Here is a 72,089-nt window from a genome sequence, read left to right as displayed (position 1 = left end):
CATATTTTTGAAAATAAAAATCTCATTTATTTAAAATAATATAAAGGCAAAAAACATCATTAGACCTCTGATCTTTCATTTTTTTGGTTCACTAATCCCTCGATCTTTTATTTGGATACATTAAACCCTTGATCATTTATTTTTGGTCTCATTAAGCCATCTATGACCAAATTAGTAAGTTATGAACATCTAATTCTGTTAAAAATATGTTCTTAACTTCATTTGTATTTGAAATTATTAAAAAATATATGTTTTACAGTTTGAATTAAAGTTTTTACAATTTCCCTACAACTAAATTATACATTCAAAACTGCATTCAAACAGTGAAAAAATACAAATTTCGAATGCAGGTGTAATGAATAATAATATGTTAACCGAATTTTACATTTAAAATTACTTTTTTTTTCCTTACAAATGGCTTAATGATACCAAAAATAAATGATCAGGCGCTTAATATATCCAAATAAAATGAACCAAAAAATGAAAGATCAAGAACCTAGCGACGTCGTCGTCTAATATAAAAACACTTTTCTACAAATTTGGGGCTAAAGAAAATTAGCTTCGGTACTGGCTGCTTGGATTTTATGGGTGGCCGTGGCAGTTGATATATAAAAAATAAAATAGCCAAACATGTTCGACGAAATGAATTAGTTGTGATTTGGTATCCACTATTGAGGTATACGAAAATACATCTTGAACTATACACAGGCCAAACATCAAGGATCTCAGATCAAATCAAATCAAATCAATATCGAAATAAGAAAAGCAAAAATTCAACCTAAAAACAACAGATAATCGAATTTCTATTCCCGGAGATGAAACAAAAAGGATCGCAAACCTTACAAACCGTATCGAAGAGGAGCATTCAAATTATACAGATAGAAGAATCAATCGGAGTGGGAATCATCGTCGTCGTCTCGATCCCGGTGGAAATCGAAAGCAGAGAGATTGGAGGGATCGGGATTGTAGCAGAGATAGGTCCAGATAAAAAGTGAGAGACGACCTAAATGATGGAGAGGGAGGCAGAAGAGCAAATTCAAGACTTGATCGCTGCTTAGCCTCTCTGGATTGCAGGCTATGTATTGACATAGATTTGCTGATATGTTGGCTACCATTACCACTATATTGCTGCTTAATACCATTTCTCCTCCTCCTCTCGCTCTCTCTCTCTGTTTTGCCTCTTTTGTTTGGCTGTTCCGTTTTGGTCTTATCCCCGGTGCTATTAAATAAACCAATTCTAGCAATCAAACTACGTCGTTTTGACCTCGCAAGTTCAACTACCACGGCCATGTCTTGCGATGCTCTATTTGCTCTCCTATGTTTTTCTTTAAATATCTTTACTGTTTCTTTCTTATAAAAATAACCCGAAATGTGACATTTGAAAATATTTTAAAATGCCGTCCTATGATATCACTTGCTAGAAAAACAATTCTCCACCGCATTCCTTATATTTAATCATTTCACTCTCAAGATAAAAAAAAAAAAAAATTCCTACAACAAAATATATATAGCAAAATTCTTGTAATGATGTATATTAATTATAGTTACTTTCTATAATCTTTATTACTAACACATTTAAATAAACATTAAATATTTTATAAAAAATCAAAAAGATCATTTTTTATTCAAATTATCCCAAAAAGTTTCATCAAGATAAAAATATCATTTTTATAATTTTAAATATGTTCCAGAATTATTTGACAAATCTGTTTTTGGATTTGAGTGTGTGGAGACTTTTCAATCTCACTATTTTCTTTTATAAATATTGAGAGTAACTTCTAGGTTTTTTCCACTAAATCACGTTCTCCACAAACATAACGTGAACCTTAATAACTGCTTTACGTTATTGTGATCTATGATATTCAGAAGGTTCATATAATCTCTCGACTCAAGAAAAGAAAACATCAAGAATGGTACATCAAGAAAGTACATCAGAAAAAGAGTGCACCAAGAGAGGTATCCAAGGTAAACGCATCAAGAAGGAAAATCGGTGCACTAGAAAATGTACCGTAAGAGAGTGCATCAAGAGGAAAAATAGTGCACCAAGAAAAGTACCTTAGAGGAAGTGCATCGAGAAGGAAAGGGTGCACTAGGAAAGATAAATCATAGAAGTTTCCTAAACATTCACTCTTGGACTAAGTTTTCTAAATTTGATCTTCCGATCAAAAAAAAGTTTCCTAAATGGTTTCCTTAGATAGGTTCCCCTTAGGTCTCACATGTGGATCTCATGGTTTTCTCAGGTCTTCTCATGGTTTCTCTTAGCCTCTTATGGTTTCCATCGAAAAAAAAAACTATATGAGATTATTTTTTTTACCAACTGTACATATGTTCGAGCAAAATTTTATTTTTGGTGCAAACAATGATCCCTCCCCTAGGAATGAATTTGAGGGATAAAAAATTCATGCTTGATTCTCCGAAAGTCACGGTGTCAATTTTTATAGGTTTCAAGATCTTCCTTTAAGTGACACAAAATAAAGGCAATTGACTCAACCTTGCCGTTTTTAACTAATATTTTATTCCTTCTATTAGATGTTGAAGTTGAATTCCTTTAACTTCTAAAGGTGTATTGAAATCTCCCACTTTGATATTCTCCTTTTGACTTAGGTTCCTCCCCTTCCTCTTTCTTAGATCAGTTTCTCTCAACTGCTCTTTCCTCTACATCCTTATCTTATATGTTTTAGTAAGAGGTTGAGGGAAATTTTTATGGCATACTTGAATTTTTTACTGAATGAACCACAAATCGAGGCCTCATCTGATGGGTGGTTCAGGGAACCTTGTCCGAGTTTTGATGAAATTCATTTCTTGGAGGCTTTTGGCCCCTCTTTACATGAACTCTCATTTCATAGTGATTTCTTTCTACACTCTTTATTTATACCTAGATGTTTGATATCTGCCTCTTTTGAATGTTATTATTGGTTTAAGGTTCCTCAGGACCTCTAAAGTAATCCTTGGGGATCTAGGTATGGTAACTTCGTTTCTCCTTTTTTGATTCTCTAAGTTTCACATAAAGATATTTTTCCTCATATTGATGAATTCTCACATATCTAATTCAACCATGTATATAGTTAGCATTGGGGGAAAATGATCTTCGTCTACCAGCATTGTTTCATTTTTTAGGAATTTGAATAATCCCCATTGATCCTATCATGGACAATGTTCTTGAACCCCCAACAATTGTTGGTCGAATGATTCCACAAATCATGGTATTTACAACATATTTTTCCTCTCGTTTCCTCCTTTTTTTTTTTTTGGTAATTTATGACCTACATGTAAAGTAATAAATTTTTCCTTTAGAAGAAAGTCAAAAAGTGCATTAGTCTTGGTAACATCAAAGCCGAACTAGAGAGGGTTAGCATTGAAAGCTTTTTTTAATGTCTCATGTCCTCCATGGGTCTAAGATAGTAATAGGCAAACATGAGTTCTAAAACTTTTCAGATTTGCCACTGCAACCTTATAATTATATATTTTTTGACAATAGGTTCTCATGTCACTCTTCTTTCTCTGATTATCTTCCCTGAGTATATCCTCACACTTTGTCACTTTGGTGGCTAATTCATAGAATTCCTTCAACTCCTTACCTTGGAACTTCTTCCTTAGCTCGATGTTGAGCCCCCTCTGAGCCATTTTCACATATTCTACCTATGGGAGATACATGTTGCATTTCTTTAACTTTTTAAAACAAGCAATAAACTGATCTGCTCTTTGTCCTCCCTTTTGAGTAAGTCTAAAAAGTTAAATAACACATACTTTGGTTTTGCCCTGAATATTTGAGTATGAAATTCTCAGGTCAACCATGAATAGAGTTCCCGGGCAAAGTATAATACCAACTGAAGATTGGCATCATTAGGGAATTTGGGAAGAGACTCAACTTAATGTGGTTAAAGTTAGGGTAGTTGGTCAGCTCCCCATATCGGATTGTAAATTTTGCTACACACTCTAAGGTTGACAAACCATCTTCCCATAAAAATAAAGTGAAGTCAGGGACTTTGTATCTCCTTGGATAAGGGTTCTCCATAATAGTAGCATAAAGATATGGTTTATGGAACTCAAGATAGAGGCCAAGCATATATAGTTCTTGAACAACTTCTTTGACTGTCTGCATAGTAATTTGAGGCATCTACTGAGGGATGATGGTTTGTTAGTGAATATGGGTGTTAAGAAGCCGAATCAATATCGATCTTGGGTAGGTTTGGTATTGACACATTAATTTTTTGAGTCGAGCCCTCTTTGCACAAAGAGCTTGTCGACCACTTCTTCATATCGTTCCGTGAATAATCACACTGACATCGTTACCCCCTCCCCCGAACGGTCGCCTATCCAGTTATTCCGTGAACGTTAGTTCAAACCAATCCCTAGCAACGCGCTCCGCGATCAACCGCTCCGACATATTTATGCGATAGCCAATCACGGACGACAATGACAACTCAAATTAAATGGTCCGGGCACGGCTACGCCTCTTTCAAAAAAGGAGGGAGGACTACTTGATGAGGAATATGAGTCAAGCCCACTTAACTTAACCAAACTACCCTATAGGTAGCCGGCTGAGCATGTTCAAACCCATAGAGCAGTCCATACCCGGTCCAAATACTCTGATCCCCACATCTCCATTACGTTGTATAATATAAGTAGTATAATTTGAACTTTGTTTATACTTAGAGTTGTATCAAAGATATAATTCATATTTCTTTATCTTATAGATAATAATTATGTCTCTTACATGCTGCAGTCCTTTGAGACTGTTTCTTGAACCTTAACTATCAACTCAATCTTTTATTTCAATTAATTTCTTAACATGATATCAGAACCTATTAGACCAAATGATCAAACATTCGAATCCTAGCGTGAGGCAGCGTGATTATTACCTTAAGCTTTTTGTTCAATCTGTTCCTTAACAATAATCATTAAAATCTTGATTGATTCAAGAGTTTATAACTTTTAACAAGATTAGGGATCATTATACACAAATTACTTTAAATAAATTGAGTTGGCAATAGGTAACATGAGTGCAATCAACAACAATAATGGATAAATGCCTTCTTCGCAATGCATCAAAGAAACAGATCAAATAGAAATAGTATACCGCTTTACTTGAAAATAATGTCATCAGAATCCTCTCAAACATACATTTTATATCTATTTGTACGAGTCAATATATCTAAGGTGAGAAAATTGTTTAGATGGTGACTGCTCAGAATGAACACAAAGAACAAGTCCCAATGATTGATCACCAAACTTTCTAAAAACAAAAACACAGCAGCCAAATCTACATATGGAGCTGGGATACTGTTGAAGTTGAACAAGGTATGGCAAGTTGATTAAGTTGATGACACAACAGAATCAGTGGAGTCAATTATCTTGCAGAAATCCTTTGTTCTCCAAGTAAGATACTACTTGCCCAGCCATGGCAACTGGTGTGGGGCAAACTCCATCTTTCTCCTCTATTTCTATCTGCACCAAATAAACAATTATACTTCACTATGTAGAAATTATATCAATAGGTGTATTAAGTTTATATGCAATTCCTTTTAAGGCAATTACGATGTTGCATTAGAGCAACAGTCAAACAAATACAGACCTCGCAGTTCAAAGGTGGTTCATAAGGATCATCTATTCCGGTGAAACCTGCAACCCAACATTATCACATTATATAAGGAAAAATGAACAGAAAGTTTACATGTTTGTATAGCCATCTAGAACCAAGAATCTCCATAAATGGAAGGATATACTATTAGCTTAGAGACGCCACTTCTATTTATGGTTCTAAATATTTTTTCTTGTTCAGTTTTGTGATCATCAAATGTGAGATAATATGGATCAGGTCTGAAATATCAAAATCTCAGCACTGCAACATGCAAATGACCATAGCCAAATAATCAAGCAATAATATCAATGACACAAATTGCACAGAATTTCATGATCACTGTACAAATTTTGGATTGTTGTTATTGCAGTTAAAATATTTGTTTTGCAGACCTGATTTTATCATGCTCAAAGTATATTGAAAAATCTTTGGTTTATTGTTATTGCATTCTAGAATGTAGTTTTCATAGAAGGTGTTTTTCGGAGAATCGTACTCATTTCTCTAGTAAAAGATCTGAAGAACCTACATCCATCAGGAAACCTGGTTGGAAAATCTCATGTTTAGGATGGGGAATATGTGGACTGGAAATAAGTGCAACTACTTGTGACTTTACTCATATGCTCTTTATAATAGTTACCATGCATGCATTCAAATTGGTGTGCGACTGAGAGGATAAATAAACAGAATCCCACTTCAATGAAAGAATACGTATCAGTATAATGTTTCACGACCAAACCTTTAATCTTTCCAGCACGTGCGAGCTTGTAAAGCCCTTTGCAATCTCTTGACTCGCACAATGATAGAGGCATGTTCATGAAAACCTACACAGATACAGGCAAATTGACATTCCATATTTAAGAAGCAATTACTTGTCACACAGACAACCACCATCATAATGAAATTTTACCTCAATGAACTTTTCATCCTGCAACATAGCACGACAAGCATCCCGGTCTTTTCTGTATGGTGATATCAGACTGGCAATGCATATCAAACCCGCATCAGCAAAGAGTTTTGCTACTTCCCCTGAATGGAACAAAACATGTAATTAGTGATAAATGAAGCAGAAATGCATCACAAAAAATCCATAATGCAGCTACAATATGCTGCACTAAACTTGAGATTGATTAATGTTAAGGTTTTAATTTCTAAATCAGAAGCTTTTATGCCTTTTGATTGCCCTTTTCTCTACAATTGACACAATGGTCCACTGTCAAGATATTGATACTTAGAGCAGAATTTCATGTGACCCTATTCTTCTCATTACTTAAAACAAAAGTTAATTTTGTTTGCTGACAACTTGCTCGCATCTGTAATGCTTGAGCAGTTGGAAAACATGCAAATTCTTTGATTAATACATCCCGTGTTTCAATTCCTTCTAATGATATTTGTAACCCCTTCCACTTCTGCAACACTGTAATTGAAAATCTGAAACACTGAACTAAGGGTTGGTCACTATAATTCAAAATCTGATACCCAATTGTATGACCAACCATTGGTAGCTTCCGAACTGACCCATACAGAGTCATTAGCACTTAGATAGTTACATATGCTAAAGAAAATGCACAAATAAAATACTGGACTCCCATAACCATGACATTAATCAGATTAACTTTTTAGATAATTTGTTAAACTCTAAGACCTTCACAAGCTTTTGTCAACCAAGTAGGTCATACAACTTCCACTATATCCAAACCACGTTTGATGTCATTGTGAATGCCTGTCCTTTACCTAGAAAAAGATTAAGAATGTATTGCAAAGTTTTTCCCAGCCGCTTATTCCTACACAAAATGTGATATTACAACAAAATCATACTTACCAATCCTTCGTATATTTTCTGTTCGATCTTCAGCAGTGAAACCCAAACCTTTGTTCAGTCCATGCCGAACATTATCTCCATCAAGAACATAGGACAGCTTTCCCCTAGTATGAAGCTCTCTGCTCAGGGAGAACGCTAGCGTGCTTTTCCCTAAGATAATAAATATAAGGAATACATATTAGGACAATGCAGCCTCCCCAAGAGCCAAGTAAAGCAGCAAGAGTTTAATGCTTGAATGGTCCAAATGTATCAAAGAACAGTAAAAGTTGTGGACAAGATAGACCTGAACCACTGAGGCCTGTTATCCACACAACGCATCCCTTCTGATTTAGCAGCTTCTGCCTCTCTGAATTCCCAACTGGGCAGTCATGCCAAAATATGTTGGCAGAGTTTGCCAAAGAGGACATATTCTAATCTTCAATTCACTTTCTCCAACTGTGAAACCAAGAACTATCCAACACAGAGAAATGTAAACAGTATCATTTTTTTTAACAATTAAGGATAATAACCAAATAGTAGACAATATAAACTATAAAGCAATATACAAAGTATGTTAATCATGTCAATATCTGAAACTTTGTCATGGAAAAACTTTAAAATTCTATATAAATTGGAGATTGTTGGTTTGGTCTCTCTCCGGGTATATGACATTTCTAGTTTGTCCATTGATAGATTTCCTTCTCCCACTTATCCACATATCATGTTAACAGTAAGAATTCAAATGGAGAAAAAGAAAAATTTCTCGTATGAATCAAAATGCTCTTCAAGGAGAAGCAAATCCGAATAAGAATATACATTTTAATCTACAATTATGCGATCAAAGATCACCAAGCATTGCAATACAAAGCATCCTTTACTGTTTCACGGCATTCAACACAAATCATGAAATGAACATCAAAAGACAACAATGAAGGTCCTCCAAAAACTAAAAGGACGAACTCATCCAGATAAAGGGGGAAAACCCCCACAAAATAAACAAATAACAAGGGGAGATTGTTGAGAATACCGATGCAATTCGATTGAGAAAGAAAGTAAAAAGGTCGATCCGTCTGTGTAAAGTTGAATGTTGAAGATGGTTATGAGAGAGAGAGGAGGAGGAGTGAATAAGGCGCAGTCATAGGAAATGTTGAGCTACAATTAAGGCTGGCTCACTTCTTTCTTACACCTCTCTCTCTTTGTTTGTTTCCATTCGCCAGTCTAAATAGGATCTAAAAGTCATAATTTATGTATTTTTAAATTCCTATTCTCATATTCTTTCACTAAATTAATGAAATAAATTAGACAAGATTTGATTTTCAGATTTTTTTAATAATTTTCTGTTATTCTGATTCTTTTCTATTAAAATGTCTTAGACTTTTTTTTCTTAATGTAAGGATTTCATAAAGTAGTCAAATTTATTTCTTGGATAAGGTAATCAAACATTCTTAAGGTTTTTGTAAAGCCAATTTAATTTTAATATCATTTACATTTTCCACATTACAAATTGACAAACGTTATATCATATGATTGACTACGATATAATACTAGTTTACAGTTTCTTTCTATAGCATTGGCTTGGCCATAACAGCTTCTTGCTTACCTCCATTGAGCCCTTTCCTTACTTCCGAGAAGTTAGTAATTAGGTTTCGAATAGGTTCATGGGAAAGAATGCAAGAAAGGAGTGTGTGATACAACAAGTAATTTTAAGGAGTTGCGGCAAAGCTTTTTTTTTTATCAACGCGAGCGAACTATGCTTAGCCGCTTCGTAAAATCACACCGATCTACGAGAAAAGTTGTATACTCTATACGATTAGGTTGGAATAAATGTTCTTTCGCTCCTTTATTCGCTTCGCTGCATGCCAAAACGGGAGCTGAATTCGAACCTGCAACTCTGGGGTAACTGCCCTAGTATCGAGTTTGGTTAGTTAATTAATTGTATCATTTCACAAATATTACGACTGAAATGGTAGTGTTTTATATATGGAGACTAATTGATTCTGTCAAAAAACTCTGACGTTATTTTGGTAGTTATTCTTTTACTTTTCACATATCAAACAATAGTTTTTTTTTCTCCTAAATTAATAGGATAAAGTGTCAAATAACCTCAAGATTTTTGAGAAATTTCTGATTTAGTTTTAACGTACAAAACAATAACATTTTAGTCACAATGTTTGTCAAATGATGTAATTAAAGTTTTCACTAACAGAAATTGGCACATCAAATGTTGGTGTCGTTAGCCTTTAAACCTAGGCGCCACAACTCGATCCATGTTGCATAACACAATCCAAAATATGAGCACATACAAAACATACAATTTCTTTAATTTCAAAAACCTTCCTTTAAAACACGATTTCCACCTATACTCTAAAATCTCAAATCACACTCACACTCACACTCTATGTGAAGAGGTTAACAGTACAATCATCTGATGTCAGTTTTTTTAGTGAGATTTTGATTGCGCTATTTGATAAACATTGTGACTGGAATGAAATTGTTTCGTATATATGGATTAAATTAGCTTTCTTACATATACCTTGAGAACAGGGGTAGGCTATGTTTACTTTGTTTTTGACAAAGTAAGCCTTACTTTGTTTTTACCACCATTGGATGAACTTACTTTGTTAAAGTCCACCATCATCCAATGGTGAAAAAAACAAAGTAAACTTTATTCTGTCAAAAACAAAGTAACCATAGAAGGCACCCTTGAGAACATATTAATACCTTATCCCAAATTAATATGTTCCTTTAATATTTTGACCCGTTACATAATATAAAAAATATACAAATTAATTATTTTATAGTCTTCCTAATATATCCTTTGCATACCAAAATAAATTGATTTTTTAAGAAAAACTAATTTAAATATTTTTTTTGTGAGATAGAGGGCGGAAGCCTAAAAGGAGAAAGAGGAGAAATAAGCTACACAATCCGGCTCAAAGCAACTCCTATTTGATCATCAAACAGGGTGTTCCAAAGGCATGTAGGAGGTGCATCAAACTCATGATTACCCAAAGGTATAGTCCCTGCGAAGTTTGCCAACCATTCAACAACACGATTCCCCTCTTTATAGGTGTGGACAAAAGACAAGACCCAATCTCTATCACGTAATTTTTTACACTTTCCAATAAGCTAATAACAGAGATGGTGAATAGGGACTACACTCAGCATAAAGCTTAAGACAACCTGAGAATCCAACTCCACTATGATACGATAAAACCCTTTGCTCCATGCAACTTGCAAGCCAAAATACAGCCCCCAAAGCTTGGCAACAGTCATAGTACATATACCAATATTCACTAAAAAGCTTGTAATCCATCGCCCTCTCTCATCCCGGATCAAGCCCCATGCACATACTCTGCCAGGGTTCCCTTTACACGCTCCATCTGAGTTTAACTTTAACCCACCCCGAATCCAGCATCTTCCAACTAACCCATATAACTTGCTTCGAGGCGAGAGAATTAGTATGTGGATTGTTAAAGGCATTGTGACACTCCATAAACTTCTCTAGAAGGAACAACACTTTATCCCTACCAAATCAAATATCATTGAATACGAAGTCATTCTGCCATTTCCATACCCACCACAACGTAATGGCAAAACAAAGAGTCCAATCAAAACTATTATACCTGAAGCCAGCATGAAGGTTACTGTCGATCCAAAGTTCCTAGTTCATGGTAAAGAAAGGCTACTGGAAAATCTGAGGGATAATCTGACACCACACTTCCACTGCATTTTGATAGTCACGGAGAACATGAGAGATTGATTCAACCCATCCACATACGACACATGTTGCAGAATTGCTCAAATGACGTGCAACCTTTAATTCGTTACAAAGGATCCGGTTATGATTTGCTAACCATAGAAAAAACCGAATTCGTTCAGGCACTTTGAGTTTCCAAATGGTGGACCAAATCTTCTGGGAAGCACCAAGTTGTTCGGATAAGAGCAACTCATATCCTAATGCAACTGTATATGAACCTGAGGCAAATTTCATCCAAAAAACTGAATCTGATTCATCACTGTCTGGAAATAGGACATATGCTGCCATGCAGAAAATGCATTCTTGAGGCAGTAGCGAAGCCAACTCATTCCATTTCCAACCATCCTTCGAGTTTTAGTAGTCCACAACTGAGCTTTAAATATTCATGTCGGGTGAATGTGAGGTCATATATCAGTGAAAAGGATCCTCCCCACACTAGTGGTCCAACCAGAACTTGGTTCGCTGCCCATTAGTAACCAAGTTACTTAGTCCTTGATGCAACACACAGCTCCCTTTCACTATACATTTCCAGGTCGAAGAGTTGTCATTCAAATAGTGCTAAATGTCCAAGCCTTGTCGCTCTCTCCCATATTTCTCTTTGAGAACCCAAACCTAAAGAGTTTCTGGTTCCACCAGTATCCGCCAGCCAAGTTTGGCTAAAAACGCCTCATTCATCTCCTTAATTCGTATGACACCAAGCCCGCCACGTTTTTTTGGTGAACAAACCTTATTCCAATTGACATAGTGTATTCTCCTTGCGGTTTCTTGTGGAGCCCCACTACCGAGATCACTCATCTCAAACTTTTGTTTCATTGATTGTTTGAACTCTTGACACAACACATCATCATTCCCAATATAAATCAAATCATCAACATAGAGACTTAGCATAATAAGTTTTTCTCCAATCCTTTTAACAAATAAGGTGTGATCATATCTGATTTTCTCGAAGCCTTCCCTTTTGAAATAACCTTCAATCCAACTGAACCATGCTGAGCCTATTTGAGTTTGTATAGAGCTTTGTTAAGCCGATAGACTTTGTTTTCATCACCCTTCTTAACAAATCCTTCTGGATGATCCACGTACACAACTTCCTTCAATTCTCCATATAAGAAGGCACTTTTCATATCTAATTGATACATGTTCCACCCTTTTTGCGCAGCTACAGCCAACAAAGTTCTAATCATATCCCATCGAGGTACAGGTGCAAAAACCTCATCATAATCAACTCCTTCCTTTTGAGCATATCCCTTCACAACTAGCCTTGCCTTGTATTTATCAACCTTCCCATCCTTATTTAACTTGGTCTTGAAGACCCATTTAACCCATGTTTTCTTTGCTTCTGCCGGTAGAGCTATAAGCTCCCAAGTTTTATTTTTTTCGATAGCTTATAATTCACATTTCTTTGCCTCCATCCATTTTTCTTCATTGGCAACTTCCACAAAGCTTATAAGATCATCGTGAGAAATAAAAAAAATGACATAGCTGTCTCAAGCTCTCCTTCTAAAAAAGCTTCCCTGCTTTCACAATCATACATCCAGGTTGGTTCTCTTCTGTTTCTTTTTGGTAGCGAATCTGGTTCAGATGAGTTTCCAGATTCAGTTACTTCTGATGTAGTTTTTTCATCAATGGCAGATTCTTCATCACCCTCTTCTTCTTTATGTTTTACCTATGCTACTGTCCCTTTTTCACCCCAATCTAGAATGTCAAATATGGACTCTGTTTCATCTGCATTCCAGTCCCATTTTTTCCCTCTTCAAATATGACATCCCGGCTAATGATTATCTTCTTTAAGATAGGATCATATAGTCTGTAAGCCTTTGATTCCTTTGTCACTCTAAGTAGAATGCATTTATGACTTCTGTCATCGAGTTTTATTCTTCGCTCTTCAGGAATATGTACATGACCAATGCAACCGAACGCCCTGAAATAACCAACACTAGGTTTAATCCCACTCCAACATCCTTCTAGCACCATATCCTTCACGACATTTGTGAATCTTCTGTTTAGTACGTGAGACGTCCATTTGGCAGCCTCAGATCAAAACTTCTTTGACATCCCCTTTTTTGAGAGCAAACATCAGACTATGTTCATTATGGTATGATTTCTTCTTTCGACTACTCTGTTTTGTTGTGGAGTGTAGGCAGAAATCATTTGCCTTTTAATCCCATGTTCCTCACAAAATTGGTTAAGAGAATTTGAAGTAAATTCTCCTCTCATGTTTGTTCTCAAGCAACATATGTATTTTTCCACTTCTTTCTCAACAAGGCTTTTGAAAATTTTAAACATATCAAGAGTCTCATTCTTTTATGAGAGAAAGTATATCCAAATTTTGCAAGTGAAATCATCAACAAGAACAAGTATGTACCTTTTGCCACTGTGAGAAACAAGAGATATACAAATCTGCATGAACTAATTGGAGTTTCTCTAATGCTCTCCATTGACTTTTCTTTGATATGACCTCCTGATGTTGCTTTCCAACATTGCATACTTCACATACCTTGGCTGCCCCTTTTAATTGAGGTAACCCTTTCACAATTTTCTTGCATTGCATGATTCTAATTGCTTTATTATTCAGGTGCCCATAAGACTTGTGCTAAAGACTTGTTGTTTCCCCTTCTTCTACCTTTAGGCATTTACTTGAGAGAGCTTTCACAATTGCACACATTATGAACATCCGATTTGTAGTCATCCCACTGTTTACAATCAAACCTCTTTGAGGATGGTAGATTTTGAAAGTTCATGCAATCAAAATGGCCACACCCTTCTCTTGTAACTGCCCAATACTTAACATGTTGTTGGTTAACTCTGGGATAAAGAACACATAAGATATTGTTTGATTTATGTCATCGACCTCAAATCCGATGTTTCTTTTGTTGAAACACCTTTCCACAAGATTTTGATTTGACAAAATCATCCATGATTAAGAGGCAATTAAATTTAAATGCTTTGATTTAATTGTACTAATGTGTTTGTTCAATATTGAGTGCAAAAATATATATAAAGTTAGACAGGACAAAAGTCAGCATAAGCCAAGCTGAGTGGAACGGAACTCAGCATGAAAGAATAGAAGCTGAGTGGAGTAGAACTCAGTATCAGAAGTCTCCTTCAAAGTTGCCAGAACGAAGCTGACTAAATTAGAAGACTCCTTAAGAATTGTATGAACAGAACGGAGCTGACTAAGAAGGAACTCAGCATGGAAGTTGAACATTCGAAGATAACGAATGAAGCTGAGTGACAGTCAGGATAGCATGAAGGATCCGTTCACTAAAGGACAAAGTCTGCCAATCTTCTGCACCAATAATTGAAGTCTCGAGAATACACAGAAGACTGATTCCAAGAAACATGGGTCAATGGATTATTGGTAAAAGACAACTGCCATAAAAAGACAAGTCTGTAGGAAGAAGACAAGGCTGACACCTGAAGAAAACAAATGACAGGATTGGCCTGCAAAACTGAAGCTGACCAGAAGCTGTCTACTAAAAGAGCCGTTTTGGAATCAATGGACACACCAAATTCAAACGGTCTAATCTCCAGAATTCATCTATAAAATGGACAAGGATTTCACTTGGACATTTGCCGAATTACAAAGAAGAAAAATCCAAGAGAGAAATCTTCAAAGCACTCAAATACAAAGATCTTACACCAAATCTTCTATTCTTTGTGTAAATGCTAGATTGATTGTTGTATAATCATCTAAAGTGTTCTTCTGTTGAAAAAGAACAAGTTTATCAATTGTAATATTGAGAGTGTATGCTGAGTGTTTGGTTGTAAGCATTCAGTGGTAGAAAAATCTAAGTGCTGGGTTGTAGTACTTAGTAGGAGCTGAGTAGACGAATAGAGGATGTACTCTTGCATACTCACTGCCTTGTAAAGGGTTTGTGCTCTACCTTGAAAGAGCTCAGTATTGGATTGAAAATCCCAGGAGGAACTGGGGACTGGACGTAGGCAGAAAGGCCGAACCAGGATAAGTCGTGCGGAGTAACTTCTAAACTCTTTCTCTCAATATATATATATATATATATATGTGTGTGTGTGTGTGTGCATGTGTTGCTTGTGATATTTACTCAACATATAAATTGTTAAAACTGAAACTGAGTAAATCTGAGTGCTGAGTTGGAAGCTGACCTCTCAAGAGTCAATTCCCAACTCTCAAGTCAAGCAGTCTTAGTCAGCATAGTACTAAAACTGTCTGACTAATCAATCAGCCGTGCTGACCAACACGCTGAGTTAACAAACTCTTAAAATAACATTAAGTCAGCATAATTAAAAGCGAAAAAGTTACATTAGTTCCTATCCCCCCCCTTGGAACTAATTACTAGGGACCAACAAGTGGTATCAGAGCTAAAAGCTCACTACTCAAAGATCTAACAATCTTGAGCTGATCCCGATAAATGGCTGAAAACAGCACTCGTTTCCTTCCAGGGAACCAAACAACACAGATACTCCCTGAGGGATTATCAATTAGTCGGCCTCCCCTATTCTTTGGATCTAATTATACATTCTGGAAGAATAGGATGAAGAACTTTATTCAAGCCACAAACATGAGTGCATGGCTTGCAATAGTTCAAGGTCCACATATACCTTACAAAACTGTTGATAATGAGAAAGTTGTCAAGAGTGAAACTGAGTGGACAGAAGATGACTTCAGAAAATTGCAAAATAATGCTTCGGCTATCAATATGCTTCACTGTGCTCTAGATGCTGCAGAATACAATAAGATTTCAGGCTGTGAGTCAGCACAGGAGATCTGGAAGAAGCTGGAAGTGACTTATGAAGGCACAAGCAAGGTCAAGGAGTCCAAAGTAAACTAGCACATGCGATTGTATGAACTGTTTGAGATGACTGACAATGAGGACATCTCAGTAATGAATGTCAGGTTTACCAACATAATAAATGAGCTCAAAAGACTCGGGAAGAACTTCACTAAAGAAGAACAAGTGAAGAAAATCTTACGAAGTCTTCCCAAAAGCTGGCAAGCTAAGAAGACAGCTGTAAAGGAAGCTCAAGACCTGACCACATACAAATATGATGAGCTGATCGGTTCCTTGCTGACCCATGAAATTTCTATGAAAAACTTTGAAGCTAAAGAAAAATCTGAGGATAAGAAACAGAAATCACTAGTGATGAAAGCTGACTCCACAGAAGCTGAGTCAACTGATGATGAGGAAATGACCATGTTTACTAGAAAAATGAAAAAGTTGTTCAGAAGAAATGAAAGAAATAGTAAGCGGCCATACAAGAGAGGAGACAGATATAAAGCTGAGTCCGGTGACACCAGATACAAAAAGGACAGCTCCAAGCCTGTCACATGTTATGAGTGCCATCAAACTGGGCATATTAAGTCAAGCTGTCCTAATCTGAAGAAAGATAAGAATGGAAGCAAAAAGGCAATGGTGGCCACGTGGAGTGACAGTGATCAGTTAACATCATCTGAAGCTGAGCAAAATGAAACAGCCAACATATGTTTCATGGCAGATGATGGAGCTGACCAATCTCAATTTGAGCAAACTGACCTCTCTAGAGATTCTGAGCAGGAGGAAAACAACAATGAGGTAACATCCTTACTTTTGCTTAGAAACGAAATGGTAAATGCCCTGAGTGACTTATATACACTAACTAAGAAGTGTAACAAAAAGATTAAGGCACTCAGCAGGCGCTGCGACGAGATTGAGGAGGTCAAACTGAGTGATTTTCAATATCTCCTCCAAGACAACTCAACATTGCATAGCAACATAGAAGTTATGCACAAGTTTGTCTTGGAAGTCCAATCAGATTCAAAGAAACTGAAAAAGGACGTCACCACCTTACAAAACCAAATAAAAGGTTCAACTAAGAATAAACCCCATGTTGAGTACTCAGGTACTGGTCAGCATAAACAGTTTACTCAATGTAGCTGTTGTGGGAAGAAAGGACACACAAAAGCTGTGTGCTGGCATAACAGACAGACTGTCCAATGTGACTTCTGTGGTAAGAAAGGTCATACTACCAAGGTATGCTGGCATGCTCAGCACAACAATGCTGACCACACTCAACATCACCCTCAAAGGGTAACTCAGTGTGGCTTTTGTGGTAAAAGTGGCCATACTACAAAAGTATGCCGTCACAAACTAAAATATGACTCTGCATCTGTTTATACTAACAAGAAAGGACCCAAAAGGAATTGGGTACCTAAAGATGAATAGTTTAAAATGCAGGTCAGCTTGACATGCGTGGAGAAGTCAAAACTTTGGTACATAGACAGCGCATGCTCAAGACACATGACAGGTGATGAAACTTAGTTCATCACACTAGAGCTTAAACGAGGAGGTAGTGTAAGCTTTGGAGACAACAAGAAGGGTAAGATAGTTGGCTCAGGAACTATCGGAGGTAACCCCAGAATTGAGTCAGTCTCCTTAGTTAAGGGTCTCAAATATAATCTTCTAAGTGTAGCTCAGCTTTGCAAGAGTGGAAGAAAGGTTATATTTGATGATACTCAATGTCAAATACTCGAGGGAAAAACGAACGATTTGATTTTAACAGCCCCTCGTGTAGAAAATGTTTATATGTTGAGTTTAGAAAAACAATTTTCAAATAATATATGCTTAGTATCTAAAGAGGACAACTCCTGGCTATGGCATAGGAGACTTGGGTATGTCAGCATGGACCTCCTTGCCAAACTAGCTAGAAAGCAATTAGTTGAGGGATTACCCAAATTAAAGTATGAAAAAGATCAACTTTGTAATGCTTGTCAGCAAGGTAAACAAACCAAAAAGTCTTTTTATAGCAAAAATGTTGTCTCAACCAAAAGACCATTGGAATTACTACATTTGGATCTTTTCGGACCTATCCAGCCACTCAGCACGGGAGGTAAGAAATTTTCCTTAGTTATTGTAGATGATTTCTCTAGGTATACTTGGATCATCTTGCTGAGTAGCAAAGATGAAACATTTGAGATGTTTACTACATTAGTCAAAAAGCTTGAAAATGACAAAGACCTAAGAGTAGCTCACATTAGAAGTGATAATGGTGGAGAATTCAAAAACCAAATGTTTGATGAATTCTGTGAAACCAATGGTATTGACCACAATTTCTCTGCCCCTAGAACTCCTCAACAGAATGGAGTTGTTGAAAGGAAAAATAGGACAATAGTAGAAATTGCCAGGACAATGCTGAGTGAAAATAGGCTTCCAAAGTATTTTTGGGGAGAAGCTGTCAACACAGCATGTTATATATTGAATAGGGCTTTAGTTAGACCCATATTAAAGAAAACTCCCTATGAACTTTGGAAAGGACGAAAGCCCAACATTGGCTACTTTCGTGCCTTTGGGTGTAAATGTTTCATACTCAATACAAAAGACAATTTGGCAAAATTTGATGCCAAAGCTGATGAAGCAATCTTTTTAGGGTACTCAACAAACAGCAAAGCATATAGAATTTATAATAAAAGAACTCAAGTTGTAGAAGAGTCAGTCCATGTAGATTTCGATGAAACTGACCCTGCAGGCAAGACAACTCAACCCATGGAGGATGAGCCGAACTCAGCTCATACTGACCTAATTGGAGGTGCTGAGCCATCAGCACAAGAGCTGACCAAAGGTAAAATCGAAACTGAAATTACCTTTGCTGACCAATCTGTCCCTGCAGAGATTGTAGAAACACCTGTTCCAAACAACTCAACATTACCCAAGGAGATAAAAATTCCAAGAGGACATTCAGAAAAGTCCATCCTTGATGATGCCAACAACAAAGTAATGACTAGAGACCAGCTTAGGAAATTCCTTAGCAACGTTGCTTTCGTATCAGTACATGAACCGAAGAACTTTGCTGATGCTGAGCATGATGAATATTGGATCAATGCTATGCAAGAAGAGCTTGACCAATTCACAAGAAATGAGGTATGGGATTTAGTACCTAAGCCCAGAAATCAAAAGTCCATAGGGACTAAATGGGTTTTTAGAAACAAACTAGATGAGCATGGAAATGTTGTTAGGAACAAAGCTCGACTTGTAGCCCAAGTCTATAGTCAGCAAGAGGGCATTGATTATAGTGAAACCTTTGCACCAGTTGCTAGATTAGAAGCTATACGTATATTGTGTGCATATGCCAGTTTCATGAACTTCAAATTGTATCAAATGGATGTTAAAAGTGCATTTCTTAATGGCTTTATAAACGAAGAGGTATATGTTAATCAACCTCCTGGTTTTGAAGACCCAAAATTCCCAAACCACGTTTATAAACTCAAGAAGGCCCTATATGGCCTGAAACAAGCTCCAAGAGCCTGGTATGAGAGGTTGACCAACTTCCTGCTGACTAGGAACTATGTCAGAGGAAAAGCTGACACAACCTTGTTCATTAAGAAAAAGGGCAAACATACCCTACTTGCACAAATCTATGTAGATGACATAATATTTGGTGCTACTGACGAATCCTTGTGTCAAGAGTTTAGCAAACAGATGCAGACTGAGTTCGAAATGTCCATGATGGGGGAACTCAGCTTCTTCCTTGGACTTCAGATCAAGCAAGGTAAGAACGGCATCTTCATTAGTCAGTCCAAGTACACCAAGGAGATGTTAAAGAAGTTTGATATGGGAGACTGTAAGCCCATATCAACCCCTATGGGTACTGATACTGTCCTATGCAAAGATGAGAAAAGTAAGTCAATAGATAGTAAACTTTATCGAGGTAAGATAGGCTCCTTACTTTATCTCACTGCTAGTAGACCTGATATACAGTACTCAGTATGTTATTGTGCAAGATATCAAGCTGACCCAAGGGAATCTCACTTAATTGCTGTAAAAAGAATTTTTAGATATTTGCAGAGCTCAGTTGATGCAGGTTTGTGGTATCCAACTTCAAATGACTTCACACTCATAGGATACACTGATGCTGACTATGGACAGGATAAGCTAGAACGTAAGAGTACTTCAGGAGGATGTCATTTCCTTGGAAGCTGTCTAGTATCCTGGTTCAGCAAGAAGCAGTCATTAGTTGCTCTGTCTACAACTGAAGCTGAGTATGTTGCTGCTGGAAGCTGTATAGCTCAAGTCCTATGGATAAAGCAACAGCTTGAGGATTATGGAGTAAGAACTGAGACAATAGAGATCAAATGTGATAATAAGAGTGCCATTGATCTATCCAAGAATCCTATCCAACACAGCAGGATGAAGCATGTCAGCATAAGGCATCACTTCATCAGAGATCACGTACTAAAGGGTGAGATCAAGCTGACCTATGTGCCAACAAATGAACAGCTTGCAGATCTCTTCACCAAGCCTTTGGCTCGTGAGCAATTTAACATACTAAGGGAAGCTATCGGTATGTCTAATCCTCTTCAATAATTCTAAATATTTGAATAAATGTTGAGTGATCGTCATGCTGACTGATATCAATCTAGTAACTACTGCACATTGAGCTTAATAGTCTATGCTGAGTAGATACAAATGTTGAGTAAATATTCTGTAGATAAACATATTGAGTAATCACCTTATGCTGAGTAGATGTACATGCTGTGTGATTAACGTATGTTGAGTTACTAAGAGATAGAAAATCCATCTACGTAGAATTAAATACTCAGTATCATAAACGATTCATATTCTGGCAAACTGAGTAAAAACCCACTTGTACCAATGAACAATGACACGTGTAACAAATCATACCTAGAAAAACGCAAGTAATAATGAATACCCATGCGTCAAACCTGTCATAAATGGCAGAATCCTTGTCGATTAAAATCCCAAGAAGAAAACGGCTAGTTCATTAATTAGGAATGATTCAAGACTCTATAAGTAGTGGAAGGATCCCCACTCATTACTCTTTACGCTTAAAATCTTCTGAAATCGAATCCTTCTCTCTCCCTAAACCTTAAAACCTTCATCTGTAACAATGGCTTCCGGCAAAAATGAAATCCCTAACTTCACCACTCAGCTTGGCCAAACCTCTGGCAAACCCACTCAAGCTGACCCCGCCGGTTCATCAAAGCCAGTAGAAAGGAACATGATCAAGGTCCATAAGAAGGTCAACAACTTGGAGGTTCTAAAATGCAGATGGTTCTCTCCAGGATTCATCACTTCTGAGAAACCGTTCTGTGACTAGATCGAGAAGAACAAATGGACCGGTCTCTTCTCACTCACTGGAAAAACATACCCTAGGTTGGTCAGAGAGTTCTATTCCAACATGTTTGTTGATGAAGAAGATGCTGACTATTTGGAGACCACGGTCAAAGGACAGAAAATCACCATAACCCCTGCCTATCTAGCTACTCTGCTAAACTTACCAGATGAAGGAATGGAGTTTAGGACAACAAAAGAAAAGGTACCAAAGGAAAAGCTTGACCAGATCAAGGGGTTCTACAAACCCAAGAATCACAAGGGAGAAATACCCAGCACGTGTATGGGGCAAAACCAGAAGATGGCACACTACATATTGACCAACTTCATCTTCCCCAAACTCAACTCAGCCTCATCTGCCTCCAACTTTGAGCAGTGCTTCATATGCCACATGCTGACCTTCACCCCTCTTAACCTTCCGGTATTTCTGGTTGGTGCGCTCCAGCGAGCAGGTAAGAAACTTCGGTTAGGTTCTTTAATCACTAAGATCCTCGAGGATAAACAGATCGAGACCGTAAATGAAACTGATACCTTGGGAAGTGAGATCACAGCAGCTCTGCTGGTTGGATTATTATACAATCAACCATTGAAAGGATATGAAGAAATTGAGGATATTGAGGAAAATGATGAAGCTAAACAGGAAGATGTGCCTGAGCATGAGCCTGAGAAAGAAGTGGAGGCTCCTGCTGAGTCCCCTAAGGACAAGAAGAAGAGAAAAGCGCTGGCAACATGTGCAAAAGATATTAACGCAGTGCCCAGGAAGAAGCGGGCTATGAATAGAGCGTACACTTAGGTCAGCAGAGAAAAGGAAAGGGCAAACTGAGCCTGAAGAAGAAAATGAGGAATCTCCAGAACTGCCTCTAAGGAAGAAGAGTCAAAGTTCTGGTTTAAAAATTGTTGAAGCTGATCCCCTTGACAAGGTCGTCACCCCTCAGTCTCACTTCGCCAAAAGCCGTGGGATTGACCTTGAAAAATCACCCCGTATGCACGAAGAGCAAACACAGAAAAAGGATACAACTCAGGTTGAGTCTGAGGAAGAAGAAGAGGTTGATCAAACTAATGAAGAAGCAGAACAAGGACATGATGTTACTAAGCTTAACATTGAGGAAGAAGATCATGCTGAGCTTCATGATGCTGAACAAGTTGAGAACACTAATGCTGACCATGGGGAGCACTCATCTTCAGATTCCAGTAAAGGTATTCAAGCTGACCCTTCATCCCCCAAAGCTCCGACACGACGGAGACTCAAGAAGAAGGCACAAAAGCACATTGATCTTCTGGATGATTCCCCTCCTCAAGATATTGATGCTGAACTCTCTAAAATTCAGTTCAAATATTTCTCCCATGATGCTGAGCCTGAGTCTCCTCCAACGGATCTTGTGCAAAACCAAGCCTCTGTTACTCAAGATGAGGAACAAGCCAAAACCTTTGAAAATCCAAATCCAACTGCTCAAGATGGAACAAATCCTGCTTCAACTTCACCCACTCAAGTTGAGCAGGTCAACATGACTAACCAAACTCCACCTCCAACACAGCATGTTGATAAATCAGCTCCTGAAGCCAATCTGCATCAAAGTCCTGTCACCAATCAAGATGATCAATCTGGCAAACAGCCAACTCCACCACCATCAAGCTCAATTCCAGCCTCTGAGACAAATGCTGCTCAATTCACATACTTGAATGCTACTGAGTCAGGACAACGAATCATTGCCTCTGCTCAGTTCTTGCTTCAAGATTTGAACCCTCCTCAAGCTGATGCTACTAGATCTTCTCATACTGAGTCCTCCCAACTTTCTGGTATCACTCAGCTTCTTAATGAACTAAGAGGACTCAAGGATCTTATAAGTGTTATGACCACCGTTCAAACTCAGCAACCCAGGCAAGACCAAATAGCAAAGCTGACTGAATTGGTACTCACAATGGTGAACCATCTGAACTCGCTTGAAGGCAAAATCCAACAACTGTCGGAAGTTAATCCAGAGTATGCAACTTCCACTGAGCTTCAAGGCTATTTTGCTAAGTTAACTGCAGAACTGACCAAATCAAGCGCAACTGGCAATCCTGAGTATGCTACCTCTGTTGAGTTACAAGACTGCTTTGCCAAGCTAACTGCTGAACTGACCAGTACGCGTGAATTAGTATCTTCTACCTCTCAGTGCACCATTGACCAACTGAGTGAAGCGGTAAGTCTACTTAACGTCAACAAGGATCAGATGGATGTTGGCCCAGTCTCCAATGGTCAACTCTTGAGCTTTTCCCAAGCAATTATGAAGGCAATGCGCATCAACAATGCTCAGCGCATGTTTTATGACTCTGCCATGCTGAAGATGTACCACCAATCTTTTGCTCAGATCACCAGCTCGCTCACCTGGCTTAGAAAATCACATGAATGCCTACTCAGCATGATTAGCAGCTCTCGCCGGATTCCTCGCCATGTCCAAGATGACAGTGTACCTATAATTGATGGCTTGCGTGAAAGCACAAAGAGGCTCCAACGTTACTCAAATGTCCTCTCCACTGCTGCTCGCAACGATACCTTCCTTTATAAACCCGATGATGGCAAAACGGGGGAGAAAAGCCAAGAAGGAACTCAAAGCCAAGAAGGAACTCAGCTTGCAGGTAATGCCTCAAGAAGTAAAGATAAAGGCAAAGGAGTATATCGAGCTGACCATCAAGCTCAGGTCAATATGAAGGAAAAGAAGAAGAACTAGATCTAGCTTAGTCAATGTTTAGAACTTAGCATAGAATCTTTCCTCATATGTTTTTGCTTAATCTATGACAAGTACCATTTTCTCAACCTGGCTGATAAAATTGAACAAACAAATTAAGAAGTAAAACATACTCAGTATACATTAACACTACAATACTTATGTAATAAACTGAGTAACAACATACTTCTAATATTTTTGAAAACTGACTTAAATCCAATTAGCTCAGATCTTGAAAAATCTAACATTAAACTAAGTCAGTATACACAAATGTCTTAAGGTTAATTCAATTAAATCTTGGAAGGTTTAGAATTAAGTTAAGACAATATGTGCAACCCTTAAGGGGGAGTTATTTCAAAAATAAATCAATCATGGGGTAACTTATAACTGAGTTCCATAATTATGTATTTTGCCAACATCAAAATGGGGGAGTTTGTTGAAACACCTTTCCACAAGATTTTGAGTTGACAAAATCATCCATGATTAAGAGGCAATTAAATTTAAACGCTTTGATTTAATTGTACTAATGTGTTTGTTCAATATTGAGTGCAAAAATATATATAAAGTTAGACAGGACAAAAGTCAGCATAAGACAAGCTGAGTGGAACAGAACTCAGCATGAAAGAATATAAGCTGAGTGGAGTAGAACTCAGTATCAGAAGTCTCCTTCAAAGTTGCCAGAACGAAGCTGACTAAATTAGAAGACTCCTTAAGAATTGTATGAACAGAACGGAGCTGACTAAGAAGGAACTCAGCATGGAAGTTGAACATTCGAAGATAACGAATGAAGCTGAGTGACAGTCAGGATAGCATGAAGGATCCGTTCACTAAAGGACAAAGTCTGCCAATCTTCTGCACCAATAATTGAAGTCTCGAGAATACACAGAAGACTGATTCCAAGAAATATGGGTCAATGGATTATTGGTAAAAGACAACTACCACAAAAAGACAAGTCTGTAGGAAGAAGACAAGGCTGACACCTGAAGAAAACAGATGACAGGATTGGCCTGCAAAACTGAAGCTGACCAGAAGCTGTCTACTAAAAGAGCTGTTTTGGAATCAACGGACACACCAAATTCAAACGGTCTAATCTCCAGAATTCATCTATAAAATGGACAAGGATTTCACTTGGACATTTGCCGAATTACAAAGAAGAAAAATCCAAGAGAGAAATCTTCAAAGCACTCAAATACAAAGATCTTACACCAAATCTTCTATTCTTTGTGTAAATGCTAGATTGATTGTTGTATAATCATCTAAAGTGTTCTTCTGTTGAAAAAGAACAAGTTTATCAATTGTAATATTGAGAGTGTATGCTGAGTGTTTGGTTGTAAGCATTCAGTGGTAGAAAAATCTAAGTGCTGGGTTGTAGTACTTAGTAGGAGCTGAGTAGACGAATAGAGGACACACTCTTGCATACTCACTGCCTTGTAAAGGGTTTGTGCTCTACCTTGAAAGAGCTCAGTATTGGATTGAAAATCCCAGGAGGAACTGGGGACTAGACGTAGGCAGAGAGGCCGAACCAGGATAAGTCGTGCTGAGTAACTTCTAAACTCTTTCTCTCAATATATATATATATATATATATATATATGTGCATGTGTTGCTTGTGATATTTACTCAGCATATAAATTGTTAAAACTGAAACTGAGTAAATCTGAGTGCTGAGTTAGAAGCTGACCTCTCAAGAGTCAATTCCCAACTCTCAAGTCAAGCAGTCTTAGTCAGCATAGTACTAAAACTGTCTGACTAATCAATCGGCCGTGCTGACCAACACGCTGAGTTAACAAACTCTTAAAATAACATTAAGTCAGCATAATTAAAAGCGAAAAAGTTACATTAGTTCCTATCCCCCCCTTGGAACTAATTACTAGGGACCAACATCTTTTTCCCATAACAACCATTTTTAAGTTATTCCCCAATTTTACTATATGTCTGAAGCTCTCATCAATTTCAATTAAACCAATATTTATTGCATGTCATGTGGTTTGAACAACCAGAATCGAGGAACCATAACCCTTTATTTCTAGCCCCTTCGATCTCTGAATGAGCCATTAGAAGCAGCTCTTCAACTTCATCGAATTCGACATAGTTTGCTGCCTTTTCAAAGTTCGGACACTCGTATTGGAATGAGACATAGTTTACTACTTTTTCAAAGCTCGTGACACCTGAAGCATTTGATGGTGCCACGCCGCCCATAGTTGTAGTCATATTCAACTTTTAGCACTTGTTCTTCAGCCCCCTTACATCGTACATTTTGCTCATGCATAAGCAATGAAGTCTATAATTCATCGATCGTGAGTTGATCAATGTCCTTTGACTCTTCAATCGAACATACAACAAAGTTGAAATTCTCTGTTAATGTTTGAAGTATTTTTTTTGACAATCTTGACATCATCCATATCTTCTCCATAATTTCTCATATCGTTTGCTCTGACCATTATCCTTCCAAAGTAGTCAGTTATAGATTCTCCCATCTTCATCTCCAAGGTTGCAAACACTCTCCAAAGCCTTTGCAACTGAGTACGTTTCACCCTTTCATTTCCTTGGTACTTAACTTTCATTGATTTCCACAGTTGCTTTGCGGTATCCTTTTGAGTGATGGTTTTCAAAATAGACTTGTCAATACCCTGAAACAAATAATTCTTTGCTTTCAGATCTTTGAGATTTGCTTCGTCCAATGCTTTTTTTTGCTATTGGCAGCACTTCATTATCTCTAGGTTCCTTAAACCCACTTGAATTACACTCCAAAATTCTTTTGAATGAAGCAAGTTTTCTATGACCAAACTCCAATGATCGTAGTCCCTATTAAATTTTGGCACACATGGAGCTGTAAAGTTGCTTGATCAGCTACCATTTCTCACTCACCTTTTTTTTTCTTCGCACTCACTCATGTTTCACTCAGCGAACTCTCACGTGTTTATTCACTCTATCAGGCCCCTTTCGAAAGCTCTAATACCAATTGTAAAAATCAGAAAACTAAAATTGCTTATTACTTCTGAAAATGCAGTGCTCGTTCTTATTCAAAACAAAAGAAAAAGTACAACTTATAAAGTCTACATAATCTGTTAACAAAATAGAGAAAAATCAGTAAGCCAAATCCTACCAAACTAAGAAAACTTCAAAGCTTATCTAGTTCCTAAAAAAATGGGTTTATTAACAAACAAGGAAGAGAAAGACCTATTTTATAGCAAAGACTAATCTTTGCAAATCACGTTGAAGATATTGCAACATTATCAACTGTCAAAATTGAGAGAGTTAACCTAAAAGTTCTTAGTTTTGCTAACGGTTGGGACATTAGAGCATTTCCAATGCAAGCAACCTCAAAAGTTGTCAAACATAACACATAATCTAAAAATATAATATTTTATTTTTTATCCCATCCACATCACTTTTTTGTAACTTAAAAAAAAAAAGCTTATATGCTAAGCAACTCCAAAAATACCATTTTTTTAATTAAAAAAATGAGATATCAAGAGTGCCAAAAAAATGATAAATTTGCCATAAAAAAGTAAACTACCATGGTCTTTCTAATTCAAGGTACTATTCAAGCACCTAGCACCTTGTATCTTACTAAACACTTTTCTAAACACTCTCTATTAAAGATGTTCTTAGTCATTTTTTTTAGAAGTCCTCTTAATCATCTTTTAGCATAAAAAAATCACAAACACTAATTTGTAAATCGGTAAAACCATATGGTTATATTTGAAATTTACAATAAAAAATATAATCCAAATTAATAAAAAAATAATTTAAATAATTAAATAAAAATTAAAATATTATTTTTATTGAACATGGAAAAACATTGCTCTTTCGGTAATAATGTTATAGAAATATGAATAATATTAAAGGATAAATATTATTAAAATTTATCAATATCAAATATGTACAAATGACTTTTTACGAAAATGTCATTTTTAGAGCTTTTAATGTTGATGTTTTCATAAAACATGTGAAATGCTACTATTATATAAACTTAACCAAACACTGTAATTTTTATGGTTTATTTTAGAATGAAAGGCTAAACGCGGCATAAAACACCTTAAAAAAATTATGTATATAAAATTGTTTTTCAAACTATATATTTTTTAAATTACATAAATAGAGAAATTATTAATTCTTTAAAAAAAATAAAGTATTAATTAATTCAATGAATAATAGTCAAAAGATGAGATGTAAAAGTTAGCTTTATTATTAGGCAAAAAGCATAATTAAGCCCCTGAACTTTATATGTTTTAAGGATCAAGCTCCTGATCAATTATTTTTCCACATTGAGTCCTTGATCATTGATTTCATTACGGATTTGGCCCTTATTTAACTTTTCCGTCGAGTTTAGAGGATGAGAAGATCGATTTGGCGATTCTAATGTTGAAAATCACAAAATGGGAGAGGAGAAAATCGAGGTTGGAAGAATATACTGGAAATTAATTTCTATAATTTCGTTTTAGTTTTTAAGTTTTATCTCTCCTAGTCAGGGAATTCTTATTTTTATTTGTCCATGTCAACAAGCCGAATCACCCTAACGATGTATGCAGTCCAAACTCGACGAAAAAGTTAAATAAGGGCCTAATCCATAATAAAATTAATGAACAAGAGCTTAATGTGGAAAAATAAATAATTAGGGACTTAATCCTTAAAACAGCTAAAGTTCAGGAGCTTAATTATGGTTTTTGCCTTATTATTATTATTTTTTCCAAATCCCACATTCTGTTCTACTTTCAAATGATGTCCTACGTTTCTCTTTTAATCATCCAAATAACACTTATTCTTCGGGCCCACTTTATTAGAAACTCAAGCTCATAATATAATTTTTTTTGTTAATAACCAATGGAAAATTAAAGAATGAGGATTAAAAAAAATTATGGAATTATATTTTTAGAAATCATGGAATTCTTTGATGGGTATATTTCAACTTTTTAATACGGTGCCATTTGATAAAACTAAAAATTAAATATTAAAAATTTAAGAATTGAATTTTAAATACTAAAGATTATATAAAAGTTGAAAATAGTAAATTATATAACTGAAAATTAAACGTTGAATGTAATTAATATGTTTAATAATTAGTGTATTAATTTGTATTGGATGGATTACAGATTCGATTTTTCTCTAACTAAATTATTAGATAATTATGAATCCTAGTTATATTGAGAGATTAATTCTTATCCAATTTATGTGTTGTTTAATAAAATTAAAAATTAAGTGTTAAAAAAATAAGTACTAAATTTTAAGTGTTGAATATTATAAATGCTGAAAGTATTAAATGATGTAACTATTTGATAAATACAAAAATAAATACTGAATACAAAAATATTAGTTGATATTGTTCAACTTAAAATTGTAATATTTTGACTTATCAAAGTAAGTAACTTTTAACTTAACAGAATAATTTAAATGGTTAACGAATTGCAGTTATCAAACAGACTTAAAAGAAATAAGTGTTGGACTTATTCAATTCAGTGATTGTTATTTGTTACATGATTTTTTAATTTATCAAACATGACTTTAGTGTTAGAATTAAAGTTAATTAAGGAATCATACCTAACTAAGAAGTTAGAATCATAAACATAAAAAAAAAGGTTAGAATCATAATTAATTTAGGATTGATTTCTAACTCTAATATATCAGTACTATTTAAGACCTATATATAAATGTCATATCCGTGTCCTTAATTTTAGTTATTATACCATAATATTAGGTTATATTATATTTATTTATTGATTGGAGAGTTAATTGTGTATTATGGATATAATTTGGAAGCAAATTTCATGCTTCAAGTGTAAAATTAAAAGGTTAGGGCAAGTATTAGAAGAAGTTAAATTTTAGAGGGACCAAAATGGACTATTTCTCTTATTGGGAAGATCAATAACACAAATCAAGATTTCTGTTTTCGTAGTAATTTGTCTGGTTAAAAAAAAGAATGTGAAAAGAAATTACTAAAATTTCATATTATTTATAATATAGAAAATGTTAAATAAAAATCAATATTTACACGATTTTATGACTTGACAAATGTTCACCATGCATGCTTTGCATTATGCATGTTTTCCACATATACTTAAAGTTACCACATTTAAATAAGTTTTTTATTATTATTATTATTATTATCAATTTAAGTATTTAGTTACTTTTTAATTTATTATTTATTTAATATATATATATATTATTTTCATAGAAATAATGGTTTTGATTTAAGATATTTGGTTATACCATTTTTTCTTTAAGCAATATTTTATTTTAGAATTTTATATTATGAAAATGAAAAAAAAATATAGTAAGTTCTAAATTTTATTTCAAAAATAAGTAATTACTAAAAAGGACTTTTTATAAATTGTTATATAAATTGTTATCGTGAATATACATTTTAAATAAATGAGGTAGTAACTTTCATACATAATTTTTTAATAATAAAAATAAAATAAAAAATAAATGTCATGCATAATGAAATGTGTCATGCATGCAAATTTGGAAAAAGAAAATGTGTCATGCACGATGAGATGTGACATTTATGCAAACAAAGAAAAATGTTAGTATATATAGAAATCTATTTGAAAAAAAATAGATATTCATATCTAATTATTTCATCTGGGAACAAAAAGAAAAGAAAAGAGAGAGAGAGAGAGAGAGCCTAAGAAAATGAAATTAAGAGTGTGAATAAGAGAAAGTTAGTAGTAATTGAGTTAATTGAGAATGTCAATACACTTCATTTCATAGTTGAAATGGTGAAAATTGGAGTGCAAAGTCTTTAAGACGGGGTTGTATATATATTATATAGATTTGAGACTCGGGTTGTGTCTTTTGTCGATTAATTACCGAAGTAAGTAATTTATTAAGTATCTTTTTATGGTTTTGAGTATATATACATATATGTTAAGTGATTTTTATAAATTTTATTTCTTAAAGTGAATATTTGATTTTAAGATGGTTAAAATAGTGTTTTTGATAACTTATGATTTATGAAATAAAGTTTTTATATATGATGATTTATGTGCTTATTTTTAAGAAATTGAAGTTAGTATTGATAAGTATATTTTTTAAATTATTTATTGGTGATTTTAGTACAATAATGATTTATGATTGGATATTTTGGAAATTGATTGAGAAAGGTACTTGGAAATTTTATGATGTTAATTTATAAGTTATATATTATTTTAAGTTATATTATGAAATTATAATGCTTTTAGTATCCATCAAGAGTAATCCGGGTAGGTGGCTTTAATTAAAGTCCGTATTTAGTGAGAAATACGGCATGTGTAGACAGTTGAAAGACCTATCAGGTATGGCAAAGAAGTGTTGAGTAAGACCATGCGGGTTAGGCAAAATTATGAGATATCTCGATTCTATTATATTATGGGGATTGATACATAAGGGGATTATCTCACGGATGGATACAGTTTGTGAAGTATTTATTGAGATACGATTTGTGAAGTATTTATTGATATACGATTTGTGAAGTATTTATTGATATACGATTTGTGAAGTATTTATTGAGATACAGTTTATGAAATATTTATCAAAATACGATTTATGAAGTATTTATCGAAATACGGTTTATGAAGTGTTTATTGATTTTACGGTTGATTTGAGTAAATGGTTAATTGCAAACCTATTTATTTTGTATAGTTGAGATTTTAACCAAATAAATGTATATAGCCAGGGACGGATCCAGGATTTTTAGACAGTGGGGGCAAACTATATTTACAGTGTAAAATTACTAAATAACCTAAGTTTACAAATTGGAGTTAGTTAACCTTAACTTAAGCATATCAAATATCAATTTAATGTTAAATTGGTTCAAATCAAAACTCTTTCTTAAATTGCTCAATTGGTTCAAACTCTTGCTAATGGGTTAAAACAAACCTTGGTAAATTGCTAATTGGGTCTACAAATAATGTACATTTGTTAATTTATATCAAATGTTAATTTAATATACATTTTTAAATACTCCATGATCATTGGGCACATTACACCTGGAAACAGTTTTAATGTACAATTTAATCATCAAATTATATCAAACAGTCCTCATCAAAAGTGAAAGCGAATTCGAAAGTGAAAGGCATCAGCAGCAGGGCCAGATTCAAGAAAATAAATAGGTTTTATACACATTCAATAAATAAACCTTTATTCAATCAATTCAATAAAAGAACTCAATTGAGATTAAAAGAACTTAACCCAATTGACAGTAAAATAACTCAATATAGAACCCAGGTTTTATACACATTCAATAAAGCTGCTATATAAAATGCATTGAATCGATTTCAGTAAAAAAAAAACCAATGGACATAATCAAAGATAACGATTGGATTAATTGAAGATAACAATTGGTTCTTGAATCAATCATCAGCAGGAAAGACGGGAAAGAGAAGAGGTGACGAGACGACGACAGCGGCTGGATGGGAAAGAGAAGAGCAGCAACAGTAGAGAATTAGGGATTAGGAATTCAGTTTGAGGAAGGAGAGAGTTAGGGATTCATTTTTGGGGAAGAAGCCAACTCATTTCATTTGGGATTTTCATTTGGCTAGACAGAATGAGACGGTAAGATTGAGGGATAAAAATGTAATTTTCTTGTCTTTCTGTTTGGATAGAAAACGACGTCATTCCACTTAAGTGGAACGACATCGTTTTGTCTTACGGAAAGCAAAAGAAAATTAGGTTTTCAACCCTTCTCCTTCCTTCCTTCCTCAAGTTCAGCAGCTTCTCAACCTCAGGCACTCATCAATGGCGGCATAGAGGGGGCAAATTTGCAGAAATCACAAAATATCAGCTGTGTTTTTATTGCTTCCTAGATCTCAGTGGGGGCAAGTGCCCCCATTGCCCCCACTGTAGATTCGTCCCTGTATATAGCTATTCTGAACACGAGTTTTATCTTAAGTAATTTAATACAGTGATTTACATTTTGACTATACTTGTTATTTTGAGAAATGATAGCAAGCTTGATATTTTAAGTTGCAGATTTTCTTAAAGTATCATTTGATTATTTTATTATAGTTTAATCCATAAAATATTCATTTTTAAGAACATGAATTTTATATGATACATTTTGGAAATTAAAAAATATATATAGTTATTTTGAGTATAAGTATTTTATATAGTTGATAATTGCTTACTGAGATTTCTGTCTCACGTTTTTAAATGTTTTAATATTTTAGGCGAGAAAGAACAAAGTATAAGAGAAGTTACTGGTCTATAAGCGAGGTTTGAAGTATCAAGTTGCTAGGTTCGTGTTTAGTTATTAGGATCGTTGTTTAATTGTGGAGCTTACTTTTTGTTAGGTAAAACATTTAAATGTAATAGAAATATTTAATTAGTTATAAATGTAGTTTAGAAGGATATGCTTGGAAGTATAATATTGATAAAAGAGTTAATATACATATTTGTCTTTGTATTATCACGGAAAAGCAGATATTCCCTTATATCAAATAATCCCACAAATATACCCTGGAACTTTTCAAAAACCTGCAAATATACCATAATCTAACAGACTAAGATTATTTGACCTAACACCATTAGTCTATTCATTACAATACTGACATACGACCAATTAAGAGATTACACATCATTATAACACTAATTTTGACATATAATTTTGACCAAGCTCAACAGTTTTCTCTCCTTCCTCCCTAACCATCTCGAAAATTCATGGGCATTTTCCTCCAATTCCTCCGTCTCCAGTAATCTCTATTTGTTCTGAATTGGCACACCAGCGAAATCCCTCTGATCCTTCACATCTCCGCTCAACTCCGTAAATCCCTCAGAGGAAGGAGATACAGAGGAAAGCGAACGCGAAAGCGTATCGACTAAATCATCTAGCAGCTCGAGACAATCCTCATAAGCGAACCGAACATGTGGATACATCTGGATGTAAGAGATCGCTGATGAGAGATAGAGAACTCTGGAGAAGCGTCATATTGAATTCACCGAGTCGGTCGTATTCTTGAGTCTTCATTTTCAGGTATCGAATTTAAATTGGAAATTAGAAATTAGTATTTAGTGTAGAAGAATATAATATTTGGGATATGAGAAGAGAAAGAAGAAGTGGATTGTAAATCAAAAACCAATTTTGACAATGGAGAGTTAGGATATGAAGAATAGAAAGAAGAAGTGGGACTGTAAATCAAAAACCAATTTTGACAATGGAGAGTTGGGATATGAAGAAGAGAAAGAAGAAGTAGGACCGTAACCAATTTTGACAATGGAGAGTTGGGATATGAAGAAGAGAAAGATGAAGTGGGATATAGAGAACAGTGGATATGGTGTTTTTGTTTTATCTCTAGTTGTGCACGTCGTTTATGCCATATCACAGGTCTGTTAGATTAGGGTATATTTGCAGGTTTTTGAAAGTTTCAGGGTATATTTGTGGGTTTATTTGATATAAGGGCATATCTGCTTTTTCGTGATAATACAAAGGCAAATATGTATATTAACCCTTTATAAAATTTGGATAATTTGGAGACTCTTAAGTGTTGATTGTGATCTTTCTATTTCACGCCCGATACCAATTGAGGTCGTTCAGGATCGGGTGTGACAATAAGGATTTAGTTAAATATAGTAAAAAACAATTAATCAAATAAAACACAAGATCTCCTTCTACTTCCCTCTAAATTCGATCTCTCTTTCAGACCCACTAAATTAAAGGTCAAGTTATAAATAAACCCATAAATCTCAAAGGCCCATTCAACAATGGATCTAGGTGTCTCATCATATTCTACCATGCCTCACTTGGGGCAATAAGATAATCTCATCCTTTGGAATCTCTGTAAAAAGTTATTTCTTTTTTTTAGGATTACATTTTCTTATAGCATTTTCCTTTATAAACTTATTCACTTTTAAATCCAAGTGTATCTAAAAAGGTTTATCCCATAGCATGCTAACCACTGAAAACCAAGTCAATAATCGAGCTCTTGACCCAGATTCAATAAAAAAAAATTTAATCAAAATATTGATATTATTATTATTTTATTATAATTATTATAATTATTATGATTAAGTCTTATTGTTATGGTAAATTATTATATCGGGTCCGAATCAAACAACTTTAAGAAGACTGATTTTAGTTTCAAATTAAACAAAATAAATAAATAGTTAATTTGATTTCGGTTCCACCACATCCTGACTCTAGAAATTTGTAGGGCTTTTTACATGAAAATCACATTAGTTATAAAAATTACAATTACATCATATCATAAACCTTAATTCTAACTATGACATTATTTTATAAAAATCATAAAATAAGAATATTTTTATACCTTAATTTATAAATTTTAAACCCCAATTCATAAATTTTAGAGTAAATAATTATAAGATCCTTATGTTTTTACCTAATACACTAGTCAGTCCCTCTGTTTTTAAAAATAATTATATAGTCCCTCAATTTTTATTTTCGTCAACTCCTTATGTTTGAGTCAATGGTCAAACTATACTAAAAAAAATTTAAAATACCAAAATTACCCTTTAATCTATGTTTTTTTTTTGGTAAGAAAGGAAAGGAAAAAAACAAAACCAACAAAAAACCTACACCGGGATCAGTCTAGGAAGGCTGACTCCAATCCTATCCTCTAGGAGAGAAGGCAAAAGAAAAGAATGAGGAACAGATAGGGTAGAAACACCTAACATTCTCCCATGCCCAGCAGCTGCTAAGCGATCCGCCACGCGGTTTTGCTCCCTAAACATATGGGAGAAATTAAGATACTCAAAGGCAGGACGAAGCCTCAAAATAGCTTTGATGAGATTCTGGCTCTTCAGACAAACAACCTGGCTATCTGAAATCCTGTTAATAGCCTCCAGATTATCAGATTCCACCGAGAGATTTTTAACACCCATGCGAATGGCGAGTTTAATACCTGACAAGATACCCCAGAGCTCCGCAGAAAAGGAGGAGCCCGTCCCCAAGTTATGGGTAAACCCCGCCATCCAATTGCCACCAGCATCCCGAAGAACTCCTCCAGCAGCAATTCTGCCATTGCTAAGGCAGGAGCCATCAGTATTCAACTTAGCAAACCCTTCTCTAGGCTTACTCCAGCCAACTAACAGGATCTCTTTATCCGGGGAGGGGCGAACAAGGGAATCTCTTTCAAAGCTTTTAGTAATAACAAAGAGCTTCTTCGAGAAGAAAAACAGTAAATCAGGAATAAGGACAGCCTTACCCGCAAATAATTCTTCATTCCTCCACTTCCAGATTTGGTGACAAGTAATAGCAAAGAGGATGGCACCGTGCTCCATGTTGGCCAGCAAGTTCCCCTTGGCTCCTTGAGAGAACCAGTCCCCTTCAGAAAAGGCCATGAAGGAAGGGAGGATGTGATGAGGGAGGATCCCTTCCCAGATCTTCTTACTATTTGGGCAATCCCTCAAGGCATGGCACAAGGTTTCCATATTGCCTCTGCATCTACTACAGGCACTAGACTCAGTCAAGTGCCTTCTGTGCCTATCCGCATTCGTAAGGAGCCTGTCTTTGATACCCAGCCAAAGGAAGCTCCTGATACGGTAAGGGATCTTGAGGGACCATATGGACTTCCAAATCTCCAAGGGAGGATCAGCCCTATTAGGGGTAAAAGCTTCATAGGCCGATTTACAAGAATAAGTACCTTTATTCGTCAAGGCCCAACAATGTCTATCCTTATCCTCCTCTTGATTGCTAATCTTCACTCCTCTAATGTTAAGAAGGGTCTCCAGACTAAAGAAAGAGTCGAACTTTGACCAGATCCAGTCTCCCTCCGAGTCCACCACATCAGCAATTTTCCAGGAAAGGAGATCAGCCGACGGAGGGGCATTACACACATCAATCAGCGGTTTATCACCAATCCAGGTGTCATACCAGAAGCTAATAGATCTACCATTACCCACCTCCAGGCCAATCCCCGTACAGAATTCAGCAAACACGGCACTGAGCCCTTTCTAGAGAAAGGAACAGCTAACAACCCTCTCCTTCGGGCCACCAAAGATTCTATCTTTCCGATACTTCCCGCACAAGAGACGGACCCAAAGAGAGGAGGGGCATTGCCACATTCTCCAAAGAAGTTTCATTAACAGGACTTTATTATTGTCCTTTGCCTGCCTAATACCAAGACCCCCCCTGTTTTTAGGCTGGCAAGCTTCCTTCCACGGGACCAGGTGAACCTTTCTCCCATCTCCAGACTCACCCCACAGGAAACGCCGATTTATCTTATCCAGGTCACTAAGGACAGGCTCAGGAAGCTTACAGGCCTGCATGATGTGGTTCGGAGCAGCGCAGTTAACTGACTGGATCAAGGTAAGGCGACCTGCAAGGGAAAGAGAATTAGCTTTCCAGCTAGCACACAAACCATTAGTTTTGTCCAAAATATCCTTGAAAGAGGCTTTGGAAACCCTGTCACTGTGAAGAGGAACCCCAAGATACTTCCCCAAAGAGTTCGTCAGAGGTATGCCAGAGAGCTCACTCAGTCTTCTGCACAAGCTATTGTCCATATTTTTGGAACAAAGCATACGGGACTTTTGGATGTTAACCTTCTGGCCAGAAGCCTCGCAAAAACAATCAAGGATATCCATAACTGTTTTAATTTGCTCCTCATTACCCTCAACAAAAAGCATGACGTCATCAGCAAAGAGTAAATGGGTAATAGGGGGGCAATGTCTGTTGATAGAAACAGGGTGGAGAGTCCCTTTGCACACCGCCTCTTGGATCAGGTGAGACAGTCTTTCCATGGCAATAACAAAGAGGAAGGGACTCATAGGATCTCCTTGACGAATTCCTCTGGAGGGAGAAAACTCATCTGACATGTCCCCATTGATCATGACCTGGAAAACAGGAGAGGAGATACACTTCTCAATCAAAATCCTCCAGTTCTTCGGGATGCCAGCTTTGGCTAAACTATCCAGAAGAAAGCTCCAGTTCAATCTATCATAGGCTTTCTCCAGATCCAGTTTGAGGGCCACAATCCCTTTCTTACCTTTCTTAATCTTCATAGAATGGACAACCTCCTGGGCAATAACAACGTTATCCATCAATTGTCTACCAGGAACAAAGCTCCATTGGTTCTGGCTAATTATATCCGGAAGGATCTTCCGGATTCTATTAGCCACAATCTTAGTAATAGCTTTATACAAAACATTACAAAGACTGATGGGTCTCATCTGGAGGAAGGAGGAAGGCTTAACAACCTTAGGAATCAAGACAATGAGGGTTTTATTAACCGACCTGATATTGTTAGAGCCACCAAAAACACCTAACACAAAACTGTATATGCCCTCCTTAACAGTATCCCAGTGTTTATGATAGAAACTAGCGGGGATACCATCAATCCCAGGAGCCTTAGTGGACCCTATACTAGAGAAGGCCAGATCAATCTCTTTAAGGTCAATAGGATGGAAAGCATCTTTAATAGCCTCCTCCCCCAAACGAGGAAAGGAAATACCAGAGTGGGCACTCTCCAAGTCCACAGCTTCCTCTCTAAACAGGTCCTTGTAGAAATCAAGGGCTGAGCGACGAATGTCTTCCTCCTCAAAAATCCACTCGCCACTAGCGTCCTTGATAGCATCAATCCTATTCCTCTGTCTCCTAATGATCGTAGAGAGATGAAAAAACCTGGTATTCCGATCCCCGTCTTGAATCTAGGTCTTCCTAGACTTCTAGAACCAAAGAAGCTCTTCCTATCTAAGCACAGCTTCCAACTCGTTCTGGAGAGCTCTAAGGTGACCATTTAAGCTATGGTCGAAACGAGCCTCCAAGCAACGCTGAACGCCTTCCATCCTCCTCAAGAGTTTATTCTTCCTCCTGATAATATGGCCAAAGATGTCTTTATTCCAAACAACCACCTTCCTTCTGAATTCCTCAGCAGCGAGGAGAACATCAGAGTGGGGATGCCAATTGGTTTTCACGAAATTCCTAAAGTCGGGATGAGAATCCCAAGCCATAAGATATCTAAAGGGTCTGTTACCTTTCAGCCGGTTACCTTTGACCAAATTAATGAGGATAGGGCAATGGTCAGAGTGACGGAAGGGGAGATTCAGCACCTTGACCTCAGGAAACCTACAGATAGCCGCAACATTAGCATACACCTTATCCAACCTCACAAACAAGCTATTTCTTTTCCAGGTAAATTTGTGGCCAGCAGCACCCAGGTCTGAAAGCCCACACAGATCCATACTACGCTTGTGGTTAAGGCACCGGTTCACATAATGATTACCCCCTCCTCTCTGATCACTTAAAAGGGCAATATCATTAAAATCCCCGGCCACCAACCAAGCCTCCACCATGTTAGAGCTAATAGAATGAAGGATCTCCCACAACCTTGTACGATTAGAAAGAACAGGATCGGCATAAACAAAGGTAACAAAGAAATGTTTATTACCAGGGTAGCACACCTTACTATGAATGAACTGACAGTCCATACTAACAATATCAATATTAACAAGACCTGGCTTCCAAAAGAGCCAAATCCCCCCAGCCCGGCCAGTAGCCTCCGATCTGACACAATTCCAATTCTTAAACTTTCTAACCACCTCGTCTGCTTTGGCTCCACTGACCTTGGTCTCTAGAAGAACAAAACAGGAGGGGTTAAACTGTTTAATAAGATCATTAACATGAATGCGGGTTGCCTTGCTCGCCGCACTTCTAACATTCCAAACAAAGAAATCCATCAGAAAGGAAGACTACTAACACAAGCCCAAACCCTAGATCAGGTATTTATTCGGGGCTCCTGAGAGCCTAGAGGAAGTCCCAGAAGGTCCCCTTTTAGCCCAAGAGTCTAACCCATTAAGGTTCTTCTTAGGTTTCACTTTAAGTTTCTTCATGTTCATCTTACTCACTCCTATAGCTTTTCCAATAGGAGCATCCACAGGAGGATTCAGAGAAACAGCCTTACTACTCGACCCTTCCCCTGTAGAAAGGTGAGACTGGGAGCTCCCTTTATCCTTAGCATCAGAGACAAAGAGGGGATTAATAGATTTACCCCGACTAGAAACAGGCTCGACCGATTCCAGACCAGGCATGCTCAAATCAATATGTTCATTGGAAGGGTCCGATTCCCGACCTTCCTCCAGGGACAAGACACCGAACCTAGACCCCGAGCCAGAAGCTGAGACCACACCAGCCTCACTCCTCTTCTTGATATCCGGGGGTCTGACCTTGATCTCAGGGGCAATCTGGAGCGTAGTCATCTTCCGACTAATATCTGGCGGATGAATAGAACTAACATTAGCACTTGGCTTCCTTCTCACTGACCTCTTGGCCAGCATCCATGGCCCAAAACTCCTTTCTTCCCCCTGACTTTTCTCAGCTCCACCTATGATAGGTTGCATCAACTCCTCCGCCTCCTTCCTCTTCTTAGGACATCCCTCAAATGTATGGCCAAACATACCACATTCAAAACAGATATTATGTATACCTTCATATTCAATATGAAAAACCTTATTCTGAATACAGAATTGAGAAAGAAGAGGCTTAGCAAGATCAATATCAATACAGACCCTGGCAAACTTGCCTCTCACTGCCCCAATGGTAGTCTTATCGACATGGTGGACCTTACCAACCAGGCTACCAATCTTGTTCAGGAATCTATCACTATAGTATTTAAGAGGAATGCCTGGGAACCTAACCCAAGTAAGGATTCTGTTAACAGAGCAGTCATGGGGGTCAAAATTTGGGACCCAAGGTCTCAGAGCCAAAACATGATTGGAGATAATATACGATCCACCATTGACCACCGCATTGTAATCCTCAGCCCTTGTGAATCTAATGACATAATAGTCATTATCAAGGTCAGTGATGGTAACCTTCCCTTTCTTAGCCCATTGAGCCTGAATCCTCTGGGCAAAGTAGTTGAAACTGATTCTTTTCCCCAAAACAGTGACAATTAATGCCAATTTCCACTTGGATCTCATGACCCGCTTGTCTTCTGAGGAAAGACGGATCCTAGGACACAAAGGGTTCTCAGGCTGACCATCCTCAGAATCGGAATCGGAGAGAAAATCCCCATCATCATTCTCAAAAGTATCCTCCTCCATCATGGGTTCCTCCTCCACCACCCCTAACAACTTATCCCTCCAGGAGGGAGCTCGCCCATCCTTTTGATAACCTTGGGCATGCTGGCCCTGAGTAACCCGAGTGCCTGGGGATGAAACACCTTCCATAGTTTATCCCGGAAGTAAAAGACTTAAGTCCCCCGGCATAAATGCCTGCGCGGCTTGCGCGGCCTGCGCAAGCCGCAAAGAATACCCTGCTTGCGCGGTCGGCACTCCCAGAGCACCAAGCGCAGGACGCGTCCCCCCCATCACAACGTTTTGCTCAACCCCACGGTCCACAGCCGAAAACATCGGACCTTCTCATTCCCCAACGCCAGACGCGACAGCCGCAGAACCCTCCCTTCCTTGATCCAGATCGGCCACCCCAACCACCGAAACAGGCATCGAATTAACCAGATCCGCCTCCCCACAATCAGCGCACTCCGATCTACTATGATCCCTGGACCGATCCCTCGGTCTTTCGTTACTCCACCGTCTACCCCGAGGAGATCCTTCCGATCTCCCATCATCAGCCGCCCAAGCCTCCTCCTGTACCAGATCTGCACCCAGCCCGCGCCCCGCAACCGGACTCGCCAGATTCAACACCGGCCTTCCGCCCGCCTTCACCGACCAATCCACCCTTCCCTTCGCAGTCGCCTTCGTCATCGCCACAGAGAGAGAGAGAGAGAGAGAGAGAAAAGGAAAAAGACTCGTATTTGGAGGAGTCTATTTTATTAGATATAACTAATTGAGAGAGAGAGAGAGAAAAAAAAATTGAGTTATAAAATTGATCTTGTGTTTTAGAGAGAGAAGAGAGATCTGAAAGAGAGGAGATAGATCTAAAAGAGAGAAAAAGATCTAAAAGAGAGAAATAGATCTGAGAGAGAGAATATAGATCTCAAAATTCTCCATCTTCATAAAAATTCTTCACCATGACAACAGATCTGAGAGAGAGAAGATAGATCTGAAAAAGAGAAGATAGATCTAAAAGAGAGAGGAAGATCTAAAAGAGAAGAGATAGATCTCAAAACTCTCAATCTTCATAAAAATTCTTCACCATGACAACAGATCTGAGAGATCTGAAAGAGAGGAGATATATTTAAAAGAGAGAAAAAGATCTAAAAAGAAAAGCAATCCTTTAATCTATGTTTTAATAATAAACATGTTATATTTTTTCTATTTTATGTTTTTTCTCTTTTTTCTACATAATCATAATTTCTCTTCTATAAAGTAATTAATTTATTAAATTTTATATAAGTATAGAACTTTAATTTAGTACCGTAAAATTTAGTTAACTAAAAAATAAATGAAAAATATTTTAAAAATTATTAAAATAGAAGTAAAACTATACAAAATCATAAAAAGAATCTTTATTTATCTCTAATAAATTTTTTTTTTTGGTAGGATAGGAAAAGAAAAACAAACAAACAAAAACGCTCAACCCGGGATCAGCCTAGGAAAAATGACCCCCACCACATCCTCCAAGATCATAGAAGAGATGAAAACCGGAGGAGAAGGAAGGATAGAAAGACCCAACATTCCAGAATGCCCTTCCACCGCAAGACGGTCCGCTACGCGATTTTGCTCCATATAAATATGAGCAAAGCTAATAGAATCAAAGGATGAGCCAATCCTTCTGATGCCTTTGATTAAGTTAAGGCTGTTTAGGCAAGTAGCATTGCCTACAGAAATCATTTTAATCGCTTCTAGGTTATCTGACTCCACAAGAAGCTTTTTCACACCTAGATTCTTTGCTAACTTCAGGCCGGAGAAAATCCCGCAAAGCTCTGTAGAAAAGGACGAACCCATACCCAAATTGTGAGAGAAGCCAGAAATCCACCTGCCACCATCATCTTTAAGAACTCCTCCTGCGGCAATCCTGCCGTCTCTAAGACAAGAACCATCAGTGTTGAGCTTAACCATACCTACACTCGGCCTACACCAGCCTAAAAGATGGACCTCCTTCCTTTGAGACATCCTAGCCAAGGGATCTTCAACAAAGCTCTCAACCACAGTACTAATCTTTTTGGAAAAGAAATCTAAGACGTTTGGCTGGGAAACCACTTTTCCTCCAAAAATCTCCTCATTCCTCCATCTCCAAATCTGATGGCAAACCACCACAAATAAAAGAACACCATGATTCAGATCAGGCAGAAGAATCCCTTTAATCCCATCAACAAACCAATCATTCTCTGAGTGGGCTAAAAAAGAAGAGAGCACCTCCCTAGGGAGAATACTCCTCCAAACCTCTTTACTATTCTCACAGTCCCTGAGAGCATGGCACAATGTCTCTTCATACCCTCTGCATCTGCAACAAGCTCCCGACTCCACTAGATGCCTCCTTTTTCTATCCGAATTAGTAAGCAACCTATTCCTAGCCCCAAGCCAAAGAAAACTTCTAATACGGTACGACACTTTTAAAGCCCAAATCGTGTTCCACACCCCAGGGTACGGAGAATCCAAATTCTGATAGAAAGTCTGAAAAGCAGATTTGCAAGAATAGGCCCCGTTGTTTGTCAAAGACCAATAGTAACTATCTTTATCCTCAATTTGACTATTAATCTGAACACCTCTAATAGTAAGGAGAGATTCTAGACTGAGGTAGGAATCAAATTTAGCCCAAATCCACTCACCCTCAGAATCCACCACATCTGAAATCCTCCAGTCCTGAATGTCCAACGGAGGCAAAGAAGTACAAACCTCCAATAAAGGCTTCTTACCTATCCAAATATCCTTCCAGAATCTGATGGACCTACCATTACCCACATTCCACCCAATCCCTGAACAGAAATCAGCAAAAACCGCACTAATGCCTTTCCAAAGAAAGGAACAATTAACCACTCTATCCTTAGGACCCACAAACACCTTATCCTTCCGATACTTACCACATAAAAGTTGAACCCACAGAGCTGAAGGAAGCTGCCACATTCGCCACAGGAGCTCCATTAATAAGACTTTATTATTATCTTTGGATTTCCTGATGCCCAGACCTCCCTTGTCTTTAGGTTGACAAACCTCATTCCAAGGAACAAGGTGGATCTTCCTTCCCTCCTCAGCTTCCCCCCCACAGGAACCTACGATTAATTTTATCTAGATCCTTAAGCACAGGCTCAAGAAGATGACAAGCATGCATAATGTGATTGGGAGTCGCACAATTGACAGATTGAATCAACGTAAGACGGCCAGCGAGAGAGAGAGAGTCTTTGCTTTCCACGTGGCACACTTCATATTAGCTTTATCCAAAGTATCTTTAAAAGACACTTTAGACACTCTCTCACTATGGAGGGGGATACCCAGATACTTCCCGAGAGAACAAGTCAAAGGAATTCCCGACAGATCACTCAACCTTTTGCAAACTCTCTAGTTCATATTCTTAGAGCACATCATCCTGGACTTCTGGACATTTAGCTTTTGACCAGAGGCCGAACAAAAACGATCAAGAATATCCATAATAATACTTAACTGCTCCTCATTACCTTCCAAAAAGATCAGAACATCATCTGCAAAGAACAAGTGAGTAACCTGGGGACAGAACTTATTGATAGCCACCGGGTGGAATTTCCCACTCTCAACAGCATCATGGATCAGGTGAGACAGTCTTTCCATTGCAATAACAAATAAGAAATGGCTCATTGGGTCCCCTTGACGGATACCCCGGCCAGGAGAGAACTCCTCCGACATATCCCCATTAATCAACACTTGAAAAACAGGAGACGAGATACAAACCTTTATTAACCTTCTCCAATTATCTGGGATCCTAGCTCTTTCCAGACTCTCCATCAGAAAGCTCCAATTAATGCGATCATAGGCTTTCTCAAGATCCAACTTAAGAGCCACAATACCTTTCTTACCCTTCTTGATCCTCATAGTATGAACCATCTCCTGGGCAATCACCACATTATCCATCATTTGTCTACTAGGCACAAAGCTTCCCTGATTCTGACTAATGATCTCAGGCAAAATGCAACGGATTCTATTAGCCACAATCTTTGTAATAGTTTTATAGAGAACATTACAAAGACTGATAGACCTCATATGTAAGAAAGAAGAAGGCTTCTCAACTTTAGGGATCAGCACCAGAAGGGTTCTGTTAACCAGCCCAATATCCTGAGGCCCATTAAAAACACCTTTGATGAAGTTATAAATACCTTCCTTCACAATCTCCCAGTGCTTATGGTAAAAACCAGCAGGCAGACCATCAATCCTAGGAGCTTTAGTAGCCCCAATACTAAAAATGGCTTGGTCAATTTCTTTCAGGGAAATAGGGTGGAAGACTTCCAGACTTCTATCCTCTCCAACCATGGGAAAAGTAGCAACAGAATGAGCCCTCTCCAGATCAACAGGTTCCTCTTTAAACAGGTCCTTATAGAACTCCAGGGCCAACCTCCGAATGTCTTCGTCCTCATAAACCCAATCACCATTAGAATTCTTAATAGCATCAATCCTATTCCTCTGCCTTCTAATGATAGTAGAGAGATGAAAATACCTGGTATTTCGATCCCCATCTCTGATCCAGGCTTTCCTAGATTTTTGAAACCAAAGAAGCTCCTCCTGCCTCAGCACAGCTTCCAACTCCTTTTGAAGGGTTCTGAGAAAACCATCCAAACTATGATCGAATTTAACCTCCAACCTACGCTGAATGCCCTCAATTCTACTTAATAATTTATTTTTCCTCCTAATAATATGCCCAAAGACATTTTTATTCCACCCCAACACATTCTTTCTGAAACCTTCAGCAGCTTGAAGGACATTCGAGTGAGGCTTCCAGTTATCTTGAAGGAACTCCTTAAACTTAGGATGAGACTCCCAAGCCACCTGATAACGGAAAGGTCTCTCCCCTCTAGGACGATTGCCTCTTATCAGCCTGAATAAGATAGGGCAGTGATCCGAATGACGGAACAGAAGATTTAACACAGAACCTTCAGGGAAAGTGGATTGAGCTGCAACATTAGCATAAACTTTATCCAAACGAACAAAGGTACTATTGCACTTCCAGGTGAACTTATGACCAGAGGCCCCTAGATCAGAAAGCCCACATAAATCCATACTCTTCTTATGGTTAAGGCAACGATTAACATAATGATGCGAACCCCCTCTCCGATCACTCATAAAAGCAATATCATTAAAGTCACCAGCCACAAACCAAGACTCATAAATGTTAACACTCATAGAGTAAAGAACCTCCCAAAGCCGTTTACGATTGGCCAGGATAGGGTCAGCATACACCAGGGTAAGAAGAAAGGAGTTATTACCAGAAACACTCACTTTACTATGAATAAACTGCTTATCCATGCTAATAATATCGAAATGAACACGGTCTGGCTTCCAGGAAAGCCAAATCCCACCAGCTCGGCCAGTAGCCTCCGATCTAACACAATTCCAGTTCCTAAACTTTTTAACCACCTCATCTGCTTTATCTCCACTAACCTTAGTTTCAATTAAAGCAAAACAAGAAGGATTAAATTGTTTAATTAAATCATTAACATGGATACGGGTAGCCTTGCTAGCCGCACCTCTAACATTCCAAATTAACAAATCCATAGATTGGAGGAAAACTGACCGCACCTACACACCTAAGCTAGGTATTTATTAGGGGCCCCTGAGAGCCTAGCCGAGGTACCCGCATGCCCTCTCTTCTCTGGAAAACCCATAGTGTTCTGGACACTTTTTTGCTTTCCCTTTAACTTTTTCATACTAGTTTTGTTAACTCCCATAGTTTTCCCAATACCAGGATCACCATAATGACTAAGAATACTAACCTCATTACTCTTCTTATTCCTTTGTGAATCCAGAGCCAGGGACCTCACCTGGGCTTCACCTTTGGAGACAAAAAGAGGGTTAACAGTTTCAACCACCTTAATAGATGGTTCAGCAGATTCCAACCCTTGCATGCTTTGATCAATGTGCTCGTCAACCTGGTCAGAGTCTTGGGTTTCCTCAATAGTCAGGGCCCCAAATCTGGATCCTGAAGTGATACCTGGAGCAGCTCTAGAATCCTCCCGCAATCTGGGGATAGGCTTCTCTTTGACACTTGGATTAGCAATAGGATTTGGCAGGGTAGACTTCATATTTCTGTTAATATCGGGAGGATGATTTTGAACAACTGATGGATTTGTCCTTCGTCTAGCAGACCTCTTTGCCACCATCCAGGGTCCAAAATTCCCCCCATCACCTTGGATCCCTTCATTTCTCCCACTAACACACTCAACTACCTCTTCTAATACCTTTTCCCTCTTAGGGCACCCCTCCTGAGTATGACCATACATACCACAATCATAGCATATATTATGTAAACCTTCATACTCAATAAAATACACCTTGTTATGAACACAAAACTTTGACAACAAGGGTTTTGCAAGATCAATATCAATACACACCCTTGCAAACTTGCCTCTAATGGCTCCAATTGTAGTCTTGTCCACATGGTGGACCTTCCCAACCAGACCTCCTATTTTATTGAGAAAACTCTCACTATAATATTCAATAGGAAGGCCCGGGAATCTAACCCAAGTCAAAATCCTGTTAACCGAGCAATCATGAGGATTAAAATTAGGAACCCAAGGCCGCAAGGCCAGAACATGGTTAGAGATAATATATGGACCCCCATTGATCACAGCATTATAATCCTCAACACGAGTAAATTTAATGACATAGTAGTCATTTTCCAGGTCAGTAATACTTACTTTTCCTTTCCTAGCCCACTGAGTTTGGATTCTTTAAGCAAGGTAGTTAAAACTAATTCTCTTCCCAAGCACTGTTACTATTAAAGAAACCTTCCACTTCTCCCTTAGCTCCTTCTTATCTGCAGAGGAGAGCCTAATCACAGGACAAAGAGGATCGTCTTGATCACCATCCTCTTCATCAGAATCAGAGTACACTTCATCAGACTCCCCCTCCATCAACACTTCCTCCATACAAGGCTCCTCCTCAACCACGCCCATTACCGTATCTCTCCAAGAACTTTTTCCTATCCCATTCATACCAACCCTAGATCTAGGGGAAACCGCGTTCCCCTGAACCTGAGTCCCACACTCGTCATCAAACCTACCCGACACCCCTTTATTAAACTGGATCTGTCCCGAGGCATCCTGCACCACTGCCGCCGCCCCAATCTGCACAGCCCCAAACCTGCCTGGAGAATTGCTGCCCGCGCCGGCACTCAGCCCGCAGTGCTGAGCAACTCCACCGACGCTCAATGCGCAGTGCCCATCAGTGCTGCCGGCGCATAACCCGGAATGCCCAGCATCGCCGGCGCATGGCTCGGAAAGCCCAGCAACACCCCCCGACAGGGGAGGCGCCTTACCCCCAGCGCCGGCCATCATTCCAGATCCAGCCGCCCATGCGTCCCCCCCCCCCAGCCGCACCTCCTTAGCACTCGGCACCACCCTAACCCCCATCATGCCCTCCCGCCCGTCAATCCCTAGCCTTCCTGCCGCGCCGCCCAGCACCTCATCCGACACCCTCCCCTTCTCACCCCCCACACCCTCCTTCAACCCCTCCCCCCTAGCGCCCCCATCCTTCAGCCCGCCCTTCCCATCCCCGCCGATCTCCTCTGCCAGAACCGCCCAAGCCACTGCCGACACCGCCCCCTCACCGCCAGCCGCCCCCCTTTCCCTAGATCTCTCCCTCACCCTTTTCACCATAAAACCCTAGCAGAGAGAGAGAGATTTACCGAATGATTTAGGTCTAGAATCAGCTTCTCAATCTTCCATATCTCTAATAAATTTTATGAATCAACAAATAGAATCTAATTTTTTTAAGTCATCGAAAATTCATAATAATATTAATGTTAGTATTAAAATATTATATTAAAAAAATAAAAAAAATTAAGAGAATAAATAACATATATTTTTTATGATTAGTATACACAAGTATATATCAATTTTGGTTTATATATTTCAAAAATATCATTAAAACTATTTAGATTAAATTTGAAAATAAAAGATAAATATTTTTTATATATATATAATTAGGGGCAATTTTATACTTTTATCTAAAAAACAAATAGAATGACTAAATAGTTGATTAAAATAAAACTTAAGGACCTTATAATATATATTTATCCTAAATTTTAACTTTAAAAAATATATTTTATATTTTTAATATAAATTCTAATTTTTAAAATATATTAAAAATAGTGATATTTTTAATTTGATATAATTCAAATAATGATTTGAGATAGTTGTAAACTGTATTTTCATGTAAAGTTCCCAAATTTTTGTACCATCCTAATCTATATGATAGGCTCGCAAATGGATGATGAGTCCAATTCTAGGAGATGTAACCGCAATTGAAGGCCCGTTGCATCAATGGGCTTTGCCCGATAAACCCAACAAATTTCTCAATCACTCTCGTCTCTCAATTCTCTCTGGTCAGTGTTCACTCGATTGTTTTCTTGGGAGTGCCAAAATCCAATGAATGACAAATAATGCAAGCACAGCTTCTGGTGGGACCAATGCCCACCGCAATCGACGGCTCCGGTGCCTTAATTCGTTCCACTTCCTCCTCGTTCCTCGCCGGCTTCAATTCCCTAACCCGTCCAGCATGGACCTGGGTCCATCATCGTAACCGTTTCTCTCCTCGCCGTAAACTCGGCTCAGTTGTGGTTGCATCATCGGCATCATGGGCGGCCATCAACGGCGAGCAAGACCACTACGCGGTGCTTGGCATCCCGACAAACGCCACCTTACCTGATATTAAGAGAGCTTACCGCCTCCTCGCTCGCAAGGTATTTTTGCTACCGTGCTGTGTACAAGTTTCTTGAGAATAAGTTTTGCACACAGTTCCTCTTGGAAACTAAAGTTGTTTTTCCAAGATTTTATATGTGCGTATATCAATTATCAAAATGTTCCTTTCTTCTCGAGCCTTCTCCTAATATATTCGTGGAGTTGTGCATCCATATTAAATTGGATAACAGTTGATTTTTCTGTTCAATCTCAGATTTCAATTTTTATTATACCCTAAATTCCAAAGGAATTTGAAACAGTAGGAATATGAGTTTGTATTATTTAAATATGCTTGATGGATAATATTAGACCGTTATATTAGTCCAAAGGTTCACTAAATTAACGGGACTTACTCGATATTTCTTATAGGGAGTTCATGAATTAAATTCAACTTCTGGTTACATACATGCAACTTCTACATAGAGGCATTAAGAATAATTTTTAGCAGAGATGTTGTTGAGCTTTTATGACTACAGGTAGTACATAAGGGCTTCCCCAATTTTCCAGATTGTAGAACGAATGAATTTTATTAAATCAGCTGCTGAATATTGAATTTGTAGGAGTTTCTTCAATTTAGACACTTGAATGATCTTTCTGGAGCTCATATCCATTTAAATATTGTCTGAACTATGAGAGTGAAATTAAGAGAAACATGCAAAAGTTGGGGCTGTAAAGTATCTCATAGTTTGCCATTTTGATATGAGCATAGAATGAATCACTGAGCACTATTGTTCTAACAAAATGAGGTCAAAACTATCTCTTGTTTATCCATAATACCTACGAGGGATTGCACAATATGATCTGTTATTGTTGGACGCAGTTCTCCAGGAACATTTGTTCAATTATTGCCTATATTGGAGTTGCCAACGCCCTTTGCTTGTACCACGTTTGCAATGACAATAGTAATTTTGGCATTGTGCTGGGGCGTAAGGGAATAAAACATGAATACTCACTTGCTACTTCTTTGAACCATGCATCCCTCCTCATATAGCTGAAGCATTGCTTATGTATGTTAATGCATAGGTTACTAAGAATATGCTTTCTGTTCTGAGGGTCTTCCAAGGACTTGGCCACAGACTCTTTTAATCACTTGAGCTTTGGCACATCTGGGCTTGAATTAGCATTGCCTTTGCACAAGTTTGTTATGCGGATGCCATATTTTGAGCCTTTGACCGCTAAGAAGTTTGTTTTCTTTATTAGCTTTTCCAATTTGGTTTTCATCATTGACCTCGTCCCAAATCATTTTTATGTGCTATTGTGAATAATAGCTCCTGGATTTTCTTTTTTGGCTTTTGAATGTTTGTTAGCCTACAGTTCTTGTTCAAGTACAGATTCAAGGTGAACTAAATTCCTTCATTTGTATTCTTGTGTTGTGATTGCAGTATCATCCTGATGTCAGCAAGCATTCACAAGCTGGTGAGCTGTTCAAGAGAATTCGTCATGCATATGAAGTGAGCAATACTATTGACCTTCTTGGTGTGTGTTTCGCTTATTAAGGCTTGTGTTAGATTTAGAGTGGTCTATTATAAAATTAACTTTATTTGTTATCATGCTGTTTTTATTTTTGGGACAACGAACTCGATGGTGGAACTTCTACAAGTTTTCCCTAAATGTGACTGGAACCTTTTGAGCCATGTTTCTGATGGGAAAAAGAAATTGAAGTCCAACTTCTTGTATCCGATTTCATTAGAACCACAGTTGAAATGAATATGGGAAAACCGGATTTGATAAGTTGAACCATACTAATGTTTCTTTTGTGTTCTCTTTGTGCCACTTTATAACACATGGTATTATATTAACTGCACCTACTCATATCATATTTACAGACTTTTGCCTTTCCGTTTGCCATCTCTTTTTTTGGAACAGATACTGTCAAATGAAGTTACAAGGAGTCAATATGATCAAGTGGTTAGATTTCGAGGGGATAATGACAGGTCATATAACAGGAAGCAGTATTACAGTCCTGAATTTGAAGATGAGTCAAGGTTCTACAGATGGGCTGAATTGAGGCAGAGAATGCAGCGTAAAGGATATTGGGAACATGATGATGTAAACGATGACTTCTTTACCGACAGTAATACAGAAGCAGAGGGCGAAGAAGGAAATCTGGATCAAGAAAGAGGGCCTTTTAGTGAAGTACTTGGATTTGTCTTCATATCTCTGTTCTTGCTGCAAACCTTTGGTGCTCAAATATCTCTTTTCTTCAGTTGTGTGGCGGCAATGTTTGACTGGAAACTGGATGCTGGTTATAAGGTGGGGTATTTGATAGCCTGGATGTTGGGGGGAAGAGGGGGAATTTTGCTGACTCTGTGTCTACAGTTTGCTAGTTGGGCGTGTGGGAAAACCAGCAGCAGCATGGTTGCTCTGATAGTGGTAGCCATGTGGGTTGGTTCGAATCTGGCGAGGCATGCTCCACTCCCACAGGGTGCTATTCTTACGCTCTTGTACATGTCCATAAAGCTGCAAGGTGACCTCAAGTGAAGCTGTGGCGTTGATACTACTCGTACTTGTTCTTTCTGCATCCGAAATTGTATTAAATGGTTGTTTCAGAAATGATTCCATACCCACAATCTCTGGGGCTTATATGTGCTTAGCAGTAGGGGGTCGATGCTAGTCCTACTTATTCTTTCTTCATCAGCAATCGCATTAAATGCTTGTTTCAGATATGATTCCATACTCACAATCTCTGAGGCTTATATTTGCTTATCAGTAGGTTGTCTTATGTGATGTAAATATACTACATTGTATAGATGGATAATCTTTGTAAATCGTGTCGTGTCTGAAATTAATAACTCTGTTTATCAACTTATGTAATGGTCCAATGTCTGATTCTTTAGCACAGGTGAACAAGTGTACATTGAGTCAGCTTCCCATGTAAAATCTGTACATATTATGTTTTAGTAAATACATAAAAAGCAGCTCCCATCTGTTCATATTGTTCAAATAGTTGTTGAAGGGCATTTTTGCAGGTAATGGATTTCATTACTCTGGAATATAATCAGGTTTAGCACTTAATAATCTAGTTACCTTTTCATCAACAAATAATTAATTAATTAATGGAGATTGTCCATAACGAAATGAAGTTCATTACAAATTATGGCAAAGAATTTCAATTTCAATAGATACAATATTTTCCCCATTTGTTAGACCTAATTCATAGGTCTGTGATTACAGAGAACTGATAAACCCATAAAATAGACATATTTGCAAGCTAATTTCATTAAAAATGAAAAAACTACAATTTTCATCGTTGAAATGATAAATTTGTACTGAAAAGTTACAGTTACAGGTATCTCCCTCATATTCCAGTTTCTCCCCTTCTTTAGAGCAAGAACAAAAGGGAAAAATAATTACACACCCAAAAAAAAAAGGAATTTAGGTCTTGACTTTCTCTTGCTTCCTCATCTCCTTGAAATTCCTCCAGAGGTACTTTCCGCTAGCCATGTCGACGAATACCCAGAATCCACTTTGAACCATCTGGATCGACGACATTAAAGTCAGACTCGATTTTAACAGAAGAGAAAAACGAGAAAAAAACGATTCAAAAATCGAGATCGGACTTACTTTCTTGGCATTACAATCTTGATTATCGGTCAAGGGTTTCTTATCGACGGCGGAATCATCGGAGACGGAAGAGGAGTCAAGCTCCGGCGAAGAGCGTACGGACCTCCAAGCGAAATAACCAGCTAAAACAGCGGAGAAAAATACCAAGATGAATCTGAGAGGACACATTCTTCTTTTTCTTCTGAACTGAAATCAAATCAAAAGCGGTATTTTTCCCTCGAAAAAGAACAAGATGAGGAATAGAGAAAGGGGTTTTTCTGAATTATTATTATTAGAGAATGGATTATAAAAGAAATATGGGCCTTTGATTTTCTTAAATTGAGGTGGATCCTTTTTTTTATATATATACTATTTATTTGATTACAATATGATTTGTAATAGAATTAGGAATTAAAAAAAGTGTAAATTACACCCATGGCCACTGAACTTTACACATTTTTACATTATGACCACTGAATTTCATTTCTTTCCGGTATGGCCGCTGAACTTTACACTTTTTAACACAGGTGACAACTCAATTTTAACTAACTTCTAGAAATGACCGTTAACGATCTCAAAATGAAAATATTCAAGAATTAAAGTTGTTCAGAACGACATTTACTAAGAAATCACATTTTTTATTTTCGAAAATCATATTTTTTGGAGTTTTCTCTCTCTAAAAATTCATTTTCTCTCTCCTAACCAAACAACATCCAAATGACCTCAAAACGAATATTTTCAAGAATTAAAGTTCCTTAAAATATCATTAATGCTTTGGAATTTTATTTTTAACCGTCAACGGTCGTTTTGAGACATTAAGTGGTCACCGGTGTTAAAAACTGTAATGTTCAGTGGGCATACCGGGAAGAAATGAAGTTCAGTGGCCATAATGTGAAAATGGGAAAATTTCAGTGACCATGGGTGTAATTTACCCAAAAAAAAAAAAAGAGACGCGCATTATTGGAGTAGGAAATAAAAAAACTGAAGAAGAAGTAAGTGACAGGGAAGGAATAGAAAGTCAATAAAGCCAACCAGCTGCATGTTTACCTAATCCATGAATTTGCACATTTGGACCTATTCTATATTTTTGTTAACCAATTTGACATTTTAGTGATAATAGTTGTGGTGGCCACCTTCCATTTCTTTACTATTATTATCATCATCATTTTCAATTTTATGAATTAGATTCCTAATATTTTAATGGGTAATTAATTTATTAGTCCTTATATTTTGATAAAATACAATGTTTAGTCCCTGTATTTTAAAAAATACATGGTAAGGTTTCTAACCTTTTTCTCAGTGAACTGTTTAGTCCTTCCGTCTGTTTGTTAAATTTTTTTACCGTTTATGATTTCGGAAATGATTAAATTACCTTTTATTATTTACCTTCAAACTTCAGAAGAGGAAATCCAATTTGAAAGAAGAAGCTATTTGTATGGAGAACAAGAAAAAGAACAGACCCAATGCTTACGAATTTGAACGATTAAGAAGGAAATCAAGAAGAAGGACACTCAAAGTTGATTTCAGATGCATTAGAGTTTAAAGGAAAGGAAAATAAAGGAAAAGAAGAACGCAAATCCAAATTGACTAATAGAATCTTCATGAGAGTCTAACGGCAGGGACTAAACAGTTTACCGAGAAAAACGTTAGGGACTAAACAGTTCACCGAGAAAAACGTCAGGAACTTTACCGTGTGTTTTTTAAAATACAGGAACTAAACAGTGTGTTTTGTCAAAATATAGGGACTAATAAATTAATTACCCTATTTTAATTTGACAATATTGAGTCAATTATTCGTCGAGGTTTTTTTTTTTTTTTTTTTTTTTTAATCAGAGGTTTTGAATCATATAATATTGTTTGGTGAAGAGAAGTTTGAATGAACTTATTGGATCAAAAAACTAATGTTGAAAAAACTGGTTTTAGAAGTTTTTTCAATTAGCTTATTACTCTATCTCTTTTAAATGATAATTTTACCTTTAATTAGTACATTTTAACTCCAAATAAAGATTTTACCATGTCTTTATTTATCATTTTACACAAACAGCTATTAACAATCAACTAAATTTAGCAAATAAGTTAACACAATCAGATAGTCAAATCAATTAATAAAAAATATAATCAATTAACATCTAACATCTATTTGCCAAACATGGCCATTATCAATAAATGTGATAATTGTATAATTTTTTTTTATATCAATCTCTTTTTTCAATGAAGTGATTTGTATATTTTTTTTGGTTAATTACAAGTAGATGCAATGTGGTTATACGGAGATGAGTATCTGTGGTATTTTTCTTTACAAACGCAACCCTATGGTTTGTAAAATTTTGCATTTTTTACTTTGTCAAATTTGACCGATAACGACCTCAAAATGAAATTTTCAAAAATTAAAGTCTTTTAGTATAATATTTACTATAGAAACATATTTTTAATTTTTCAAAATCATTATTTTTGGAGTTTTTTCTCTCTAAACATTAACGTTCTCTCTCATAAAAAAAAAACAACACCTACATAACCTCAAACTTAAAAAGTTGAAGAATTAAAATTGCTTAAAAATATCATTTAACTCTTAAAAAATTTCATTTCGATATCATTATCGGTCAAATTCTGACAAAGTGAATCCAAATATAAAATTTTACAAACCACAAAATTGGATTTGCAAAGAAATACCACAGATATCTATTTGCAAATCAGCGAAAAGAACAGCTATATATATTTAACCCTATTTTTTTAATTGATTGAGTTCATTGCAGCTCATTCTAATGTTGTTCTTCATATTCTTATTATTAGTAATGATTGTATAATAAGTCAACTGTTATTTATTATGTCTTAATCCATTATTAAGTAATTTGAAAAGTATGGAAGCTTATCCTCTAGTAGAATTAATATTTTGAGGTCATAATATTTTGGGCTGAGAGTATGATATATTTTGGGCTTATCTTGTTTGGGCTGGGCCTTGAACTGCTTGTGGGTTAGTCCATCCTCATTTATTTTCCACATCAATAGATTTTTGAAAGGGGTTGGTTCTCTTTAAGGTTAATCATATATAAATTGATATTCTTATCTGTCATACAGATAAGAAAATAGAATAGTCATTCCTAAAAAAAAAAAAAAATAAGAATCCTTTAACTTAACATAGGAATAACTATTCCATGATCAATATTTTCTATTCCTCTCATATCTTATTGATAATTTGTTTCATGTTTCATGGGAAAAACTTGAAAAAAATGGAAAATAGTAAAAACAGAAAAAAACTTGAAAACAGTAAAATGCGAAAAATCAAAAAACGTAGAAAATGGTAAACATGAAAATATGGAAACAGTAAAAATGTGAAAATGGAGAAAACGTGGAAAAGGGTAAAACATGAAAAACGGTAAAATATGAAGAAATATCACTTTAAATACTCATCGAGATCTGTGGGTTGCTATTACTTTGGAAGTGAATAGACATACCCTTATCATATTCAACTTTCTGTACTAAATAGTCTTTTATTGGTTATCGTCCACGTTTTATTTTACTAGTTATATGTATTAATCTTTACTATATTTTGTCAAAGATTGTTTCTTCGATTCCGTAACATTTCAATTCTGAACTACGAAATGAACGTCTCCTTAGAAATGTGAGGAGGAGCTACGAGGCTTTTAGAATTAAATTTCGTTACAAGCTCTTCAAAATTTAATTTAAGAGTTCAACAAAATATCCTCTTAAAAATGCTCCAGGACACTGCATGAGTACGTTTTTACTTCCTCGATCGACATGTGACGAATTGTAAAAAATAATGAACTCATTTTGGTGGAGTTCAGGGAAGGGGAAAGGTGGAATATCCATTGCTTCGGTTCGCCAGATTTGTGTAGTGGGAAGGATCAGGGAGGCCTTGGGTTTCGAGATTCACATTTATTTAATTTATCTCTGTTAGGCAAACAAGGGTATAAGTTAATTCTTTCTCCTCTCTCACTGGTTAGTAGATTGTTCAAAACCAAATATTATTCTACTGCCTGGTTGTTATCTTCTAAATTAGGTAATATTCGTAGCTATGTTTGTAGGAGTGTTTGAGGTTCGATTGAACTTCTTCGACTTGGAGTACTGTTAAGCCCAAAATATACCTAAAATATCATTAATATTTACATCATTATTTTTACAAATTTATGTTGTTTATATCTGTTTAGATTACTTTTACTCTCAAATATCTTTCTTTCTTGCAAGATACCTAAATATTTGGTAAAATCCAAATATGAACGAAAAAGGATCAAAAACAGAAGAAAAACCCTACAAAAGGAGTCAAAGACGACGTAAATCAAAAGCGCCAAGTCAAGGACACGAACGAGAGCAAAGAAGTGAAAAACACAGCATGCCGCGACAGCGAATCCCCCACCCGCGGCCGCGACACGCGTGGTTCAGCTACTTCCTTCCTTCGTCCAAAGCTCAACTTAATGCTCCCCCATTCACGGCCGAGGATCTCCATTCTCGGTAAGTGCAGAAATTCTGCCAAGATCAATAAACATATGTTGAAATCCAAGAAACGCGTTCGTTCGGGTGGATAGAAACGGCTCTTCACAAAGAACACAATTCTTAACAACGGACACGACTCTTAACCAACGGATACAATTTTTCACAAGGGACACATCACTTCAATCACAACCCTTCAACATCTATAAATAAAGAGTTGATGTTGAGAAAAATGAATGTAATGTTATGTAATATAGATATAGAATCAGAGCGTAGAACTAATTTCTAAGTTCTAAGCAAAAATAGTTCGAGAGTTAGAAATTAGATTCTGTACAAAACAAGATGAGGTACACATATTGTTTATAGTTTAATTACAACTCAGTAGCGTTTAGACATTGTTCCAGTTTTAGTTTGCATTTTGGTAGTGGCCGACCGAATCCCTATTACGAAGTTACAGCGAGAAGATTGAGTAGAGTGTTCGCCCCTGAGCCTGACAACCTCTAAGGAAACCCAAGGAAAGGACTGATCAGCCGTTCACTTGCACGCCCTCGAAGAACTCGATGCTCCATGTTCTCTGTAAACTTGTATCAATTTATATTTCATCTAATAAAGTCCGTTCTATTCGATAAATCGTTATGCAGCACTTATGGTAACCAATCCACTAAAGTGATTGCTGGTGTTTTCATTAAAACGTAGTTAAATTCAAAATCATTACAAGGAAACTTTGTTGAACACTTAGGCAAATTATCATCTCGAAAGAGTTTTAATTTGATTAAGGGCAACTATCCCGAAAGGGTTTTGTCGCGTTCAAAGCCAATTAATTAGAGGTTCCGTCATTTATTTCATCATCTTAATTGATACAAAGTTTAAGTTGTTTTCTTTGCTTAATGCAAATGAATACATTCATTTGTTTTTCTAAAATTTCTAAATGTTCCTGTTTTGTAAAATTCATCCCTAAATCAGAAGATCTTTCTAACAATCGATATATTCTAATATAAAATCTTAATCCAGCATTTTCAAATACTCAAAGTCCACAAACTCAATTAAACAATTTCCTAAATTCAATTAGACAAATTTCACTTTTCATTTACATTCAATAGTAAATCTAACAAGTTCGAAATTAACAGATTCAAAAATAAGTTTTTCGTTAAAAAACGTATCCCTGTGGGATCGATATTTTTATTACTACAAGCGAAACCGTGCACTTGCGGAAATCGCTCAACAAGTTTTTGGCGCTGTTGCCGGGGATATGCCAAATTTTTTGACAAAAATTTTATTTTTCGTATTTTATTTTCGAATCTAGGTTTACACATTATTTTTATACAACTTTTACATTTTATTTATTTTCAGTTTATATAACATATTTGTTTTCAATTTTGTTTTGAAGGTAGTTTGGGCCGTGCAACAATTTCAAGTTCATGCGCAGTTCGCGAAGTTCGGGCACGCCACCAGACCCTCTTGATCCAGAAATTGAAAGAACACTTAAGAAAAACAAGAAAAACAAGAAAAACAAGAAAAACAAAGACAAAACACCCTTAAAAACCAAAGTAGTCCAGCCAGAAAATATGGCCGATCCACCGACACTTATGGATTATGCTAGGCCAGGAATGGCCGGTGTAACTAATAGTGTAGTTAGACCCCGTATAAACGCAAATCAATTTGAAATTAAGCCTGCTTTGCTTAATATGTTGCAAAACAACGTAACGTTTTACGGACTACCTAACGAAAACCCTAATGCTCATTTGACAAATTTCTTAGAAATTTGTGATACTTTTAAAATTACTGATGTAACAGCCGAAGCAATCAAACTTCGCCTCTTTCCTTTCACTTTGAAGGATAAGGCAAAAATTTGGTTAACTTCTATGCCTGCTGCAACATTTGAAACTTGGGACCAATTAGCGCAAGCGTTTTTATCAAAATATTTTCCTTTAGCAAAAACCGCAAGAGTCATCAAAGAATTGACATCTTTTACCCAAAATGATAATGAAACTCTTTATGAGGCTTGGGAACGTTTTAAAGAACTTCAACGTTTATGCCCACACCACCAACTGCCAGATGCACTTTTAATGCAGACATTCTATAATGGATTAAATCCTACAACTAGAGGTTCATTAGATGCTATGTCTGGAGGGTTATTTATGAAGAAGACGTCCGCCCAAGCAAGAGAACTTTTGGAGGAAATGGCAATCAACAGCAGTATGTGGCCCCCAGAGCGTGGACATATACCAATGGCGAAACCATCATCCTCAGGTACATCATCGGTTAAAGGTATAATGAATCTTGATCCAGTTACGATGTTACAAGCCCAATTTTCTGCCTTATCGCACAAAGTTGATAGGTTTATGGCACCGTGCGATCCTAATGATCCGATCCAGACAGACATTGATTACGAAGGTATGAATGAGATAGAACAGGTAAATTTTGTCCAAGGACAAAACCAAACTACTAATCCTTATTCTAATACTTATAATCCTGGATGGAGAAATCATCCTAACTTTAACTGGAAAGATAGTAATAATAATAATAATGCAAATGCTAATCAATATCGTGTAAATAATTATCAAAATCAAACAAGAGATACGATTAGCACTTTATCTTCAAAAATCGACAAATTTATAGATGCTATGAATGGAAAGGTAAGTAATCAAGACGAAGGTTTTAAACGGATCGAAAGTAAATTCGATCAGCTTATCAAAAACCAATCATCTAGCATCCATAATTTGGAAGTTCAAATTGGACAACTTGCTAAATCAATTCCATCCCGCAAAGAGGAAAGTCTTCCCAGCCAAACGGAAGAAAATCCGAAAGAGCATGTTAAGGCTATCACTCTTCGCTCGGGGAAAAACTACTTAGGTCCGGAAATGCCCGGAAATTCAACTTTACCTGGAAATGATTTACCAAAATCCAAAGAAGATACGTTAAAACAAAAAGATACACCAATTGACTCTAGTACGAAACCTTTTGTACCAAAACCACATTTTCCACACAGGGTCCGAAATAAGGACCATGATAAACAACTTTTATCATTTTTAGATAAACTTAAAAATTTGCATATAAATTTAACATTCATGGATGCAATTATGCAAATTCCTAACTATGAAAAATTCTTGAAAGATTTAATTTCAAAAAAGATTAGTTGGGAAGGAATTTCATCCATTTCACTTTCTGAAGATTGTAGTTCGATAGTATCAAGCAAATTACCTACTAAACTCAAAGATCCCGGATGCTTTACCATTCCGTGTAAATTGGGAAATATGGAATTCCCAAGTTGTCTTTGTGATTTAGGAGCTAGTATAAACTTGATGCCATTGTCTATTTTTGAAAAATTAGGTTTAGAAGAAGACATCAAACGTACCAATATGGTTTTGCAATTAGCGGATCAATCCACTAAAAGACCATATGGTATAATTGAAGACGTTTTAGTAAAAGTTGACAAATTTATTTTTCCTAGTGATTTTGTTATCTTAGATTTTGCTTATGATGTTAATTGTCCGCTAATCTTTGGTAGACCGTTCATGAACACGGGACGTGCTCTAGTTGATGTGTCGGAAGGAAAAGTAGTTTTAAGAATAGGTGACGATAAGATCGAGTTCGATATGAATCAAGCGATGAAATATCCTATGGAGGATTTCGCCTGTATGAAGCTTGATTTAGTTGAAGAATGTGTTAATGACATTGTTCAAAGAGAAGAAATAATAGAACCTATAATGGGTGAAGAATTAGAAGATAAGGACCCAGAGCCTTTGATTCGAGAAGATGGACCAGTTCCGCCTTCAGTAGTAGTTCCACCAAAATTAGAACTTAAAGAATTACCAAACCATCTGAGATACGCTTTCCTAGGCGGAAGTGATAGTCTACCTATAATCATCTCTAACAAATTAACAAAAAATCAAGAAGAAAAATTGAAAGAAGTTGTTAGAAATAGAATAGGAAGTATGGGATGGCAGATTTCAGATTTAAAAGGAATTAATCCTAGTATTGTAATGCATAGGATTCACTTAGAAGAAGATAAGCCACCTAAAGCGGATAGACAAAGACGTTTAAATCCGAATATGAAAGAAGTAGTAAAAAATGAGATTACTAAACTCTTAGACAATGGAATCATTTATCCTATTTCGGATAGTGAATGGGTTAGTCCAATCCATTGTGTACCCAAAAAGGGAGGCATAACTGTAGTAAGGAATGATGAAGGTGAATTAATACCTACGCGAACCACCACTGGTTGGAGGGTTTGTATAGATTATAGGAACCTAAATAAGGCAACAAGGAAAGATCATTTTCCTTTACCTTTCATTGATCAAATGATCGAAAGGATAGCCGGTCATGCATTTTATTGTTTTCTTGATGGCTATTCCGGATTTTTTCAAATATATATTTACCCGGATGACCAAGATAAAACAACCTTCACATGTCCTTATGGAACATTTGCATATAGGAGAATGCCTTTTGGTCTATGTAATGCACCAGCAACTTTTCAACGTTGTATGACTGCAATTTTTAATGATTTCATCGAAGATATCATGGAAGTATTTATGGATGATTTTTCAGTTTATGGAGATTCTTTTGATGCATGTTTAAAAAACTTAGATAAAGTTCTTTCTAGATGCGAAGAAACGAATTTAGTATTAAATTGGGAAAAATGTCATTTCATGGTTGACGAAGGAATTGTTTTAGGTCATAAAATATCTGAAAAAGGATTAGAAGTAGATAGAGCAAAAACTTCAGTAATAGAAAAATTACCCCCACCAACAACTGTCAAGGGAGTAAGATCATTTCTAGGACATGCAGGTTTTTACAGACGATTTATAAAAAACTTTTCTATAATCTCCAAACCACTTACTAATTTGCTTATGAAGGATTCAACCTTCGATTTTAATGAAGATTGCATTAAAGCTTTCGAGACATTGAAAACAGCTTTAGTCAGTGCACCCATAATCGCTAAACCCGATTGGGATTTACCTTTTGAAATCATGTGTGATGCAAGTGACCTAGCTGTAGGATGTGTTTTAGGTCAAAGAAAGGATAAAAGATTACATGTTATATATTATGCAAGTCACACATTGTCCGGTGCATAATTAAATTACACAACAACAGAAAAAGAGATGTTAGCCGTAGTATTTGCATGTGATAAGTTTAGGTCATACTTGTTAGGATCTAAAGTTATTATTTATACAGATCACGCAGCTTTACGTTATCTATTTGCTAAGAAAGATGCAAAACCGCGTCTGATTAGATGGGTTTTGTTGTTACAAGAATTTGATATAGAAATTAAAGACAAAAAGGGAGTAGAAAACCTTGTCGCCGATCATCTATCAAGACTAGAAGATGAAAACGGTCCTATAGGTGAAACTATCGGTATACGAGATGATTTCCCCGATGAAAATCTCTATCAAGTAGAAAGTGTCATGTCACCATGGTCTGCAGATATTGCTAATTATCTTGCAACCGATATTGTTCCGGAAGGATTATCTTTCCAACAAAGGAGGAAATTTTTCTTCGATATTAAACAGTATTTTTGGAAAGATCCCTTTCTATTCAAATCATGTGGTGACGGGATAATTAGGAGATGCGTTGGAGAAAATGAATATGAATTTATAATAACGGAATGTCATTCCAGCTCATATGGAGGACATAATGGAGTTAATAAAACGGTAGCTAAAATATTGGAATGTGGTTTCTTTTGGCCTACGATGTTTAAAGACGTTGGTTCATTTATTACTCGTTGTGATAAATGCCAAAGAACGGGAAATTTAGGAAGGAAAGATGAGATGCCCCTCACAAACATATTGGAAGTTGAAATCTTCGACATGTGGGGAATTGATTTCATGGGACCTTTTCCGCCTTCCAATGGTAAAACTTACATATTAGTAGCCGTTGATTATGTTTTGAAGTGGGTTGAAGCAATTTCAACCCCTACGAATGATTCTAAAGTAGTTGTTAATTTTCTTGACGATATATTTTGTAGATTTGGTTGTCCTAGATTCGTTGTTAGTGATGGCGGTACCCATTTCATAAATCGAAATTTTGATATACTTATGAAAAGGTATGGAGTACGCCACCGCGTGTCAACGCCATACCATCCTCAGTCAAATGGTCAGGCGGAGATCTCAAATAGAGAACTCAAATGGATTCTAGAGAAAATTGTTTCATCATCAAGAAAAGATTGGTCACAAAAACTCAATAATGCGCTATGGGCATACCGTACTGCATTTAAATCACCAATAGGAATGACTCCATATCGTTTAGTATATGGAAAAGCATGTCATTTGCCAGTAGAATTAGAACATAAAGCCTATTGGGCTATTAGAAAACTTAATTTTGATTTACAACAAGCAGGAAAGAAACGTTTGCTCAATTTAAATGAGTTAGATGAGTTACGTCATCTATCGTATGAAAATGCGAGGATTTATAAAGAAAGAGTGAAAAAATGGCACGATGCCAAAATCAAAGTCAAACACTTTAATGTTGGAGATAAGGTGCTGTTATTTAATTCACGGCTTCGTATATTTCCAGGAAAACTTAAGTCCAGATGGACCGGACCGTATTTAGTCGTCAAAACATTCGACTATGGTTCTTTAGAACTTGAGGAAACTAACGACAATCGTTTCAAAGTTAATGGTAATAGATGTAAAATTTATTATGAAAATATTTCCGAAATAGGAACTAATTTCGTAACAAGATTTCCTGACATATAAATCATTTCGTTTTTCTACACATAGTTTTTATTTATTTATTATTTTTATTTTATTTTGTTTTAGATTATATCATTTTATGTTAGAATTTTAGATATATAAAAAATATATTCAAGTCATGATTTTTAATTAATTTTTAGGAATTTAATGTGAATTAGAAGAAATTTTGTGATTCTCAGTTGAGAATTTGGAATTCTCAGTTGAGAATTCACATATTTAGAATTCTTAAGAAGATAAGGAATTTTCTGAACTTATAGAGAATTTAAAATTCTCAGTTGAGAATTTAGGTATTTCTAGTTAGCTAGGGAATTTCTGAACTTACAGAGGATTTGGGATTCTCAGTTGAGAATTCTGACTTCAATAGATTTCAAATAGACAGGAAAAATTCTGAACTTACCGAGGATAGGGATTCTCGGTAGAGGAAAAAAAAAAATTTTTTTTTGAGGTTTTGACGCCTGATTTCCGCAAGGAAATCAGCGTGTCGCGACCGCGGCTCAGAATCCTCGGTCGCGACACGGTGAATTTCTGCAGAAATTCGACCCTTGTTCTTCATTTTCCAGCAGACACAACTTTTCAGAAACGAAAAATTGAGTTTCTTCATTTTTAAGAGGTCTGATTTTATGCCTTTTCACTTCAAAACAACACCTCTTTTTCATCCTAGGATTTTATAAATAGGTTCTAGAGGTTCAGTTTTCTGTCACATTCTTTTCATCTCTGTCAGAACAATTCTCTGTTTTTCTTACAATTCATCTACCCAGAAAATAAGTTCAGAACTTTTTTTTTTTGCTTCCTTACTCATTCCAAACACCATGACTTCTACAAACACACCATCTAAGAAAGTTGTTGCTTCACGCAATAAACATACTGATATATCAGAGCGTTATGGATGTAACTTTTCTATCTTCAATCATGATGAGGGAAGGCGCTTCTTGAGGCTTCGATACACATTCTTTGTAGGAATGCTATACATGGATGACTTTCTTAACGATCAACTGGGAATTAAAGACGATATGAGTCGCTACATGGAACGTTTAGGATGGACCAGATTTGTTGATATGAAGTTTCCTATAATTGGAGGCTGGATATTAGAATTCTTCTGTACGGTTCGTTTTGTTAACAAGCGTCGGGTGCGTCTTAGCTTTCGTCGGGATGGCAAAACTTTTACTTTTGGATATCCTGAATTACATGCTTGGTTTGGTTTTCCCTTAAAGGATAATATCAAACGTCATCATGGAAGAGACATGACATCCACTGATATTTGGAGAATGCTCACCGGCATCTGGCCTTTCAATCCTAAACTTGCCTACAATCAGTCTTTTCACTCCAACTCTATGCTGTATTTGCATAAATTTCTGAGTCACAGTCTGTTCGGTCGCACATTCAGTAGTGTAGTCCAAGAAACTGATCTTTATGTACTTGGAGATATATTTCAAGGCAACGTGGTTGATTCTTCAAAGATTCTGATGGAGGGTCTTGTTGCCGCGTCTAGATCCAAGGCTAAGAAGGTTGGATTCAGGAATATCATATGTGGAATAATTCTAGGGACCAAGGGAAGTATTTCTGTTCCTTGGAGTGATGCTGAATCTTTTCCGACGCTAGACTATGAATTTTTAGAATATGAAGGTCTAGTGAAACGAGTTTTTCGATCAGGCCCAAATTTTCTTTCTGCACCAGAACGTCAAGCCTTCGTGCAGATGAAAATAGACCGCTATAGGGCTAAGGCAATCCCGATTGAAAGGGACGAATTTCTAGCATAGCTTTGTTTTGTTTGTATATATGTTGTACATATTTCTAATCAATAAAACTTTCTCTTTTGCATTATATCCTGTTTTTGATTATAGGGTTACACTAACATTAAATTTCATTATTCTACACTAATGCATCTATTAAATGCAAACTTAATCAATTCATGTCTAATTAAATGTTAATAACTAAGTTTTAATTCCTAAAATAATGATTCATTTAACATACATTAATTAAAGCACTTTCATTTATTTTTCCATTAATAAGGATAAACCTTTGGTTTTCCTTATCATTTAATGTTTTACATTTATGTTTTTAAGTACAGATTACATTTCAAGGAGTTCAGGATAGAATTTATCAAGAAATGGAGTTAATATGCAGAATTTGGGTGACCAGTGGGTGATCCGCGGCCGAGAATGGTACGATTCTCGGTAACTTCAGCAAAAATCCCTCCGAAATTCAGAGAAAAATTCTCTGAAAAACGCGTACCGCGGCCGCGGATGTACGTCCTCGGTCGCGACACGCGTAGTTCAAGCACTCCTCAGTCCGGATTTTTGGCTATTTTTCAACCCCTTTCTATTCCAACTCTACCTATTCCTCTTCCTATTCCTACTCTACCTATTACTCTTCCTATCCAACCCTATATATCCCTTTTACTTACACAAACCTTACATCACCTCAAATTTTAACCAATCCCCTACTCTAACCTCTTCCCAATACCTTACTTTTACTCTTCCCACTTTCATCATTACCCTTTTCAATCACCTAAACCTTTCAAATTCAAGTCTCCATACAACTTCTACTTCATCTTCAACCTCAAGCTTTTCTCTTTTTTCATCTCTTATTTTTCCAAACCCTAACCACTATAACCATGCCTAGAGCAAAGCGTGTTGGACACAAGCCGACTGTCACCGAGGCTAATCGCCTTCGTATTAGTTGCGGGGCTTATTTCGACATTCATTCAGAGGAAGAAGTTGGACGTTTCAAGCATTTTTCACACGCCAATCGTAAGTTCGTGGATATGCAGTTTCTTGACTTTGATTCGGTAAGGAAGTTGAACTTCACTACTCAAATTGATGCTTTTATTGAAACTTTGGGATGGGAAACTTTTGCTTCTATGCGTTTTCCCCAAATTACCGAATATGTGGTTGAGTTTTTGGTTACTTTGAAGATGAACAAAAAGAGAACGGAAATTTCTTTTAGGAATAATGGTACTACCTATACCATAGATTATGAGGCTATGGGAAATATGTTTGGTTTCCCTACTAGTGATTTTTATGATAAGCCTAAGGATTTCGACAATAACTCTTTTTGGCAAACTCTTTCCGATCAAACTTCTTTCGACTCCAAAAACACTTCAAGAAAATTGATTAAGGACAATTGTGTGTTTTTCTTTCACAAATATTTGAGTTTTTCACTTTTTGGTCGTGTTGAGAGTTCGAAGATTCAAGTCCGGGATTTGTTTGTTTGGGATTGTTTATTCAAAGGTTTAAGGGTTGATAGCATTGGAATGATATTTGACAATTTGTATCGTGCTTCGAGGGCTCATACCACTCAAGTCCCTCTCGGTAATTTAATCACCGCTATTGTTTTGGGAGCACGGTATGAATTGGCAACTTATGATATGTCCACCTACCATGGGTATATTCCGGTTTTGGACATTACGGCTCTTGAGCGGGCTCATTTATTGGTTTCTGCGGCTCCTCCGGTTTTTATTTCTTATGCTTCCCGTATTGCACATCTTCGTGGCACTATGGGTGGAGGTGCTTCTAGTTCCCAAAATGTAGGTACCGAAGATGGAGGTGCGGAGGAAGGAGCGGAAGATGCACCACAAGCCCAAGCAACTCAAGATAATGATCCGGTGGATTTAAGGAGAATTTTGAACCAATTCAATGCAAATAATAGACAATTGAATTTGAGAATTGATGATTTGGTGGAAAACAACATGGTGATGAATGACAACCTCAATACTTTGAGGCGTGAGCATAGATCGACTCGGCATCGGATACTTTCGTTTTTCCGTCGCCAAAATGTGGAAACTTCACCAACACCTCCGGATTCCCCGCCGCATGTTTAGGTTTTATCTTTTATTCATTTTTTTTATCCTATCTTGTTTTAATTTCAGTTTCGTACATTTTTATTTCTTATGTTTCGTACAATTTCAATTTAATTTTATGTTGAATGTTTTCTTTGCTATATCTTTCATTTATTTTCGTCTGTTTTATCTTTCATGTTTTATCTCCATTTTTCACCAATGAGGACATGGTCCAATTTAAGTATGGGAGGAGATATATACATATATCATTTTTATACAAACGAATGAATGAATGAATATATGCAACACTTGTTTTCAAAAATACAAATTCAACGTATATTGCAACACTTTTATAAACTTAACATTTTTTATGATATATCATTTTTACATTTATAAATTAAACATAAGTTAAAATTCTTTTATGATTATTTTTAGGACATCATTATCGATAGAAATAATATTTCTATACGGGTAATATTTTTCAATTTTTTTACAAATCTTCGATACGATTTTAAGTAAAAAATTGTCTCGAGTTGATAACTTGCTGGATCCGCTTCGATGTTCTTTGCCGGAGTTACCTGCAAAACAAAACCGGAGACAGGATCTCCAGGAAAACTCTCCGACGATCAAGTCAGTTTTTGTAAGAATGAGTCTATAATTTAGCAATAGCTCTGTGGGAAAAAATGTGAACGTACCTTCTCCCTTATTCTTAAGGCCTTTTATAGGTATTTTTGGGTAACCGCCGAGGGCGGTTACTCCTTAGTGGGCCACGTTCTGAGGGCGGTTCCCCCTTTTCAGGCCATGTTCCTTTCGTGGTTTTCATGGCAACAAACGTGGTTCTGAGTGGGAGTCTTGTCGCTCCATTTAGGAATTAGGGGCGGTTTACTCGCTGCGCCCGCTTCCTTCATTCGGGTCCCGTCCAATCTTAGCCCCTGGGGCTTTAATATGGGCTGGGCTTGCGAAATGAGTATAACCCATTTTGGGCTTTGCGGGTTATCACATGCCTCCCCCTTGGTCTAGCAAGAGCCCTTTTAGGGTCTTTTTTATAGGGGACGCTTCGTCTTTGTCCGATTATTTCAAAGTTTTTGAATTTGTGCATTTCCCCTCTTTCGTTTTCTCCGGCGTCGACCTTTTAATTCTGTTACTTCTTTTCCGGCGTTGACCTCTTAATCCCGTCACTTCACTGTGTTGTCTTTTTCATGTAAGTTTTTCTTTTCACATTTGCTCCTTGTTCGGCTTTTTGCTTCTGTTTTCCTTTTATCGATCATGTCAGACCTCGATTTCGCGTCGTTTGACGACGATTATGTCCGTGAGGTCTCTAACGAGGTCGAAGAGATGGTTGAGGAAGCTTCAACCAGCTCCCCTGGGTGTAATTCTCATCCCGCCGACTTCCTTCATCTGGCGAATACAACCGACGAGGGTTTAGGTTTTGACCCCAAAAAGTTGATTCCGCCACCTGTCCCAACCCCTCGTTTGTTACCCAAGAAGGACAGGTCGGGAAGTCTGGTTTGTCAAGAGACAATCGATGATTTACGGGAGCATTATCCCTGGCTCCGAGGTCTCGAGACGATCATTCCTGGAGAGGATAGGGGGCCGGGCGATTACCCAAAGGGGTACTTCACTGTTTTCATGGCCCAGATTATCTGCGGCTTCACTTATCCGCTGGCGGATGATATTGCTTCCGTCTTAGGCGGTTATGGAATCGCGCCCGGGCAACTGCAACCTAACGGCTGGGCCGATTTGACTCTGGACAAATTTTTGGCGGATTGTTTGGAGGTTCCCTTTTCGCTCAAGATCTTCTCCAAGCTCCACCATTTCAAAAGCTCGGTGGGGTATTTCACTTTCATCCGCCAGAGCGGATACTATGGTTTTGACGAGAAGCTGAACAAGATCCGCGAGTGGGATCGATCTTACTTTTTTATCAAGTTTAATGAGGAAAACCTGAACTTCCTTCATTGCTGGAGCCGACCCAACGTAAAGAGTTTGAACTTCGGGTATCCCAGCCAGGAAGAATCCGCCGTTATCAAGTTCCTGAAGAGCACTCCACCTTTTGTATGGACATACGATCAGGCCTTTCATATGCTAAGGAGCCGAGTTGCGATTGCATACCGCGAGGGGGATCGTGTTGTCTATATTCCTTATCGCGTTTTTGTGCAAGGTACTTTTTATTTCCAAGTTGATGGTTTCTTTTAACCCTTTGCAGGGGTGATCCTTTATCTCAAATCGCTGCAGATCGGGAGGCCAAAGCCCTGGCGAGAAGAAAGAAGCGGATGACGAAAACCGCTTTCGTTGTAGGGGCGGATCCTCCTGGAGGGACGATTCCTTCTATTGGGGCGGCTTCCCCGGTTAGGGCTTCCGCTTCACAAGATCCTGCTTCTGCCTCCGAGGATCTTCCTTTAACTAGGAAGCGGAAGATAAGTGCGGATACAGAGTCCTCTCGTTCTAAAAAGAAGAACACTTCTGTGTCCCTTACTGTTGGCGGCGCACCTGTATCCGCCTCGTCTAAAGGAAAGAGCAATACCCCCATTCACGAGGTATCTTGATCTACTCCCTCTCGTATTGCTGCTTTTTCCTCATGAGCTATCTGCCACTCCTTGATATTTTTCTTTATGCTCTTGCAGCCAATCCCCGATATTAGCGGATGGTGGACTAGGACTTTCGGTCTGGCCATGAACTTCTCTTGCAAGGATATTGTATCTTCCATATGCAATGTCCTCGGGCGACTTCCCTCTGCCTCCCGTGTGCGCGAGCAAGTATCGCTCCCTACTGCTGTGGAAGGGATCGAGAAGCGTTCTGTAGAGGTATATTATTGCTTTGTCCTTTCGCTTTCAAATATCTTGTGTTCATTGTAACCGCATATTTCTATTCGCCCATTTTTATTTGTGAGACGTGTTATATGCAGATTATCAATTTCGCTGAGGGCATTCTCCGAAGGGATGCAGAGCGAGCCCAGGAGTTGGAAAGTCTTGGTACGGAATTGGCGACTCAAAAGTCGCTTTATGATGATGTCCAAGGGAAGGTGAAGGTCCTAGAGGGCACCTGTCAGAAGGCCGTGGGCGAGAAGGAGGAGGCCCTTAAATCCCTTCAGGCCAAGTCCGATGAACTGCAAAAAGCCCTCGACGACCTAGCTGCTTTCAAGGAGTCCCAAAAGAAGAGGGTTGAGGAGATTTTGACTGAAGATGGCGCCCGCATCTACTGGTATGGGGAGCGGATTCATGCGTCTTATGAGCACGGGCATCAGGGTCTAGTACTTAACCGCCCCAAAGTTCCCATCCCTGAAAAGGATTTAACTGGGGAGTGGGATAAGCTGGAAGCCGAGGATGCTGATATGGATGAGGTACTCTTCTTAGATTGGAAGAGTCTTCAGGATCCTCCGATTAGCTGCGAGATCCCTATTCAGCCCGCAGAAGGAGAGGCACCCCAAGCCGTTTCTCAACCTGTGCAAGAGGTACCCCTCACCGAAGAGGTTACTGAAGCGGTTACCGATTCAAGGGTCGAGGATTCGCTTGAAGTAGATCCTCCTACCGGAGGAGATGAGGGAGTTGCCGCAGTCCAGGAGGGCATTAGGGGCGAAGGAGAGGAAGCTGTAGCGTAGCTTAACTTATATTTGGACTTTTGTATGTAAAAACCATGTAACAAACCGCTCTGCTATATATATTTTCTTTCGGTTGTTGGTTTTCATATGTGTGTGATTGTCACTTTTTTGCCCTTTATATGTGCCCTTTGTCTTTTTGCCGACTCCATATTTGTGTTTCTTCATAGCTAGGGTGGCCAGACCCTTTTTGCAATTTTGAGTACTCGTTTATCCGCTTAATTTTATGCCTTAACTTATAATTCTTCTTTCGAAAATAATCATAAGTTTTGATCATAAGGTTTTGCGAGTGATGCGTAATCATGCATCCGCCTTTCTTTAACAGGCAACACGTTTATGTGTTTTTGATTTTAACCCTAAGGTTTTTTGCGAGTGATGCGTAATCATGCATCTACCTTTCTTTAAGA

General features: G+C 37.2%; 3 protein-coding genes and 1 non-coding gene across 4 annotated transcripts; 1 reads left to right on the top strand and 3 right to left on the bottom strand.

Moving 5' to 3' along the window:
- Positions 1 to 5,055: 5,055 nt before the first annotated feature.
- On the bottom strand, positions 5,056 to 8,585 carry LOC136205142 (adenylyl-sulfate kinase 3). Its single transcript, XM_065995635.1, has 7 exons — positions 8,407 to 8,585; positions 7,684 to 7,850; positions 7,401 to 7,550; positions 6,489 to 6,607; positions 6,318 to 6,402; positions 5,576 to 5,622; positions 5,056 to 5,448 (listed from the first exon to the last, which is right to left on the bottom strand). Exons 2-7 carry the CDS (start codon positions 7,805 to 7,807, stop codon positions 5,347 to 5,349), a joined length of 627 nt encoding a protein of 208 aa, XP_065851707.1. The 5' UTR covers positions 7,808 to 7,850; positions 8,407 to 8,585; the 3' UTR covers positions 5,056 to 5,346.
- A 40,674-nt stretch (positions 8,586 to 49,259) lies between these two features.
- LOC136206068 (uncharacterized) lies at positions 49,260 to 52,575 on the top strand. Its single transcript, XM_065996983.1, has 3 exons — positions 49,260 to 49,633; positions 51,014 to 51,082; positions 51,498 to 52,575. The coding sequence occupies exons 1-3, from the start codon at positions 49,334 to 49,336 to the stop codon at positions 52,110 to 52,112; spliced, it is 984 nt and encodes a 327-aa protein (XP_065853055.1). The 5' UTR covers positions 49,260 to 49,333; the 3' UTR covers positions 52,113 to 52,575.
- A 251-nt stretch (positions 52,576 to 52,826) lies between these two features.
- Positions 52,827 to 53,507, bottom strand: LOC136206069 (uncharacterized). The gene is made up of 2 exons (XM_065996984.1): positions 53,196 to 53,507; positions 52,827 to 53,108 (listed from the first exon to the last, which is right to left on the bottom strand). The coding sequence occupies exons 1-2, from the start codon at positions 53,361 to 53,363 to the stop codon at positions 53,007 to 53,009; spliced, it is 270 nt and encodes an 89-aa protein (XP_065853056.1). The 5' UTR covers positions 53,364 to 53,507; the 3' UTR covers positions 52,827 to 53,006.
- Positions 53,508 to 59,563: 6,056 nt separating this feature from the next.
- Positions 59,564 to 59,670, bottom strand: LOC136207731 (small nucleolar RNA R71). The gene has a single exon (XR_010676859.1). It is a non-coding gene; the product is annotated as a small nucleolar RNA R71 (small nucleolar RNA).
- Between the last annotated feature and the right edge of the window lie 12,419 nt (positions 59,671 to 72,089).

This window comes from Euphorbia lathyris, chromosome 9 (genome assembly GCF_963576675.1).
Source record: "Euphorbia lathyris chromosome 9, ddEupLath1.1, whole genome shotgun sequence".
Lineage (NCBI taxonomy): Eukaryota > Viridiplantae > Streptophyta > Magnoliopsida > Malpighiales > Euphorbiaceae > Euphorbia > Euphorbia lathyris.
Note: the sequence above shows the minus strand (reverse complement) of the source record. Positions and strands in the feature narration are given on the sequence as shown.

Coding starts and splice junctions, on each gene's coding strand:
- LOC136206069 (XM_065996984.1), bottom strand. CDS start 53,363: ATGTGTCCTCTCAGATTCATCTTGGTATTTTTCTCCGCTGTTTTAGCT. Junction 53,109..53,195: donor AAGATTGTAATGCCAAGAAA/GTAAGTCCGATC, acceptor TCGTCGATCCAG/ATGGTTCAAAGTGGATTCTG.
- LOC136206068 (XM_065996983.1), top strand. CDS start 49,334: ATGCAAGCACAGCTTCTGGTGGGACCAATGCCCACCGCAATCGACGGC. Junction 49,634..51,013: donor ACCGCCTCCTCGCTCGCAAG/GTATTTTTGCTA, acceptor TTGTGATTGCAG/TATCATCCTGATGTCAGCAA. Junction 51,083..51,497: donor GAATTCGTCATGCATATGAA/GTGAGCAATACT, acceptor TTTTTGGAACAG/ATACTGTCAAATGAAGTTAC.
- LOC136205142 (XM_065995635.1), bottom strand. CDS start 7,807: ATGTCCTCTTTGGCAAACTCTGCCAACATATTTTGGCATGACTGCCCA. Junction 6,608..7,400: donor AGAAAATATACGAAGGATTG/GTAAGTATGATT, acceptor TGTTCCATTCAG/GGGAAGTAGCAAAACTCTTT. Junction 6,403..6,488: donor AGGATGAAAAGTTCATTGAG/GTAAAATTTCAT, acceptor GTATCTGTGTAG/GTTTTCATGAACATGCCTCT.